The sequence below is a fragment of the Adiantum capillus-veneris genome, chromosome 16, assembly GCF_014529385.1.
Source record: "Adiantum capillus-veneris isolate H3 chromosome 16, ASM1452938v2, whole genome shotgun sequence".
Taxonomy (NCBI): Eukaryota; Viridiplantae; Streptophyta; class Polypodiopsida; order Polypodiales; family Pteridaceae; genus Adiantum; species Adiantum capillus-veneris.
This window is the reverse complement of record NC_140946.1, coordinates 20,540,564-20,605,824: the sequence shown is the minus strand read 5'-3', so window position 1 is coordinate 20,605,824 and position 65,261 is coordinate 20,540,564. Positions and strand designations below refer to the sequence as shown.

The following is a 65,261-nucleotide window of genomic DNA, read 5'->3' as shown; positions in this document are numbered from 1 at the left end:
CTCTAAAAGTAGGGCATTCACTGGTACTATACGGTCCATAGCATATTGAGCAACATTGTTGCTCCCTTCTTGGATACATATGATTGTTTTGCAGAGCATGATTGTCTCTAAGACTCTCTTGAATAGCCTTGGTGAGATCTGCTAAAGTCATCTCAGATATCTTTGGCTCCTTAGCAATAGGCTTTAGGGTCATTGGCTGATGCCTTGATGCTTGCGAGCTAATAGATAAACAGGCTCAACAGACACTCTTTCTCCTTGAATCATTAAATTATCCTTCAATTGGATCTCATTGGTGCGGTGACTGCTTCCCAAGTGGTGATACCTCTAATGACTAGGCCATTGTAGATATCCTCATGTCGTAACCCCCTAATGAATCTATCAAGCAATTGGTTATTGTTGAAGCGCTCATTTGGATTACAACGAGAATTCAAATGCTTCAAGCAACTAATAAAGTCTCTCACTGACTCTCCTTCCTCTCGTTGGGCTTTCTGGAGCTGAGAGGCTACACCCCAAAGCACTCCCTCTCGTATGTATTCTTTCAAGAACAGTCTCCTAAGAGTAGGGTAAATCGGTTTTTCTTCCACCCTTAGGGTTCTATACCAATCCCCAGCCTTTCCACTTAAGGTTAGGCTTAAAGCATTACTCTTATGCAGGTCATTGTGTTCTCCTAGAGAATCGCATATTTGTTCAAACACTTCAATATGCTTTCTCACTTCCCCGTCTCCACTAAATTTTTGTGTGAGCTTGGTTATTTGTATTGCCTTACTTCTAGGCTCTCTATCAGGCGTGTTACGCCTATTCTCAGTAATAGATCGACCAATAGCTTGAGCAAATGTTGCCAAGTCACCTAAGTGAGCAGGCACTATGGATGGAGGCGCTCCAGAGACTACATGTGGAGTAGGTATTGGCATTGGGCTTGGCGCATAGGAAGCCCTTGGGTTCCACGCTGGGTACGATGTTGTGCCATGTGGTGGTCCATAGTTCATATGGGTGGCCCTAGGCATAGCAGACGTCGGATGTGACATGCTAATGCTAGCCGGTATAGTCCCATGGAAATAAGATCTTGGGTGTTGTGGTTGTGGAGCATAAGTAGTTGAAACAATGGGAGGAGTAGGGACTACATGAGTACGAGGACCCATGGGTGTATACGAATTGTACACACTTTTAGGTACTGTTGTTGCAGGCATTGAGCTACCATGTAGTAGTGCTTTACTAACAAATGAGGTCCATGGCGTGTTTCTTGGCATGCCCATCATTGGGGTAGGCATGGTAGCCGTGATGTCATCAAGGGATAGTGAGCTAGACTTGGAAAGGTAAAGCTATCACTTGTGGGCTCAGATTGCACTGAGACCCCTCGCGAAACAACGTATGGAGGATCCATCGGACTTACCGAGGGAGACTCCATTTGCGATAAGGTTGGTTGTTTAACCTTTCCTGTATCCAAGAATCTCATTAGACCCGTTGAAGGCATGTTGATTCCCTTGTTTTGTCTCTCTAACTCAATGACCCTATGGATGACCTCACAAACTCTTTGTTGTTGATCCTCCACACTAGTAGCACCCATTGTGGATTGCAGGACATCTAACCAACCCACGTGATAGGTGTGACCTGTGTATAGATCGGTTAGAGTTTCTGTTTGTAGTTCGTACTCCCAGTTCTCATTTAAGAACGCTCCATCTAGGATTGAGGTGCTAGGGGTGTCCTTTGAGCTAGATGCAATGTTGCTTTCTAGGGGTTGGCCCTTAGCGGTTGCTAAGTCAGGAGCACTCGATTGCTCTCCTAGCAAAGATATTGACATAAGAGCTTTTGATTTTAACTCTCTTCGTTGCTCCACCTTGCGTAAGCTCTCAATTTCCTTTTCCCTTGCTGCAAGGATATATCGCTCAACCTCTTGCACTTCGGCAAGGCTTCTACCATCGGGTAATATGACCTCGGAGGGGAATAGCTCTGAAGAGTCAGGAGGTACAGTGAATGAAGTATTCACGTGCACATTCTCTAAGGGCATAGGTTCTACCATGAATGGAGAATTTACTTCCCCACCCCCCTCATTTACATCAATAGCTCCATGTTCGAAGCGAGTGGCTCTACTAAAGGTTTCTTTCAAGCGGCTAAGCACGCTCGGCCCGGACCGCGGGCCCATGGCATGCATGTCTTGGCTTGAGCTATCGGGATTAGGCATTGGGAAACCGTCCACGACGTCGTAGTCAGAGGAAGAGTCACTAGCCGCTATGTTCGGGTCTTGGTTTGTACTACCTTGGGTCCCTATCGAGGGCCCGAAACCTAAAGTAGGTGGATAATGAGAACTAGCGTAAGTCAAAATTCTCTCTAGTTGCTCCTTCTGTAGCACATGACCAGAGCGCAGATGCATGTGCTTTTGACACCCTACAAGCATCGCCGAATAACCTCGAAGGTTAACCGTTTACTTTTTTAGGCGTCCGTTTTCACTCGTTTTTTTTTTTAAAATATGTTTTTTAATGATCGATTTTTTTGGTGAAAGTGTGTGATAGCTCAAAATGAGCGTATCACTCAGAGGGTCACGGTGTGCTTTACAACACAACGTTTGGTCACCTGAAGCTCCGTTGGTCCTCAAAAAAATCGATTTTTAGCTACGTGTGAAGCTAAAATTCGTAATTTTAAAGGTGATAGATGTCTAAGCCTGAGCGTGAGCTTGGGCTTGAGTCTGGGCTAAAATACCGGTCCTACCTTTATTTATTTTTTTCCTTTTTTTTGGGATAAGGTCGCCGCGGCCTACGCGAGAGCACACACACACTCTACCTACCTACTTCCAACTAATACACCTACTGTTACACACTAACACACTCTATTCGCTCTCACAGATCTACTTCCTACTTACTGTACATTACATTACACAGAACTAACAACCTTAATACTAACACCTTACAGAGAGAAAACACAGTAACCTTTCAAAACTTCATTAACAAAAAAATACACAATAGTAACACAAAATCCTTCTTCTCAACACACACACCCTCATTCCTTACCTTTCCTACAATTGAAATTGCACCACAAAAGAAGCCATTCAAACTTAGTGTATGGCATTCCCCGACAACGGCGCCAAAAATGTGTGCGTATGTCGCACATGTCAATGCAAGGAACTTGCCGATACACTGTGTGCGAGCCACAAATGGCTCCAAGCACACAACAAGCCTAAACTAGTAAGCTCAAAGATGGCGTTGGTGTGTCACTCACTGCTCTACGCTTCCTGTCGTGGAGGATTCCTCGTCGCAAAGAAGAGGGAGACGCCGCACTCAACCGTCTCGCCGCCGTTGTGCCGTCGCAATGCTCGATCACACTCTCTCTCTCTCTCTCTCTCTCTCTCTATCTATCTCTCTCACGCATACACACACACACACAAGGAGATGAAGAAGAAGAAGATGGAGATGGAGCAAGAGCACTCTTCAATTGCACAAATGAGAGAATGAGTGAATTTTAGGTTTGGTTGACTTTTATATGAGCTCGCCCCATTCACACTTGGGCGCGCGTGCTTAGCCAACTAATCCCTTGAATGTTCCAGTTAGAGTGCGCCTCTCATCGGCGATCACTCTTACCCTTTTCCTATTGGACCGACAAGCCCAGTACCTGACTCTACCAAGTAAATAATACAACGTCTGTAGGTGATAGGGTGTCTGAAAGCGGTGAGGGTTAACACTAAACACTCTTATTATTCTCATTAGGAATCTATTCTAATGAAATGCTCACTATGTTCATGCTATTTTCTGCTACTCACAAGTTATTAGGCCATTAAATGTCACAAAACTAGATTTACTCTAGCCTAATTCTCTGTTACCATATACATGTGGTAGTGATGTGTGTGAACACACTAGACCACCGGGGCATTTTTTCCCTCTTTAGAAGGTTTTTTCCCCCGAGCATTGTATATACATCCATCACTCTAGGGCTATCTATCTTTCCATTGCACACTAAGTAACACACTCTCTATTGTGTGCCTTGAGCTTCCTTCGTCTTCTCCAAGCTGTGTGCGTTTCTCTGCAACCCTAATTCCAACAATTGGTATTAGAGCACGTTACGTCCTCCCGGGCTTAGTCACCAGCTGCTCCAGCACACGCCTGCTCACTTTCTCCGTTTATAGTGAGGTTTCGCGAGCATTCGCAGGTCGACAAATGTTTCGGGCAAGCTCGTAGAGCTTGGTATGCTCAGATTTTTTAATCGGGCTCATTTTGGCCTCCGTTTCCACTATAGGCAGTTCTGCACGGGCTATTTCGTCATCTTGTGTAGAATTACTGTCAGTGCTGATTTCTGCATAACATGTGCCTCATAGTCTTCTATGGTTTGTGCTATATAGCACGTGTTACAAGTGCCTTACAGTCTTCACATCAGGTGCAGCATTTACCATGGCTGACAACAACACAGATGTCTTCAAGATGTTTGCTGCTGAGGACAGGTTGGATGGGGACAATTACCCTATGTGGGCTTACATGATTGTGCGCGTATGTCGCACGTGTCAATGCAAGGAACTTGCCGATACACCGTGTGCGAGCCACAAATGGCTCCAAGCACACAACAAGCTTAAACTAGTAAGCTCAAAGATGGCGATGGTGTGTCACTCATCGCTCTACGCTTGCTGTCGTGGAGGATTCCTCGCCGCGAAGAAGAAGGAGACGCCGCTACACCGCGCTCAACAGCTTCACCACCGCCGTACCGTTGTCGCAATGCTCGATCGCACACTCTCTCTCTCTCTCCCCCTCTCTCTCTCTCACGCATACACACACACACAAGGAGATGAAGAAGAAGAAGACAAAGATAGACCAAGAACACTCTTCAATTGCACAAATGAGAGAATGAGTGAATTTTAGGTTTAGTTGACTTTTATATGAGCTCACCCCATTCACACTTGGGTGCCCATGCTTAGCCAACTAATCCCTTGAATTTTCTAGTTAGAGTGCGCCTCTCGTCGACGAACACTCTTACCCTTTCCCTATTGGACCGACAAGCCCGGTACCTAACTCTACCAAGTAAACAATACAACGTCTGTCGTAGGTGATACGGTGTCCGTGAGCCGTGAGGGTTAACATGCCCCCCTTCCTGATGTAGATTCTATCCTCGGAAGCTATTGAGTTGAAGCTCGTTCGTGGAGGTGGAAGAGCATTTGAGATGAATGTCCTTAGCCTTCTTCAGTCACTACAAAATCAAACAACATTGGCATAATAAATGCATTCTCATATAGAACTAAAAAGCATATGCAGTTGTAGGTAAACAATGTGATTGGTAACAGAATTTTAAACCATTTGTCAGCAATAAAGATTAAATTACAATATAATCAAATGCATAAACAGATGTAAAGGTAAAAAATTAAACAAGTCTGGGGTCGCTAATTTAACGATCGAAAGGCACTAGAGATCGACTATTAATACCAAGGGTAAGCTTCTTAATTTTCTTTGGTCAATTAAGTTGTTTAATCGCGAGAGCCAAGTATTTCATGTTCGAGGGCTGACTAGAGGCTATACCTAGAAGACCTTAGTTAAGCTACGATAAAAGGAATTTCTCACGAAATCATCGCCTGACTGATTACTTTCTCTTTGATTCCCCAAAGTCTTTTCATAGTGATTCAATTTTGATGTGTGTGCTTATTTTGTATGCCTTGGGTTTTTTGCTTTTCAAGGAATAACGCCCACACTGGGAACCTCTAGGGCTCTAGTACATAGGCGATACATGTGAGTGAAGTACCAAATCAAGCTGAGATTTCTCTTCCAGCTTAAGATTTTACATTGTGGCACTTTGTTTGTTTTTTTTATTTTTATTTTCGTTTTCAGCATTTTAATTTTGTAACTTTGGGGGGTCATATAACAGGGTTACACCTCCTTAGGCTCATCACACTAGTAAACTCCCTTTATAATACTTAAGCTTAAGGTCAATAGGGACTAAGCCCACTAGAAAGCCCTAGTACATTTCACACAATGCTGCATAAATCAGATTAAGAACCTAAGTAACCATTGATTCTTAGGAAGGCATTCCCCATGGTAAGATCTGTATCACCTAACTTAGCTTAGTCGGACTGCTTGATTTTTAAATCTAGACAAGTGATTATGACAAAAAATTACATTGAATTTAATGTTTGGTACTAAGCAAATGCGTTGAATATTATGCTACCAATCACAATCAAAGCAGACAAACATGGATGCAAAAAATATAAGGGGCGATACAAATGGACAAGAAACACTTTTTTGTGTTGATGGTCGCGCTTGATTTGAAGTGTGAACGAGAGAAAGATCCCATGAAGGTCCAAATCCTAACCATAGAAACACGTTCCTGTACACACAAGGAAACACAAAGAATACCTCTAGGAGGCACATCAGTGGAAAAAAAGGACTTTGCTAATCACTCAACTGTAAAACAGAAACACTCCTATCGTACTACCTACCCTCCATCACTCGAGTGATGAGGATCAAAGGTGTTTTATGACATAGGTTTCTGTTTCAGTGTACCGGATGTGAATGTGACAGTGTGGGTCAATGTTTTGACTTTTATTGTCCATACTCGTTTGCTAATTGCTCTTGCTCTTTATTACTTTTGTTTTGTGAGTATAAGGCTTTATATATACATTCCCTAAGATTAGTGATTGAGAGGTCAGGGAGGAAGGTTGAGAGGGGAGTGAGTGAATGATGACTGTCAGCAAACACTCCCCCCTTCCTTGGGTAGATCATACCGTTTGAAATGTGCTCGTCACCCTTTGAAACCAATTGTTCCAGTTGGTAATAGGTGAGGATTTTTGCCATTAGTTTTCTATTACTTTAGGTGCCTCGTCGAGTTGCAAGGGTGGTAAGGTACTCTCCCAGGATCGAACTTGAAGTGCGTCATCAGGTGATTCTTGAACACTGGGAGATGTGCATTCCTTTGTAGCTTTATGAACGTCCACTATTGTAGGTGGAGGCTGTGGAGAAGCTTTTACCTCTATGGATGCATTACATGAGGAGCTAGAAGCTTCATGGGACTCCCCCCTTCCTGAGCTAGGTGGAACAAATCGTTCTTTTTTCGGTACCCAAACTAGCTCTGGAGCGGGTGTGTAGCATTCTGTGATTTTTTTCTTTGCACGATCCTCAAATCATTTTGGACCTAGAGGATTGGGCTCATGTGGGTTAGGTGACAGGTAAACACACAATCTACGTTTTGGCACCCAGATTTGATCATTTCCTTGATTGTATCCTTGGGCTTCCAATAGTTTTTTAGGAATCCATCGCAACATTTTCTTACTTTTCTTGGAGCGAGTGGTATGTTTCTTACAAGGCTTCTGTTTTTTAGCACTAGTTATGGTCGCTAAAGAACCTTTAGGGACCCACTTGTATGTTTTCTTCGTTATATTAGGATGAGTCTTGTCAGAAGCTATATGCATTGCTTGTAGCATATTTAAGGGTACGGGGATTTCATCCCCCTCAGGTGTTACCCACGTTGTCCCCCTGTTTCCCCAAGTGTCTATGGTTGCTGCTAGGTGGACCCAATCCACATTGTCCGACTCAGTCATCCCAGGTAGTACATCCATATAAGGAGAATCTTCCCCAACATCAGTGTCCGCTTTACACGTGTAACAATACTGCAATGGGGCCGAGTGAGCTGTGGTGTCAGATCTATGATCAATTATAAACCTGTTTCCTAGGGGATGTGCTCGACCAGTCACAAGATCCACTCGAATGACAGAATAAGAATCTTGGAACTGCCAGTAGACATGGTTTTTAGACCAGTCATGCACCATTTTTCCTTCCCTCATGAAAGGACATCCTAAGATCATCTCCGATGCCAAAGTGTGCTTGGAGAAATCCATAACAATGAAGATAATCCTTATTTTATGTCCAAAGACCTTGATCTTGAGATCTTCTAGCATCCCAATACGCTCAACAATAGACCCATTGGCCATCTTCACTACTATGGTTGTGGTCGCAAGGTGAGGTCTTCCCATAGTTTCCCAACAATTTTTAGTCACAATGGTAACTCCAGCGCCACTATCAAGGATTCCGTTCACGGTTAATCCCTTAGGAGTGATTGGTATGGTCGCATTGGATTCATCACCCTCAAAGTGTTGTCCCAACTTGTTAACAGGTATTTCTATAACAAGGTTCTCATCTAGGTTGGGTTGTGGATCTAAGTGCTCCTCCTCTATTGGCATCTCGCCAGCTCCATCCATCTATGCAAATTGTGGCAGCCCACACTTCAGTTCTCCATTAAGGAAGGCTTGAAGAGCTGAGACTAGCTCAGGGTCTTTATATAGTTTGGACATGATGGTGGTTCTAACTTCTGAAGACATGAAATCCATCAATTTGGCAATGTTTAACGGCACCTTTTGGGCTTCAGTCCCTTGACGTGGGGAAGATGGGATCTCCATTTCTTTGATAGGATCAAGTAGTCCCTCTGTAAACATTCTTTCCATCAAGAAGTGAGTGCGACCACTTTCCCATGACTTTAAGTCACTTTCTTCTTGGATGACACTAGGTATGGCTAAGAGTCTATGGTCTTGGTGAGGTTGTTGTTGCGTAGGGAACATGGTGTCTGTAATCTGGATCTTCCTAGGTGCTGGTTCTAGATCCCTTTGGGTATCTTCTACCAAACTCCTTAATTGCTTGACTCGCTCAATCTCCTCTGTAGGGTTTGGGTAAGTTCCTATCTTCTTTTTGGATCTAGGCCATTGTGGCTCATGAAGATCTTCCTTGTTGGTTTCTATCTTAGTGGTCCTTTTGGTCCCCATGGTTTCACCTGAATCCGAATCCTCTTCAGCGTCGTTCATATATACAAGGTCGTCACCAGTCCCTATGTTGGTCTTTGAACTGGGGTCTGACTTCGCTGTTTTTTGCGATCTCTTCCTTCGTATTTTCTTCTTTTTCTGAGATTGGGCAATTGATGTCGTGTCTCTTTCCTCAAGAATGTAGTTTTGTTTTTGGAGCATCGATCGTGTGAGTACGTTAACTGGTACCACATGTGTACTTTGTGATGGCTCCTCGGTAACTTTAATCAAGTTTAATGGCGTGATCTTCGGTGCATTTGGATTATTTGGACATTGGGCAATCAAATGATCTATGCCACATCGATTACACTCGAGTATTGGCATTGTAGATGTGCTCGCTTGATTGGTTTGCATTAGTGTGGCGTTCTTTTGTAGCCTAATACGATACTCGGCTACACGATGTGGACCTCCACACTCATAGCATTGAAGAGGTGGTCTCTTAGCGGTGTAATTGATATTTTGGCCTCTTGCCGCAAGAGAAGCTACTTGATATATAGATTTGACTTGTCCCCAATAGTCCTCCATGTAGTATTGTGGACTTTCTTTAAGTACATCCAGCCCATATGCAATATTAGGATCTATATCTTCCTCACAGCCTTCCAAACAAGAAATAGATGACTCACAACCCACTTGATTCACATAAGTGATTCTCGAATGTGGTGGTTGCGGTCCTAGCACTCGAGGTGGTAAGGGTGTTGTTTGAACAACATTTTGGGCCCTAGGGACCATGTGTTGTGTTGTTTGTTCAAGAGGTGGGGCCGGCATCAATGTAGGCACTCGAGGTGTGTCTGTCCATGCTAAGGTTGGTCTATTGGCCATCGCGTGCTTAAATACTATGCAATCCTTAGCTTGATGACCATACCCCCCACAGGCATTGCAGTTCCCATTGAATTTTACTCTAAAAGTAGGGCATTCACTGGTACTATGCGGTCCATAGCATACTGAGCACCATTGTTGCTCCCTTCTTGGATACATATCATTGTTTTGCCGAGCACGATTGTCTCTAAGACTCTCTTGAATAGCCTTGGTAAGATCTACTAAAGTCATCTCATATATCTTTGGCTCCTTAGCAATAGGCTTTAGGGTCATTGGCTGATGCCCTGATGCTTGCGAGCTAATAGATTTAGGTTCAACAGACACTCTTTCTCCTTGAATCATTAAATTATCCTCCAATTGGATTGCATTGCTGCGGTGACTGCTTCCCAAGTGGTGATACCTCTAAAGACTAGGCCATTGTAGATGTCCTCATGTCGTAACCCCTAATGAATCTATCAAGCAATTGTTTATTGTTGAAGCTCTCATTTGGATTACAACGAGAATTCAAATGCTTCAAGCGACTTATAAAGTCTCTCACCGACTCTCCTTCCTCTCGTTGGGCTTTCTGGAGCTGAGAGGCTACACCTCAAAACACTCCCTCTCGTATGTATTCTTTCAAGAACAGTCTCCTAAGAGTAGGGTAAATCGGTTTTTCTTCCACCCTTAGGGTTCTATACCAATCCCCTGCCTTTCCACTTAAGGTTAGGCTTAAAGCATTACTCTTATGCAGGTCATTGTGTTCTCCTAGAGAATCACATATTTGTTCAAACACTTCGATATGCTTTCTCACATCCCCGTCTCCACTAAATTTTTGTGTGAGCTTGGCTATTTGTACTGCCTTACTTCTAGGCTCTCTATCAGACGTGTTACGCATATTCTTAGCAATGGATCGACCTATAGCTTGAGCAAATGGTACCAAGTCACCTAAGTGAGCAGGTACCGTGGGTGGAGGTGCTCCGGAGACTACATGTGGAGTAGGTATTGGCATTGGGCTTGGCGCATAGGAAGCCCTTGGGTTCCACGTTGGGTACGATGTTGTGCCATGTGCTGGTCCATAGTTCATATGGGTGGCCTTAGGCATAGCAGACGTCGGATGTGACATGCTAATGCTAGCCGGTATAGTCCCATGGAAATACGAGCTTGGGTGTTGTGGTTGTGGAGCATAAGTAGTTGAAACAATGGGAGGAGTAGGGACTACATGAGTACGAGGACCCATGGGTGTATATGATTGGTACACATTTGTAGGTACTGTTGCAGGCATTGAGCTACCATGTAGCGGTGCTTTACTAACAAATGAGGTCCATGGCATGTTTCTTGGCATGCCCATCATTGGGGTAGGCATGGTAGCCGTGGCGTCATCAAGGGATAGTGAGCTAGACTTGGAAAGGTAAAGCTATCACTTGTGGGCTCAGATTGCACTGAGACCCCTGGCGAAACAACGTATGGAGGATCCATCGGACTTACCGAGGGAGACTCCATTTGTGATAAGATCGGTTGTTTAACCTTTCCTATATCCAAGAATCTCATTAGACTCGTTGAAGGCATGTTGATCCCCTTGTTTTGCCTCTCTAACTCAATGACCCTATGGATGACCTCACAAACTCTTTGTTGTTGATCCTCCACAATAGTAGCACCCATTGTGGATTGCAGGACATCTAACCAACCCACGTGATAGGTGTGACTTGTGTATAGATCGGTTAGAGTTTCTGTTTGTAGTTTGTACTCCCAGTTCTCATTTAAGAACGCTCCATCTAGGATTGAGGTGCTAGGGGTGTCCTTTGAGCTAGATGCAATGTTGCTTTCTAGGGGTTGGCCCTTAGCAGTTGCTAAGTCAGGAGCACTTGATTGCTTTCTTAGCAACGATATTGACATAGGGGCTTTCGCTTTTAACTCTCTTCGTTGCTCCGCCTTGCGTAACCTCTCAATTTCCTTTTCTCTTGCTGCAACGTTATATCACTCAACCTCTTGCACTTCGGCAAGGCTTCTACCATCGGGTAATATGACCTCGGAGGGAAATAACTCTGAATAGTCAAGAGGTGCAGTGAATCAAGTATTCACGTGCACATTCTCTAAGAGTATAGGGTCTACATTGGGCACGAATGGAGAATTTACTTTCCCACCCCCCTCATTTACATCATTAGCTCCATGTTCGGAGCGAGTGGCTCTACTAAAGGTTTCCTTCAGGCGGCTAAGCACGCTCGGCCCTGACCGCGGGCCCATGGCATGCATGTCTTGGCTTGAGCTATCTGGATTAGGCATTGGGAAACCCTCCATGACGTCGTAGTCAGAGGAATTGTCACTAGCCGCTATGTTCGGGTCTTGGTTTGTACTACCTTGGGTCCCCGCCGAGGGCCCGGAACCTAAAGTAGGTGGATATTGAGAACTCGCGTAAGTCAAAATTCTCTCTAGTTGCTCTGTCTCTAGCGCACAATCAGAGCGCATATGCATGTGTCTTTGACACCCTACAAGCATCGGCGAATAATCTCGAAGGTTAACCGCTTACTTTTTTAAGCGTCCGTTTTCACTCGTGTTTTTTATGTTTTTTAATGATCGATTTTTTTTATTAAAGTGTGTGATAGCTCAAAACGAGCGTATCCCTCAGAGGGTCGCCGTGTGCTTTACATCACAACGTTCGGTCACCTGAAGCTCCGTTGGTCCTCAAAAAAGGTCGATTTTTAGCTACGTGCGAAGCTAAAATTCGTAATTTTAAAGGGTGATAGATGTCTAAGCCTGAGCGTGAGCTTGGGCTTGGGTCTGGGAGATATTCCTGATGCAGGTCCTACCTTTATATATATAATTTTTTTTTTAAATTTTTTAATTTTCAAATTTTTTTTAATTTTTGTTAAAAATAAAGGATAAGGTCGCCGCGGCCTGCATGAGAGCACACACACACTCTACCTACCCACTTCTAACTAATACACCTACTATTACGCACTAACACACTCTATTAGCTCACATAGATCTACTTCCTACTTACTGTACATTACATTACACATAACTAACCACCTTAATACTAACGCTTTACACAGAGAAAAAACACAGTACCTTTGAAAACTCCATTAACCAAGAAAATACACAGTAGTAACACAATTCCTTCTTCTCAACACACACACCCTTCTTCCTTACCTTTCCTACAATTCAAATTGCACCATAAAAGAAGCACAGAGTGCCATTCAAGCTTAGTGTATGGCATTCCTCGGCAACGGTGCCAAAAATGTGCACGTATGTCGCACGTGTCAATGCAAGGAACTTGACGATACACCGTGTGCGAGCCACAAATGGCTCCAAGCACACAACAAGATTAAACTAGTAAGCTCAAAGATGGCGATGGTATGTCACTCACAGCTCTACGCTTTCTGTCGTGGAGGATTCCTCGCCGCGGAGAAGAAGGAGACGCCGCTATGCCACGCTCAACCGCTTCACCGCCGCCGTGCCGTTGTCCCAATGCTCGATCGCACACACTCTCTCTCTCTCCCTCTCTCTCTCTCTCTCACGCATACACACACACACACACACACACAAGGAGATGATGAAGAAGAAGATGGAGATGGAGCAAGAGCACTCTTCAATTGCACAAATGAGAGAATGAGAGAATTTTAGGTTTAGTTAGCTACTATATGCGCTCACCCCATTCACACTTGGGCGCCCATGCTTAGCCAACTAATCCCTTGAATGTTCCAGTTAGAGTGCGCCTCTCATCGGCTATCACTCTTACCCTTTCCCTATTGGACCGACAAGCCCGGTACCTGACTCTACCAAGTAAATAATACAATGTCCGTCATAGGTGATATGGTGTCCGTGAGCTGTGAGGGTTAACAATGATGCAACATGTTCTTGTGTCAAAGGGCGTCTAAAATATTGTGCAGGGCATTGATGTACGTCCTGGTTCTGAGGATGCAGGCGATGTTGAGGATGTTGGAGGTCTTGCTGCAAGGATTGCTGCTATTAGAGTTGCTTTGCCTATGGCAGAACAAGCTCGTTGGGATGTAAAGGATGCGCAAGCTCATGCATTGATTGTTCCTCACATCCGCTCAACAAAACCTGCAGAACAGGCTTGGGATATTTTGGCTGGTCTTTATGCAAGCCGCAATGAGGCTAAAATTGCTTTGCTGCGTAAAGAGTTGGAATCAAAGATTATGCATGAGGAAGATGATATGGACACTTTCCTTGCTAGTGTCAATGATATCAATGAGCAACTTATTTCTGCAGGTGGTCATTTCAGACAGTTCCCTTGTGCAGAATGTTCTTGATGCCTTACCAGATTCTTACCAGACTTTTGCTAGTACTTGGAGACTTATGACCCAAGGAAATCCTGAAGTTGTCAAGTTTGATGCATTATGCACATTGCTGTTGCAAGAGTCACTTTCCAGAAAAAACAGGACTAGACAGCGTGCACTTGAACAGGCTTTTATTGCTTCTCAAAGAAAGGGTGGTAACAGCAATGCAGCCACTTCTTATGGTTCTGTTGTGAGTGGCAAAACTTCTGTTCCCAATGCTTCTGCTGTGGCAGCACTTCGTCTGGCAATTCTAGTGATAAGGGCAAAAAGAAGATGCGTTGCCATTATTGTAAAGCCAATGATCACTTGATCAAGTCGTGTCCTAAGTTGAAGGCCAAAGAGGCTAAGAAGAAAGAGGGTGGTTCCACTGCAAATGCTGGTTCCACTACAAATGCAGCCATTGTTGAGTCTTCTGTGAAAGGAGACTGTGTTGCTGATGTTGATGCAGAATGGGCTTTTAGCGCAGAGTGCACTTACAATCCTGTTGTCCATGATGCATGCTTGTCAGTTGCTGCAGATTCATACGTGTGGTATTTCGACAGTGGTGCTACAAAGCACATTACCTCACATCGTGAATTGTTCACCTCTCTCAAGTCTGTCCCTCATGGGAATTCAGTCATTGTGCCAACAATGCCTCTTATCCGGTTCAGGGAGTTGGAAAGATTGTGCTTATTGCTGCAAATGGCAGTTCCTTCACACTTGTTGATGCACTTTATGTACATGGGATCAAGAAGAATCTCTCGTCTGTATCCGCACTTGCTAGACTTGGTCTTGTAGTCAAATTTGTGGATGACAGATGTACAGTTCATGATCTCAATTTTGGTGATGAAATTGTTGCATCTGGCCTTTTGTGCCGTGGGCTGTATAAGCTTACTTTGTATGACAAGTGTGGACAAAATTTTGCAAATGCAGTTGCAGATTCAAGGGCTATTTCAGATGCAAAACTTTGGCATGCACGTTTTGGTCATCTGAATTTTGCCAGTTTGCTGCATTTGCAGAAATCTAATATGGTTGCTTCTTTGCCGCCTCTTGAAGCACCTGTCAAACATGTTTGTGAAGGTTGTATTCTGGGTAAAATGCAACATTCTAAGTTTCCAAAGGATGGTTCAGTTAGGGCCACATGCAGGTGCAGCTTGTGCATAGTGATGTTTGTGGGCCCATGCAAACTCCGTCCTTGGGCAATTACATGTACTTCGTGACTTTCATTGATGATTACTCCAGGCATGCATGGGTATTTACGCTTAAAGCGAAGTCCGAAGTTTTTATGTGCTTCAAACAATTTCTGGCTATGGCTAAAAATGTCTCGAAATGTACTATGGGCACCCTCCGTACCGATCAAGGGGGGGAGTATACGTCTCATGAATTCAATGCATTTCTTGCTAGTTGTGGGATAAAACACCAATGTACAATGCCTTATACACCTCAGCAAAATGGTGTTGCTGAGAGAAAAAATAGGTCATATACGGAAATGGCACGATGTATGGTCAAAAGTCAAGCTTTGTCGCATTCTTTTTGGCTTGAGGCCATCATGTGTGCCACTTATGTACTAAACAGGTGTCCTACGAAAGCTTTGCAGTCTATTACTCCATACGAAGCATGGCATGATAGAAAGCCTTCTATTGAGCACATGCATGTTTCTGGCTGTTTGGCATATGCTTTGGTGCCACAAACACAACGCAAAAAATTGGATGATAAGGCTGTGAAATGTATTTTTGTTGGTTATAGTGCTGAAAGCAAAGGTTACAGGTTGTATCATTCGCAAACAAAACGTATTCTGGTTTCATGGGATGTAGTGTTTGTGGAAGATTCTGTTCATCCCTTACTGTCATGTACTAGAGACAGTAATGTAAGCTCACAAGACATTTATGACACTTTGTTGCCTCTTTACAGTGGTGGAAATACGAATGTAAGTTCCAATTAGGCAAACGTACAGCCTATGGGGGTTTCTGAAAATGTTACAGATCAACCTATTACTGATGCAGATGTACATGATGTACTTGATGAGGAAAGGGCTGAAAATGAGCAGGCTAGAGGTATGCCAAAATGGTTGGTGCACACTTTGCGTGACAGTAAATTGGATGCACCTTTGTCTAGTCGTACCCGTTCAGGCTCTAGCCATGCATCTTATGCATCAGATTGTTATGCTTTGGCTGTGTCTAACTTACACGATGTTGAGGAGCCTCTGTCTTTTGATGAAGCACAGAATTCAGAAAATTGGATGGCTACCATGCAATCAGAATCTGATGCACTTATAGAAAATGACACATGGACTTTATGTGATTTGCCTCCTGGCAAAAAGGCCATTGGTACAAAGTGGGTTTACAAGTTGAAACGCAAACTGGATGGTGAGATCGATCGCCATAATGCTCGACTTGTTGCAAAGGGTTATGCACAGCAAAAAGTCATAGATTATGAAGAGACTTTTGCTCCCACTTGTCATATGACTACTGTGCATTTTCTATGTGCATTGGTAGCTCATTTTGGTTGGGATGTACATCAATCAGACATTGTTACTGCTTTCTTGAATGGTGACATATTTGAGGAAGTTTATGTAACGCAGCCTCGCGGTTTTGTCATAAAAGGACAAGAGGACAAAGTGTGCAGATGTAAGAAGGCTTTGTATGGGTTGAAGCAATCTCCTCGTGCTTGGTATGAGAAAGCTGACACTCATTTGGTCAAACGAGGCTTTTGTAACAGTCCAACAGAAAGCACATTGTATGTAAAGCGTGAGGGTGATGTACTTCTCATTGTGGTTCTTTATGTCGATGATTTGCTAATCACTGGACCAAATGAGAGACATATTGCTGAATTTAAGGCTGATTTGAATGCTACTTTCAAGATGAAAGATTTGGGGTTGTAGCATCATTACTTGGGTATACAGTTTAAGCAGTGTGATGGTGGTATTGCCTTGTGTCAGAAAAGTTACATAGAGACGTTGCTATGTAAGTTTGGACTTGAGGATTGCAAACCTATTGCCACTCCCATGGAAACAGGTTTGAAGTTGAGTCTACATGATGCTGGCGATCCTGCTGATGTCACTCTTTACCAAACTGTTGTTGGCTGCCTCATTTATGTATGCAACACGAGGCCAAATATTTAGTTTGCAGTCTCACAGGTCAGCAGATTCATGCATAGCCCAGGGTCTAAGCATTGGCAGGCTGTCAAAAGGATTTTTCGCTACCTTAGTGGCACTTTACATCTTGGCTTGTTTTATCCCAAGGGGGGATCATTGCCGCCAGACTTACATGCTTTTTTGGACTCAGATTGGGCTGGTTGTTTTGACACGCGAGTGTCCAAAAGTGGTTTTTGTTTCATGCTTAGCAGTTCATGTATATCATGGTTAAGCAAGAAGCAACCTATTGTGTCCACTTCGAGTTGTGAGGCTGAGTACAGGGCAGTCTTCACAACTACGGTTGAGTGTGTATGGCTCAGACGCCTTATGGCTGATTTGGGTGTTGGACAGGACACTGCCAACACTATCTACACTGACAGTCAGAGCGCATTGGCAGTTGCGAGGAACCCAGTTTTTCATGCTCGCACAAAGCACATTGAGGTGCATTACCACTATGTCAGGGAGAGGCTCTCAGCAGGAGAGATCCGCTTGGCTTATGTGCCAACACAGGACAACCTTGCAGATCTTTTCACAAAGGCATTGTCTCGTGAGAAGCTTGAAGCTTTCCGCAAAGCTTTGGGCTTACTCCCCTTTGTGGACTGATCATGTCCTCAGGGCATGGAACTTTCCTTTAGTCATGTGCCAGCTCTCGTTCACTGCATCACTCCAGGGGGGATTTTTTACCATATACATGTGGTAGTGATGTGTGTGAACACACTAGGACCGCCGTGGCATTTTTTCCCTCTTTAGGAGGTTTTTTCCCCCGAGCATTGTATATACGCCCATCACTCTAGGGCTATCTATCTTTCCATTGCACACTAAGTAACACACTCTCTATTGTGTGCCTTGAGCTTCCTTCGTCTTCTCCAAGCTGTGTGCGTTTCTCTGCGACCCTAATTCCAACATCTTTGTGGAGAGAGAGAGAGAGAGAGAGAGAGAGAGAGAGAGAGAGAGAGAGAGAGAGAGAGAGAGAGAGAGAGAGAGAGAGAGAGAGAGAGAGAGAGAGAGAGAGTACACCATTGTAAACATGATTTTGAATGTAATAAAAGTTTTCTCTCACTCATCACGTCTCTCTTCATGGTCAACTATGGATGTCTGTGGATGGAGAGAGAGAGAGAGAGAGAGAGAGAGAGAGAGAGAGAGAGAGAGAGAGAGAGAGAGAGAGAGAGAGAGAGAGAGAGAGAGAGAGGTACTGCTCTCTCTATCTATAGTGCTAAAAAATGAGCCAAAAGATAGATAGATAGAGAGTCAAAACTCTGTACCTAGCACTGGATGATGTATGAACATGTTTTCTCACAATCATTGTATAGATAGATATATATAGAGAGAGAGAGAGTAGAAGAGAAATGGCATAAGAGAGTAAGAGGGTAGCTTAGTTTTGTTAATTTGTCACAATCATTGTATAGAGAGGGGGGGGGGGGGGGGGGGGGGGAGATAAGGAGAGAGAAAAAAGTGAGTAGATCCTCAGCTCTCAAGGGCGGGGGGGGGGGGGGGGGGGGGGGGGGGAGAGAGAGAGAGTCTTTTTTGAATTTTGCTCACTCGATTCCAGAAAAGCGCTCACCAAAAAATGCTTGCCAACAAAAAAAGTCCTTACCCAAGCGAGATCAATACATAAAGTGCGATGGCCGGATTTTGGGCTTCATTGATCGAAATGTTAAAACTTTTGATGGTATGCCTGATGTTTTCCAGAAGATGCACATAGTCAAGCATATTATCTCCTTTCAGATTTCTACATTTGAAGCCAATATTGTCGTTCCAAAGTGACGTACCATTTCCAATAAGCATATTATACCCATGTAGATGCAAATGTTCAAAACGATCAAGCTTCTATTTATCCATGAATGCTCGGTCATACATAAATCTATATTCCATTCTCCTTGAGCAACACAAAAGCTTGATCATACATGAATACATCTCTATTGTGTGTGTGTGTGTGTGTGTGTGTGTGTGTGTGTGTGAGAGAGAGAGAGAGAGAGAGAGAGAGGACGAAGAAGAAGAGACATTTTTGTTGTCATAGGAATAATCCAAGAGACCTCAAAAATTTAATTGTCAGTTGAATCTCTTTTTTTTTTTTTTGGGCAAAACTCACAATTGTGAGTGAATTATATTGATCATCTCAAAAAATTACAAGAACTTGCCATGCTCCTGCCGAGCCATGGCACCATCCAGAGGCCAAACTTACATCAGCTATATGGGGAGCCACCCCTAACGACCTGCCCCAATGCCCTTGATACACCAGGTTCATTATCATGTTCTTCACTAATCTTCTGGTTTCATGATTTTCCCCTTACCTAAGCATTCCGCTGACAACAAGGCACAAGTAACCCTATACCAATCATCCGAGTTTTGCTTGCGTCCAAGCATCCATATTAGCACTCTGCTTTCTTGTATAATTTCTGCGAAGCTTGCCACCTCAGAAACTCCTTCGAACACACGGTGGTTCCTTGTTTGCCATACATATGTAAAAAGTAAAACCTGATAATTTAAGTGCAGATGAGGATGGCAGGGCTACCCAACACTACCTCCAAGGAGTAAATCAGTTTTGAAAAAACCAATTTTCCATGTTCTTTGGACTCACTTGCAAATTTTTCCTGTGAGGCCTCTGATAGCTGGGCATTCCATAAAAAGGTGGGTCAAATCCTCACTAGCCATCCTGCACCCCAGGCATCGATCTATCCCTATCCCTCTCTCCTGAATCTTCACCCCGTCGGAAGAGCACCCCTAATCACTTTCCATAGAAATATCTTCATGTGATACGGAACCTTTGGCGACCAGATGTTCTCCTGATTACTTGCTCCCACCTTTCCTCCGACCATTGCTTTTTCCATATCTTGTTAAGGGGGCTAGACCAATTCCTTTAGCATCATTGTATGGTAGATCACTTTAGAGTAGGGTTTCCATAAGAGGCTGCTTCTGGGCCATTTCCAAGCATTCCAGTCAAACTCCGAGTCACAAATTGGCATCACTGCACTGTCAAGCTCTTTCATCACTTTGTTGACTAGCAAAACCTCTAAGCTATTAAGTTGGAATTGGGTTACCAGAAGTTCAGTGGTTTTCTAGCTCTTGTTGTTACCGTCCCAGAAGTGCCCCAGTCGGTTCAGACCCTTATTATTCAGTTTCCTAGCTTCTTCTATCCAATAGGGATTTTGCGGCAAATCTACAACTTTGGAAAGCCAGGGGGACCAATGCAGAATGGAGTTCTTGAAGTATCTGGTTTCTTCCCCCCACTTTAATTGTTAGTTGAATCTTAAACTCAAGACGAGTTATTCAAGTCGGAAATGGGATAACCAATCTAACACACTTAAGCGTAATAAAAGCTATTCAATTTTCTTCTTCTTCACCCACTTGGGCACATACATACAAGCACATGGAAAGAGCAATTTGTAACATCATAGGAACAATCCCAAGAGACCACAAAGATCTATTTAACGAAACAAAAGCTTCCATCAAGAGAAGGGCCGCCATTGGCAAAGTAAAGGCATGTTTAGTGAATCATGAATAGAAAGAGGGATAGTTTAAGAACTTAGACGAAAGCTGGCATGGCCATGGAAAAATTTACTTGGGTGGGTAGGATGGAGGTGCCATTCTTTACCGTGTGTCCCTCTTCCCATAGAAATCCTATCAGCCATTCTCTCTAAGAGTGGGTATAAACTTAGATGGCCGAAGAGAGAGCGAAATGGTGCCTGTCCAACAAGGCATGCATCCATTTAACCCACAACAGAAGGAGAAGTTTCCAATCCCCTAAGAAATTGGACTAACCCCCCTCAAAAGCTTGAATCTTCCGCCTCCCTTTTCAACATAAAAGATGGATTATAATGGACCAACATTCTTTCGACCAATCAATCTCCCATGAAAATAATGCTCATTTGTTTCCTACACAAGCTCTACACTTGCAACCTGTGTCTTTCATAAGCATATGAGTGTCGAAACATGATAAACCTGCACATCCATCTCAACACACCAAGATGGGCGCCTGACTCCTTTCAGAAATTGTGGCTAGCTACTTCGTATCACACACGATCATAGTTAAAAAGATGTCCTTTTCCCACATCAAATGAGCTCTAGCCAAGTGGTAGTGCATCTGACTTCCATGCTAAGCGGTAGGGTTCATATCCTACCACATTCGTTCTTGCACTCACTTTTGAAGTTGTCCACGACCTTGAGAAGTTGGGCACAGAATGTTAGTCGTCCCTTTGACAACGTCTTACGTTCAATTGCAACTTTTTGCTACGCAAATAGCCTCACGCCTTCTCTTGTATGCCAAGTGTGACAGGGGCCTCATTCGAGCCTTTTTGGCCTGTTAAAGGAAGGCCTTAGTGTTGAGCTAGCTTGGGCGTACTTTCACGGATGGCCTCCACGTGGACGGCCATCACTTTTCGAGGTGAGAAGGCGTGCGAAATTATGCTTAGAGCCGTTTGCAATTGCTGTTGAAGAGAGTAAGCACGCCACATGAGCTGTCGATGGCAGACTGGAGTCGCAAGGCGAAACGCAGAGCACGGAATGGGGCTTGTCAAAGCTTAGCATTTGAGCATGCGCGCCATCCCTCACCTTGTTTTTCACGTGCATCTGAGCATGCGCGCCGTCCCTCACCTTGTTTTTCACGTGTGGTGTTGCTCATTGCAAAGAAGTCAAATCTGCCTGTGCAAGCTTGACGTGTCCTCAGGAGTTCCATCACCTCAGTTTTGTGCAAGCTGTCCAGATGTCGCCTTGAGGCTCCTGCACTTCACTAAATGCAGCCATACTCCTGCAGACCCTTGATTGCCTGAGAGAGAGAGAGAGAGAGAGAGAGAGAGAGAGAGAGCTCTTACAACGCCGCTCGCGCATATGAGATATGCGTGAAAAATGGCAGATGGGTAGATGTGACAGATTTCTGGTCAATTGAAAGAGATGGCTATGGCGGGCAGCATGAAGGAGGGCTTGCTGAGACTGGAGGATCTTTTTTTGTTGGCCATCGTTGTGGGATGTGGCTATGCGGGCTACAACATGAACGCTAGTGAGGACGCTGCTGCCAAGCAGAAGCAAATCCACCATGAACAATCGCTTGCCCATCATCGCCGTGTTGAAAAAACCTTCTTCCAGCTCTCCAGACAATACGATCTCAAGGTTGATGAGCTTATTAAAAAGCGTGATGAGGTATACAAGGCCAGAGACGAAACCCAGACTCTCTCTGCTAGGGTTCTTCAGCATAGCGTGAGGTTGGCCGTGTAATAGAAAAGCTTCAGAAGCTCTTAAAGAACAGAGAAGATCTCCATGTGCAAGCTTCCTCTCTTCGTCGGCAGAAACGCACCCTCAATGCCGAAGTGGAAGAGTTATCAAAGCTTGTCAAGATTAAAGAGGATTTGCAAGCCATATCTAAGCGTGCATCAGAGAGTCCTGCCTTGGCTACTAATAATGAACTCCAGATTCTATCATTAAAGGTGCAAGAGAGGAATAGGGTGCTTGAAGTAGAGATTGAAGAACTCATGTGGCTTGTGAAAGTCAAGGAGGAGTTGTTGTATAAAAATAGTGTACACACACAGGAGAATACACAGAGATGGTGCACAGGCTCTTCTTGTTCAAATACTGTTTGATTAGATTAGAATCGTTCTTTTACATTGTGGTCATACTCTTTAGAGAGAGACGACGTAAGGTTTTTGATTTAATTTATTAGAAATTATTTTGTATAGTTTTGTTTTAGTTTTCAATAGTTGCAGGCAAAGGCAGAAGTACTCGTCTAGGTGACCCGCTGTGCAAAAAAGACGACTCTGTTCGAAGCTGAAATCGCTATAGAAGGCCTACAAGGTGCTGTAAGGGTCTAGGAAATGAGAAACTGGTTTCTGTTAATCGTCGAAGCATTGCACTTCAACTCTTTTAATGCTGCATGTTTTCAGCGTGTTATGATAGCTTATGACTTGCTGATGTTCTAGGCAGGGATTTAATATTTACGTAATTGCGTCAAATTTTGTGTGATCACAAGGTTTTATTGACACATTTACATGATCACACAAAAACTGGTTTAGGGTGACTTATAAACCCACAAAATTCGAAACGGGCTTTTCAGTCTCCCCGACGGGCCCGCCGGGCTTTATTATTTTCCTTGCGGGACCGCCGGGGAAACTGAAAAGCTCGGCGGGCTGTTAGCGTTATTTATACGCGGGCCCAATCGGCCCGCTGGGTGTATTAGCGCTTTCGTCTTCTGAAAGAGAGAGAGAGAGAGAGAGAGAGAGAGAGAGAGAGAGAGAGAGAGAGCGCGCTTGCACCACCTTTGCAGGTACGTCGAGAGGAGAGAGGGAGAGAGGGGGTCGTGTGGGAGCGTGCTCTGTGTCGCAATGCGTGGCAGCAACGGCAGAGTACCTGACCACACGATCCAGGTATGTGTTGTGTGTGTGTGTGTATGCGTTGTGTGGTAGCGTGCCTTTTGTCGTAGTGTGGCAGTAATAAGGTACTTTACCACACAATGGGAGTGTGTGTGTAAGCTGTTCTACGGAACAATGCTTATCACGGGGGCATCACTTCGGTGACGCGGGGAAGATGGTGTCCTTGTGATAAGTATTGGCTCACTGTCTGGGTACTACGTCGGTAACGCGACGAATCTAGTATCCTTATGGTAAGTCAACTTCCCTTCCCCTTTCTCAAAAAACATATGGGCATCGATCGGTAACACGGCTATATGATGTTCGTATGTAGGCCATTGTTTTTCCTTAGATTCAGGCGGCACTCGATCGGTAATGCGGTTAATAGAGTGTCGTTTGTTAGAAGCATATGTTTTTGCATAAATGTGGCGTTCAGGTCGTTAACCCGGCCGTACGAACGTCATATAATGTGTATGTGCATGTGCAGTTAATTTTTTAAGTATTAAGTATATGAAATACTTGGTCGGTAACGCGGCTGTGAAGAGTATTTCATATACAAAATATATGAATTGTTTGATGTTGTTGTTTTTAACTGTCCATTTGAAATTATATACTAGCTAATCATATTCAAAAGAATACTTTATTCATCAATCATCGTTATTTTAAATGTTCCATGTATATGGAATACTTTATTCATCAATCATCACTATTTTAAATGTTCCATTTATAGAATACTTTATTCATCAATCATCGCTATTTTAAATGTTTCATTTATATAGAATACTTTATTTATCAATCATCGCTATTTTAAATGTTCGATTTATATAAATTACATGTAAAAAAATATTTGCACACAAATTGCATGTTTAATATTCGTTTTTAATCTTTTTAAAGGACTCTCAAGCATTATCGCTAGTTTTAATGCTTCATTTACATAAATTCTCTGCAAAAAATCTAAATGCATACAATTTGCATGTTAAATATTCTTTTGTATCTTTTTAAAGAGCATATTGCTTTTTGATTGCTACATTTATATAAATTCTATGCAAAAAAGTGTGTGAACACAATTTGTTAGTCCAATTTATATACTTCCAATGTTTTAAACGTTTTTGAAGATTTTAAGTCGGTGTGTGCTTTGTTTGAATTAGAGAGTGCGCACGGAGAAAAATATAAGTTAAAAATTTCAATATATGTTGAAATGTTAAAGACCATTAACATGTATTGTTTGATCTGAATTAAGATCTTGTAAACCACTTATTTGAATTGTTTTTTACACGTGTAACAGATTGCAATTTTAAGTGAAGATTATATTCAATTTTTATCAATGTTTTCTTGCACATTTGTTAAAGTGTTCAAGTGGTGGTTAAGAGTTTACCTGAGATAGTGTGAGAATGGTAGTGTCATTCGCAACCATGAATTTGTATTTGATATGCTGTTTTTGTATTGTCCAGTGCAAATATAACGCCAGATCAAAAAAAATGTATTATGCGTGCCATTCTTAAAGAATGTATTTTGGCAATCTCATCATGTGCAGTTGATCGCATACATCAGATTAGTGAAAGCGATGTCTACATCAAAGACATCACTAGCACTATATGGGAGAACACAGAGCGCAGGTTGCGACTTGAAGGCCAATACGAGTTGTTGAGTCCAGCTGGGATATGAGAATTTGACCCCCACCACAAGGTCAGGATAGTGTTGGGTAATATGAAAGTATGTTGCAGAGACTTAAAGGAAAATATCCCACCTGCTTGCAACATGTTAAAATTAGAGCTCTGAGATAAATTGTGGGAAGAACAGAAGGTAAAGATGAAGCATGTGAAAGCGTAGGACCAAGCAGCTTTACCCAAGAGATTGAAGATGGCCCAAGATGCGCAAGCAGCTTTGGGAGGTCGATCCGATGCCAGCGGCACTGGCACAATCATGCGCACTGCTTTGAATGCAAAGTGCGCTCATCTTGTCGGCATCCCTCACGAAGCCTTGGTAGAAGGTACGAGGATTGGAGCAGGCTCCATCGATGTGTGCACATTGTACACTATCAAAGGCATCTCATTTTTTCCAGACCACATTACATATGTGGGAAAATGTTACAAGGGAGGGAGTGAGGCGAAATTTGACAGCTTTCAGACAGAGCAAGGAATACAAACGCTTCACCCCTCCATTTGTAAGGTGCATTGGGTTTACTATAGAAGCTCCTTGGATCACGATATTCCCATACTACAACGGGGGTACCGTGGGCGACATGATGTGCCGCTTACCGTTCGCTCGATGATTGTTCATACGACACATGCACAGGCTACGACACGGCTGGAGGTCATTGCCTATAGCAAACAACCCTGTAAGCGAGATAGACACGGTGCAGATCAAAGCAGTGATCGAGCAGATGTCGGCAATTTGTCATGCCTTAATCGACGGCGTTGCGGCTGCCCACTCGGCTGGTATAGTGCACAGTGACATGCACCCGTTCAACGTAATGTTGGACTTTACTTGCGTCAATAAACCCCGCGTCGGTATCATTGATTGGGGTATAATGCTGAGAACACCTGCTAAGCGCGTAGCAAATAATTATTTGTCTCCAAGCGCACAGTCGGACGAAGCAGTTTTGAATGCACAGAGAGCAGGGAACGTCGAGATGGCTAAGCGATCGTGGATTGCTTCCGAACTATACGATCCACGGTGCGTAGATGCATACACAAAAGCGAGCGACATTTATGCATTGGGCTACCTGTTCGACATGCTGGCAGATTTTTGGAGTGCAGCCAGAAAAATTTATTTTCCGGAAGATTTTTTTAACCACACGGACGAATTAGATGTTATGAGGGCTATTCGAATTAAAGTAGATTGTTGGATGAAGTTAAAAGAGCGGGACCAAAGAAGGAATGCTTCTGACGTATTGATATTTTTCAAAGAACATTTAAAGACAGACCCTAACCCTGTGCAAAAACCTCCAAATAAATCCTCTAAGCGTTATCTTTGATACCATCATGGTTGCACTTCGAAACCTTCCACCTTCCTTTCTTGATCTCTGCGTCCTCACATGGCCATATTGTCTTGATCATGTCCTTTGTCACTTCTTTATTGATCTCTTTCCACTGCATATGGTTTGGATTTGCCCACTTTGAGAGTCGGCGAGCAGTACGCGTCGCTTGTTGTGCCGACATGCTGTGTGCCAGAGACTTCATGCACTGAAATGCATTAACAACCGCTTGTTGTTGATCATCAGGCAATGATTGGGTGCCAATATCTTGTTCTTGATCGGCCATTTTCTCTTAGAGCTGCAGTCAACAGAGTGGCAAATATTCAATATCATTGGCAAATATATATTCTCACTCATTGGGACACTGCGCAGAATCCACTAAATCAAACCACAACAAATGCAACTAATTGAACCACAAGGCAAATTTGAAATACTGACAGTTAAATGACAAATTTGAAATGATTAAAGATAATTGACTCAATCAGGTGAACCACTTCAAACCAGATAATAACACTTCAATAACTGCACAATGCGGTGCGGATTGTGAGCTATATTTTGCCAAAATGTTATATGTTCAATTTGTGCAACAACGACCAACAGACTTCTCGTCAAAGGAACAACTGTTGCCACTCATGATTTAAGGGAGAGTTGTGTCACTTTCACTTGAGATGAGCTAGCATTGATAGTGGAAGGCGCCGACCTAGAGTTAAAGAGAGAGAAGGATATTTACACGACATAGTTGGCAGAGAAAGATGCAGAAATAACACGTCTTTCTATAGCCACCCAGACACCGCAACCTTCACAAGTCCAGATGGAGAAAAGCATTCACCGCTTAAGTCAGGACGTTCAAAACCTGACACAGCGAGTGAATCCAACACCTGTACAAGGGACACACATCAGTCACCTTGTCTTGCATCCGGAGTTGGTCCCCTCGTCTACTTCAGATGCATCCTCATCTTCCCAATGTCCAATTTGCTACAAGAATTTTGATGGATGGAGTGGGTACTATACATTGACATGTGGTCACTATTATCATTTAGTTTGTCTTATTCGTTTGATGCAAAAGAGTAGTCGATGCGCAATCTGTTCACAAGATATTCCACAAGGAATATATATTATGTTTGGCATGGCAATCGAATATAAATTCAAGCAAGCACGCCCAGATACCCCTAGCACAATTAAAAATCTGTTTGATGAGCAAGATGTTGCTTCAGGGCAACACAATTGAGATCGACAAACTATATAATATCGCGACAAACTATGTAATTACTCAAAACACATTTGAATACAAGGTCTTTTACAATGGTTTTTGACATTTACTCATTCTACTCTCAAGCTATATTGAATCTACGTTAATGAAATCCCTGGTTCTAGGTATAGCCTAGGTTATCCAGTCTACTATCATAAAATTACTGAAGTTTTACACACACACACACACACACACACACACACACACACACACACAGAGAGAGAGAGAGAGAGAGATCATGGTGCAGAGAGTCGAGACTGTGTAGTGACGTGTACCTTACCTTCCTTCTACTGGCCATGTAACTTACCTTCCTCCTGCAAACCCTCGATTTCCACAGAGAGAGAGAGAGATCATGGTGCAGAGAGTCGAGACTGTGTAGTGACGTGTACCTTACCTTCCTTCTACTGGCCATGTAACTTACCTTCCTCCTGCAAACCCTCGATTTCCAGAGAGAGAGAGAGAGAGATCATGGTGCGTACCTACATGAGAGAAAGAGAGAGAGACTATTACTTTTTCCCATTGGCTGTGTACCTTATCTTCCTTTGCAAACTCTCGATTACCTGACTCAGAGAGAGAGAGAGAGAGAGAGAGAGAGAGAGAGAGAGAGAGAGAGACCATGGTGCGCACCTACATGAGAGAAAGAGAGAGAGACTATTACTGTTCGGGAAAAATAATTTTTCCAAACAAGGAAAATTTCATTGGCAGGCCCTCGTGATCCCTCACCTTGTTCATCTGTGCATGGATTGACTACGTGTGCATATTTTGTCACATGTACCAAGTGAGAGGACATGGGTCATATGATGTGGTGTGGTCCAAGCCTCAAGGGTTAGGTCAAGGAGTTTTTGTCTTGAGAGTGTGAACTTTGAAGGTATATTCTTTCAAACTTTCCCCTCTTGCAGGAGGAGTCAGGACTACCATCTTCCTCTTCTGCCCTAAAACTTCCTACAAACCACCCTCTTCGTTTGCGCCGCACCTGTAGTCGCGTGCTTCGACTGCCCACATTAGGGTTTCTTCATTTCTGTATAGCAGCCCTAGTACGCAGTTCAGCAGACTGCGCTTCCTGTCTGATCTTCGTGATCAAGGCTTCTGCTCCCCGCCATTGCCTTTCCCTCTGAACCTACATTCTCGGAGCGGTTCTCATTAACGTCTGTCTTTCCAAGCAATTTGCATTGTGCTCCTCGTCGTCAAATATGGCGACGTCGCGCCAAATGAGGAAGTTTTGCTCTTCGTTGCTATTACCCAGATGCATTAAGCGATGCGAGCGAGCTTACGCGGCAGCAGCCATGGCTGTGCAGGATTTCGACTACTGGGAGCTTCCTTTGCCCGTGTTGCACGATACTCATGCACAAAGGACAGGACGAGGCCCGCAATGGATCTTCTTGGGAAGCCCTGGTGTGGGGAAAGCTACCTACGCTAGCCGGCTTGCAAAGCTTCTCAATGTGCCTCACATATCCATGGGAAGTTTACTTCGTAAGGAGGCCTCGCTACCCACTTCTTTTGCCAAGGAGGTAAGCTTTCTGCATCAGCCACGAGCTTCAGTACTGTGATGAAGAAGAACATTAGGATAAATAGGAATGCATAACTCTTACATCAAAATGATGTGCACCCATGATATCGTGGTTTGAATTTTTGGTTGTCATTTATGCTTTGCAAAATATTTCCATATCTGCTTCTTTACAGCAAGAGCGTAACATAGGAAGAGGACTATGAACGCCACATACTTGATTATGAAAATTATTCTCATGACTCGTTACAAGAGGATAGCCTGGGTTTAAACAGGCCTTCAGAACCTACGGTGAAAGCGTTAAAGTATGAGCGAGAGAGAGAAGAGAGATCATGCTTAAGCAAAGGTGGCATGAATTCTGTGAAATTATCGCAAGTGATATAATTCACAGGTATACGTTTTGGTAACGAAGTGGCTGTTTTTACCTTGATTGCTTACTACTAGCCTCATGTAGGAATCCGTGGCTGTTGTTGGAGATATGTCATCAGTGGATGATGGCATTCTAGGCTGCACCACATGGTTGTATTGCCACAATGGTCCTTGCATATGCATTCTATCTCATTTATTAGCTTTGCAACTCACATGGCATATTTTCAGTTGAGGTGGCTCATTTATCAGGTTTTATGCCACTTGTCCTTATTTTTATGATGTGGCAATTTTATAGGGCTAGCTCAGCCCTGAACTGGGACACTCCCAATTTGCATCTCTCTAGCTCACCTTTTATATCATTATAAGGGCGCCCCCGGCCCTCTCGTTCTTATTATTTATCCATTGTATGAGCTTTCTTTGGAGTTATTGAGTTAATGCTCCTGGGAGTTAATAGTTATCGAGTTATTGTCTCCCTTTTTTTCTCACTATTCCTTGATTTTGGAGTTTTAAAACCATTAATTGTTATGTATTGTGATTGAAAATTCAGAAATTTAGTTGCAGGGAGCTTCTTAACATGCTTATTTGCGTGAATCGTAAGCATTCCAATCCCATCCACGAGTCACGACACGCGTGCCATGTACAGCATGAGGCTTTTTGTTATACTGTATCAGTAGTGACTTGGTAAAGAGTGTCTTAGGTGTCTTGGGTGCTGGACAGTAAATGAAACTTTTTACAGGCAACTTGTTTTACTTAACTGCTCTGTAGATTTAGAGCTAGGAAGTTCTCCAAATGTTGATGATAATCAAAGTATTTTCCCTTGGAGCCACCTTAATTTTTTGTTTTTGCATTTGGTGACTACTGGTAGGTTCATCATTTAGCCCATAAGGATCCCGAACTTTGTGTTCTGACCCGCCTGAAACAAATTCGATGTGTTTGTACTGTCTCACACGTAAAATTTTGATTCTTTTTATGGTGTCTTCCTGCAGCTTGCCAGCATAATGAGGCAAGGAATGCTTGTTCCTGACGATGCGGTCTTCAGCATTCTCTCAAAGAGATTGGAACAGAAAATTGAGTTTGAAGGGTCGGGGTTTATTTTTGATGGTTTCCCTCGAACCATTAACCAGGCGGTAGGCTTGCTTCACCCTCTATCTACACTACACATGTACATTTAATGGTATTGATTGGGAGAAAAATCTCAGGAAATTTTGGACCAAGTGGCAGAGGTTGATTTGGTTGTGAACATGAAGCTTAGAGAGGGCGTCCTTGCAAGGCACAGGGATAGATGCCACTGTCTTGAATGTGGTTGCAGCCTGGAAACTCAAAAGGAAAACACATGCTGCTGTCCTAAGTGCAAGGCCATTGCTCCATTAGACACAGTTATACAGGGCCAAGTAAATATATTGAGAGAGAGGCAACAGCTTTATACATCTCAGGTTTGAGCTTGCTAGCCATGAAACTCTCAAGTTCAATGGTATGAGTTTGTTAGGTGTAACTGTTGAGCTTGTATGGGACTGGAGTTTGCGTGTGCCTTCTCTGGACAATTTAATGATCTGCATGCTTTATTTCAGTGCAAGCCTGTTGAGCATTTTTATCGTAAACAAGGAAAGCTGCTGGACTTTGAAGTCGCTGGAGGGATTCCACAAACTTGGCCTCGTCTTCTGTCTGCATTGCGGATTGAAGATAGTGAAGCAATTTTGCAGCAACAGCTTCCTATGTAATTGTCATGAGCTGGGTACTTTTTTTTTTTCTATGCTTGCTTCTATATCACCCAGCGGTTGTATATTCCTCCAGTTTTCAAAGCCACTGGATTCGTACTTTGGCTTAATCTGTAGGTTCTTTTGGCCTACGTGCAGGACCCTCAGATCTCTCATTAAGTAACTTGAGGTAGGAGAAGAGGCCATCAAGACTATGGCAGATTTTGAATAAGTTTCTGACAGAAGCCACCATTTTTTTCCTTCTCAATATGGGGGCAAAATTTTGTTGTTATTTATAGTTCTGATTATGAGCTCGTCTACACATGAGTTGTGCCAAGGATTTTACCCCAGCAATAGCTATATAATTGGAGAAAGTGAATACTTCATTTTGCGTTGTTGCACAATATGCATTTGTTCAAGAATTACCAGCGGCTCATTTCTACTATCTGCTACGTGCTGTAGTTTTTTACTTGTAAATTCCTTCATCGGACTTTTTTGAATTTGATTGTTTGCTCATGACATCTGGATCGTACTTCTGTGAGTTGAGCTTTACGAATAAGGTTGATTCTCAGGTGATTTTATTTGCAGCTAGTTGTGTTGAAAAGGTTCTAGGTGCTTACAATGGTATGTGTGCAGGCAATGGTTGTGAGCTATGAAGGTGGTCTCCTTTATGCAGGGTGGAACTGTGAGTTGAGCTTTACTAATAAGTTTGATTCTCAGGTGATTTTATTTGCAGCTAGTTGTGTTGAAAAGGTTCTAGGTGCTTACAATGGTATGTGTGCAGGCAACGGTTGTGAGCTATGAAGGTGGTCTCCTTTATGCAGGGTGGAAGAATTATTAAGACTGAGCAACATACCTCTTGTAGTACTTTTTGGTTTGTAGCTTTACTTGGCATATTGTTGCGCTATCAACAAGCCAGTGATATTGTGATGTGTATTGAGAAAATTGTAGGCACATACTGGCAGGTTTTAACTTTTATTACTCGGTATCTATTGCGATTCCTCCTTCCGTGGCCTTACTGGAGAAATAATAGGCCAAATTTCCTCAGGTTTTGAACTTTTACAGCCTGCTTAAGGGCCTTTAGTCCAGCTCTCTAACCAACATGCACACGAGCAATTTGTGATCTATCACGAGCAATTTGTGATCTATGCGTTGAAGACTAGATACAAAAAACAATGCCCCAGCCTCCATGCAGCCCACCTCTGCCATCCTTGCCATCCTCACCCCTGCTCTGCCATCTCCCTTCTCAGGCCACTGTCCGATTGCATAACCGACTCCCATCTCCAACACTCTTCGAGTTGCAATTCATCACGTTACGATCAATCTGATGCGTCTCTCACCCCGTCCCTCTTAGCATGTTAGAAGATTCGTGTTTTACAAGGATTTTCTCAAATTGAGGCCACATATGTCCTGATGGAGGGTGCTCTCTGACCAGTTAGGGTTTATTGAGGATAGTGCTTGAAGGATTTCCATCACTTGTTGTAGACTCATAAGAGGTGGAGGATGGCCTGCGGACTTCTATTCTTTTCTCTTGGAAGTTTGGGTGGGTCTTGGAAGTGGTGGGATGACAGTCTGTAGGTGAAGATAATAATGGAAGTTGCAATTATTACTCTGTTGAGCTGTGAAAGCTCATTTCAGATACTTCGTTGGAGTACTCTGGTGATTTATTTTGAACATGTTTTTCGGGATAACTCGTTCATTTGAATGCAACCAGTCTCATTGGGATGTTAAAGATGCAGAGGCTCATGCATTGAGTGCTTCTACAATGCATGTGACCCACATGTGAGCTTTTACCTCTGCAAATATGACATCACCAAACAGCAGTCTTTTCGATTTCATGCCCATTCCCTTCATATGCATGGGTTTGAAATGATGATGATGATGACAATTCTTTGTGATATGGCTCATTGGCGCCTAAATGAGTCTTGGCAATTCTTTGTGATATGGTCCATTGGCTCCTAAATGATTCTTGACTTTTGTACGACTCATTTGACTGTGCCTTAATGCTGAGAGTTAACCTCCCCAAGGTAAGTTTTGATAATGTTGTAGATGTAGTTGTTGTGAAGTGTAGAATGTTGCGTTTGTCATGTTCATCGAAAAGTCTTATAGAGGCCAGTTAATTGTATGTCAGGTGGGAGTCCCCAGCCCCTGTGGGCATTCCAAGCAACAAAGTCACCTACCCTGCAGGTGACCATTCGGAAAGCCACCACCTTTGAGTGCTTCAAGGCGTGATATGCAGAGCAGCCATGGTGATAGCCCCTTCATTTTCTCAGACCTTCATCCTCCCACCACCCAACTCTAGCGTGTACTCAGCTGCAGTATGCCATGCCTCTTTGTAATATGCCAATCTTGGTGCAACGAGTAATACATGGTATAAAAGAAAATTTAAAGTAAGTCTAATCCGTTAGCTTTAATGAACTAATCAATTGTTGATGGCAAATCGGCAATTGCCAACTTAGCAAACCCTCTTGCACAAACAAAGCAATCATGATAATCATGTTCATCCAAAGTCATTTTTTGGATTATAGATAGAAGATGCGTTATTGTGGTTAACCATTTCTAGAATATGGCCACTTACCATGAATGGGATAGCTCTCAAAAATTAGTAGGAAGTGCACAGTTCTCGAAGGATTGGCGGCCACTTGATATGTACAGCAAGATGACTATGTTAGCAAAATTGGGAAATATTTAAAAATATTAAAATAAAGATTTTGCACAAGATGTGACGAAAAGCGCCACTTTTCCAAATTTTTATTCGTTTAAAACAACTCTTGGTACAACTTGACCTGTAAATGTTAGAAGATGTGAAGTTACATTTCTTATGATCATGGTTATGCCATGATCATTATATGTGAGTAAAACATCAAGAAACAACAACATTTATAGATGCTATTAAAATAGCACAAAATTAAAGGTATGCTTCATATATAATTCCTATAACTAATCACAATCGAGACGATGAACGAAACAAAGTTGTTCCAATGAATATTGATGTACAGAATGTACAATGAAGACTTCCGACATGCGATGCACAAGGACGACCAAGATATTTCACTTGCAATATGTTTGGACGCGTGTCACATCATTGCAAGCATCCTCAAAGATTTGTAAGTAGATAAGTATAGAATGCACAAGTAGTAGATGACACACCTGATTTGGCAACAATGTTGGAATGTGTATGAACAAGTGGATTTTGAAAGCCACGCACTCGTACTTATGGGCTTGTACCGTGTATTAAAAGTCACGACAATTGTGTTTAATTAAGTTTTGCCTAAATAACTATTTGCCATAACTTTGGGATGTGATTGGTTCATAACTTCAAAGCTCTTTTGAACTTTTCAAGCTTGTGTTTAAAATTAGTAGGAAGAAAGCATGTGTCTTTTCAAACTTTAAGAAGGCTCAACAATCTCAGTGTGTTCCAAGTATGAATCAGGCAGATGACACTTTGCGTGATCAATTAGGGGGCTCATCTTATTTTACATCATTTGATTTATCATCATTATATTGGAAGATCCCAGTGACGCCAAAGAACAGCCGAAGGCAGCGATTAGAAAAAGTAGGGGCTTGATAGAAATGGCTTTTGGACTTATAGATGCTCTAGGGACTTTTTAAAGGATTGATCAACTTCATCTTTTTGGATTTCATTGATAGGAAGGTGCTAGTTGTGTATTTGGATGATATTTTTGGTCCATACAAAGACATGGGATGAGCATTTAGAAGTTGTAGAAGAGGTTCTCCACTGACTTTATAATAAATGGGGTATGACAAAGCTTAGAATTTTGGGCTATATTCACAAGAAGTTTTGGGCAGATTCTCATATTGTGACTTACCTCAACATCATGAGCTTCTATGAGGGAGGCACCGCATACCTAGCTAGGTATGATTGGGGGCAGGGGACCGCCCGGCCCGGTGGGGGGGCCGGTGGTCCCTTGCCCCCAATCGTACCTAGCTAGGTATGTGGTGCCTCCCGAGCAGAAGCTCATGATGTTATGCATTGTATGAAAAAACATTGAAAAAGACTCCATTTTCTTACATTAAAAAATTTCTAAATCTTCTTGTGATTGTTTCTAAGGACGGCACCAATGTTAATCCTAAGAAAATAATGACAATCAACAGTTTTTCAATCCCATCAAATGTTAAAATGTGTAATTTCTTTAAAGGTTTAATCAAAATTTCAGGAACTTTAGCCACCTTGGCAAGCCCTTTGCATGAGATATTGAAAAAGAAGACAAAGTTTCAATCGGAAGGTGTTTACATCAGGAAGCTTTCGACAAGCTAAAGCCTTATATTATGGTAGATCTGGGTTTGCAACATTTGGATTTTGACAAACCATTTTTATTGAGAAGCGACACCTCCACAAGAAGTTTTGGACAAATTCTCACAATAATTCCCACATTGTGACTTACCTCAACATCATGAGCGTCCGGGAGGGAGGCACCGCATACCTAGCTAGGTATGCGGTGCCTCTCGAGCAGAAGCTCATGAGGTTATGCATCGTATGAAAAACACTGAAAAAGACTCTGTTTTCCTACATGAGAAAAATTCTAAATCTTCTTGTGCTCTAATATAGGGGTGGGAGCTATGTTGATGTGGTAGGATTCACAAGCAAGTTGGCATCTTATAGCTTTTATCAGTCTAAGTTTAACAAAGAGCAAAGATAATTACTCAAAGACTTTAAAAAGAATTGCTTGTTGTTGTGTGGGATTTGCAAAAATTACATGCTTATGTCCACGGTTCTTAATTCACAAGAAGATTTAGAAAATTTCACATGTAGGAAAGCAGAGTCTTTTTTAGTGTTTTTCATACAATGCATAACATCATGATCTTCTGCTTGAGAGGCACCACATACCTAGCTAGGTATGATTGGGGGCAAGGGACCACCGCCCCCCCCACTGGGCCGGCAGTCCCCTGCCCCCAATCGTACCTAGCTAGGTATGCGGTGCCTCCCTCACAAAAGCTCATGATGTTGAGGTAAGTCACAATGTAGGAATTATTGTGATAATTTGTCCAAAACTTCTAGTGTAAGTGACAGTGGAAACACATCATCAACCTTTGACATCAATCATAAAAAAACATCCTCCTGCAAAGACATCTTAAACATTTTCACTTAATCCGGATCTTACTCAGTTAGCACGAGTACAAGCTGATGACCTAGCCATTCAAGATATCATAAACCGGCTTCAATAGGCAAAAGAAGATCAAACCATGCAATGCTGTATGATTAAGGATGGAAGTCTATATTTTGTGGCCATTAAGGACTTACTGCAACGCCGAATTTCAGTACGACTACAACGAGAAAGCACTAGTCATTTTCATTTTCACCCTCTATATGGACACTTGGGCTTCCATAAGATATTTGGCTATGCTCCGACAAAGTTTTTCCTGGCTAAAGATGTGCACAATGGTCCATGAATTGCTCACCTGCCTATGAATTATATCGATCAACAAAAGAGCCAAACTGAAAACCACAGGGACTAATATTGGAATCTATTAAGGTCCTACTCGGATCAAAGAGATTGATAACTTCAAAATCTCCACGCAAAAATTGCAAGTTAAGTAAATAATCGCGATTATTTACTGCATCCTTTTTAGATGGTCTCTTGGGCTATCGTCACCCCTTTCCCATGTCGGCAGGAGGAAACAAATATATTATGTATCCACTAAGTATCTCACAAAGTGGTGTGTCACTAATTCATTGTTAGAAGCAGTTGCTAAATTTTTGATCGAGGATATTCTTGTCGAACATGGTTATCCGAAGATTCTTTTATCCGATCACAATAAAATTTTTGAGGCAAAAGTGCTCAAAGTGGTTACTAAATGTCTAGGAGTAGAACAAAATTTTCATCCCTGTGTATCATCCACAGACAAACGGATTATGTGAATGTCTTAACAAGACAATTAAACAAATGCTTAAAGCATTTGTAGGCCCAATTCTAACAAACAAGTTCAACCGAGGTTAGCCTGATTTCCCCCCCTCAATTACCATTCTTATAGATCTAGAAAAAAAATGTCAAGATGCTAACCAATGGTATGCTTACTTGCAAGCAAAACAACCCATGTCATGACAGGTGATTCACAATAGTATTGCTAAAGCATAGAATTCTTCTTGTCTATATTTTTGTAGAGTGTACGGAAGGTAAAAAATTGTATGTATATTTCTAGTGTCGACATTCACAAGTGGCACAAGAAGTTTTGGACAAATTCTCACAATATCTCCCACATTGTGACTTATGTCAACATCATGAGCTTCTGTGAGGGAGGCGCCGCATACCTAGCTAAGTACGATTGCGGGCAGGGGACCCCCGCCCCCCCCCCCCGCCCCCAATCATACCTAGCTAGGTATGCGGCGCTTCCCAATCATCCTAGCTAGGTATGCGGTGCCTCTCGAGTAGAAGCTCATGATGTTATGCATTGTATGAAAAACATTGAGAAAGGCTCCGTTTTCCTACATGAGAAAATTTCTAAATCTTCTGTGTGGGTGGGCGGCCGGCCCAAGCAGACCACCATCCTCTCAGGCTTACTCACCTGCACTATCCCTCTTGGCGTGATAAATAGTACATGGCTAGTTCAAACGCTCTTGACCAAGAGTGTAAGTGTAAGCGCTTCTTGGTGGATTGGCTACCACTCTCACCTATTCCAAGGCTTCTTGCAAATTGACCCCAGCAAGAGTTAGTTCAAACACTCTAGACCAAGAGCCCTTACACACGGATGTTCTCTCTCTCTATCACTAAAATCTCAGGCCCCTACAAACGCCTTTTTGGCTCTCACACAAGGCGGCAATCTTCAAAATTAGAAGGGTGACTCTACTTTTCATTTTGAAGGCTTAAAAAAACTCCCCTTTTCTTTTCAAACATATTGGAAGGACATATAGCTATTGTTTCAAATTTCCTTTTTTTTTTGAATGATAGCATTTTCCTAGCCCTTTTTTTAGAAGGACTAGTATGGTAGGCGGGCTTCGCTTGCCCCCCCGCCCCCCCCCTCTCTCTCTCTCTCTCTCCATTGTGTGCTCGGAGGTGCAAGGAACACTGCCAGATCCACGTGATTCTGCTACCTGTTGAAGGGTGGGAGGTGGGTGCGGGAGGATCCCTCCCCCTTTTATAATTGTATAGATAAAACCCTTTGGGACCTTCTAATTTGAGGTTACAAGCGGATATATTGTCAATAAGAAAAAAATTCAAATTCACTCAAACCTAGTAGCCAATGATTCGAGCCCAACTAAAAAGGTTATTGAAAGGTCTGCGATTCAACGTTCTCTAATTTTCTTGCGTGTTTATTTTTTAAGTGTCCATAGAGGGGTGGAGATGGGTGAGGAGTCTAAGCCGAGTATATTTTTCTCAAAGCACTGGACACTGCAACCTAGCAGACACGTTCATATGGATGTGTGTGATAAGAGGTCTGAGATGGTAAGCACTTCTTTGCCACCACAGTACTCATACTCGGTCTACTAAAATAAAAACCCATTCATTTCAGAGATCCCTCCATTATTTCTCGTGCATGTCCTCTCCCCCCCGCTGCGGTAGCTTTTCTACTAAGGGTGTACCCATGATCACTATAGAAAGTCATAGTGGCTAAAACACTGGCATGGCAATTAGATTTGTGTCGTCACAATTTTCTTGTGAAAGTAGGGTAGTACACACAATTAGCCGCTACGCCTGCATGTATTCCATGTTACCATATACATGCGGTAGTGATATGTGCGAACATACTTAGGAATGCGGAGGCATTTTTTCCCTCAGTAGGAGGTTTTTCCCACCTTGCATTGTATATACGCCTATCACTCTAGGACTAACTTATCTTTCCATTGCACACTAAGTAATACAACTCTCTTTTGTGTTCCTTGAGCTTCCTTCATCTTCTCCAAGCTGTGTGTGTTTCCCTGCAATCCTATTTCCAACAATTGGTATCAGAGCACGTTGCATCCTCTTGGCCTTCGTTGCCAGGATCGCCAACACACGCCTACTCACTTTCTTCGATTTCAATGAGCTTTGGTAAGCGTTAGCAAGTATGCTCAGATTTTTCATTTCATTTCGGCATCCGTTTCCACTACAGCAGTGTTACGCATGCTATTTCGTCATTTCATGCAAAATTTTTGTCAGTGCAATTTTTTGCATAACAGGTCCCTTATAGTCTTCTTCGGGTTGTGGTATATAGCACACATTAGTCCCACTTTGTTTCTCCTCTTTTCGGGCAGTTTTCACATCAGGTGCATGCATTCGCCATGGCTGACAACAACACAAATGTGTCCAAGATGTTTGCTACTAAGAATAGATTGGATGGGGACAATTACTCAATGTAGGCTTACATGATGCAACATGTTCTTGTGTCAAAGGGCATTTGGAATCCTGTGCAGGGCATTGATGTACATCCTGGCTCTGTAGATATAGGCAATGTTGAGGATGTTGCAGGTTTTGGTGGCAGGATTGCTGCTGCTAGAGCTGTTTTTCCTATGACTGAGCAGGATCGTTGGGATATAAGAGATGCGCAGGCTCATGCATTGATTGAATTATCTGTGAAGTGAACTATTACTCTTCACATTTGTTCAACCAAATCTACAAAATAGGCTTGGGATATTCTGGCTGGTCTTTATGCAAGTTGCAATGAAGCTAAAATTGCATTGCTGCGTAAAGAACTGGAGTCGAAGATTATCCATGAGGAAGATGAAATGGACACTTTCCTTGCTGGTATCAAGGATATTAATGAACAACTTATTTCTGTAGGTGAAGTAATTTTTGACAATTCCCTTGTGCAGACTGTTCTTGATACTTTACCAAATTCTTACGAGACTTTTGCTAGCACTTGGAGACTTATGGCCCAATGAAATCTTGAAGTTGTTAAGTTTGATGCATTATGGACATTGCTGTTGCAAGAGCCACTTAAAAAAAAAAAGGGCTAAACAGCTTACAATTGAACATGCCTTCATTGCTGCTCAAAGAAAAAGTGGTAACAACAATGTAGCCACTTCTCATGGTTCTTCTGCAAGTGGAAAGGCACTTGTTCCTAATGCTTCTGCTAGTAGCACTTCGTCTAGGAATTCTGGCAAAAGGGACAAAAATAAGATGCGTTGCCATTATTGCAAGGCCAATGGTCACTTTATCAAGCATTGTCCAAAATCGAAGGCAAAAGAGGCTAAGAAGGAAGAGGCTAGTTCCACTACAAGTGCAACAATTGTAGAGTCTTCTGTGAAGGGAGATTGTGATGCTAATGTAGATGCAGAGTGGGCTTTTAGTGCATAGTGCACTTATGATCCTTTTGTCCATGATGCATGTATGTCAGTTACTGCAGATGCTCGTGTGTAGTACGTTGACAGTGGTGCTACAAAGCACATTACCTCTCATCGTGACATTTTTTCCTCTCCCGAGGATGCCCCTCATGGGAATTCAGTAACTTGTGCCAGCAATGCCTCTTATTTGGTCAAGGGAGTTGAAAAGATTGTGTTGACTGCTGCAAATGTTAGTTTCTTTACACTTGTTGATGCACTTTATAAACCTCGAATACAAAAGAATCTGTTGTCTGTATTTGCACTTGCTAGACTTGGTGAAATTTGTGGATGGAAGATGTACAATTCATGATCTCATTTTTGGTGATGAAATCATTGCATCTGGTATTTTATGCCATGGGCTGTATAAGCTCACTTTGTATGAAAAGTGTGGGCAGAATTTTGCAAATGCAGACGTGGATTCAAAGGCTATTTCAGATGCAAAACTTGGCATACACGTTTGGGCATTTGAATTTTGCCAGTTTGCTATGTTTGCAAAAATCTGATATGGTTGCTTCTTTTTTGCCTATTGAAGCACCTGTGAAGGCTTTATTTTGGGTAAGATGCAACGCTCGAAGTTTCCAAAGGATGGTTCATTTAGGGCTACATGCAGGTTGCAACTTGTGCATAGTGATGTTTGTGGGCCCATGCAAACTCTATCCTTGGGCAATTACCTGTACTTTGTGAATTTCATTGATGATTACGCCAGGCATGCATGGGTGTATCTGCTTAAAGCAAAGTCCAAAGTGTTTATGTGCTTCAAACAATTTTTGACTATGGCCGAAAATGTCTCGAACTGTACTATGGGCACCCTCTGTTCTGATAGAGGGGGGGAATATATGTCTCATGAATTTAACGCATATTTGGCTAATCATAAATAAAACAACAATGTACATTTCCGTATAGATCGGGTATACACCTCAACGACATGGTGTTGTTGAAAGGAAAAACAGGGCTCTTACGAAAATGGCACGATGGATGGTCAAAAGTCAAGCTTTGCCACATTTGTTTTGGCTTGAAACTATCATGTGTGCCACTTATGTACTTAAAAGGTGTCGTACAAAAGCTTTGCAATCTATGAATCCTTATGAAGCATGGCATGATAGAAAGCCTTGTATTGATCAGATGCGGGTTTTTGACTGTTTGGCTTATGCTTTGGTGCCACAAACATAGCGCTAAAAACTGGATGATAAGGCTGTCAAATGCATTTTTGTTGGTTATAGTGCTGAGATCAAAGGCTACAGGTTGTATCGTCCGCAAACAAAGTGTATCTTGGATTCACGTGATATTGTGTTTGTGGAAGATTCTGTTCAGCCTTTGCTGTCATCATGTACTAGAGACAATAATGTTAGCTCACATGACATTTATGATAGTTTGTTGTGTTTTTTCAGTGGTGGAAGTTTGAATATAAATTCAAATGAGGCAAATGTACAGCCTATGGGGTTTTTGAAAATGTTATCGATCAGCCAATTTTTGATGTAGATATACATGATGTACTTGATGAGGAAAGGACTGAGAATAAGCAAACTAGAGGTATGCCAAAATGGCTGGTGCATACTTTGTGTGACAATAAATTTGATGCACCATTGTCTAGTCATACTCGTTAAGGTTCTCACCATGCATCTTATGCATCAGATTGTGTTGCTTTGGCTATTTCTAGCTTATGTGATGTAGAGGAACCTCTGTCTTTGATGAAGCACATAATTATGAAATTTGGATGGCTGCCATGCAAGCAGAATATGATGCACTTATAGAAAATGGCACATGGACTTTATGTGATTTTCATCTTGGTAAAAAGGCCATTGGTACAAAGTGGGTTTACAAGTTGAAATGCAAACCGGATGGTGACATTGATCGCTATAAGGCTCGACTTGTTGCAAAAGGCTATGCACAACAAAAAGGCAAAGATTATGAAGAGACTTCTTCTCCCACTTGTCGTATGACTAGTGTGCTATGTGCATTGGTAGCTCATTTTGATTGGGATGTACATCAATCAAATATTGTTTACTGCTTTCTTGAATGGTGACATATTTGAGGAAGTTTATGTAACGTACTCTCGCGGTTTTGTCATTAAAGGGCAAGAAGATAAAGTATGCAAATCTAAGCCTTGTGCTTGGTATGAGAGAGCTGACATTCATTTGGTCAAACGAGGCTTTTGTAAGTCTAACAGAAAGCACACTGTTTGTAAAGCGTGAGGGCGATGTACTTCTCATTGTTGTTATATATGTGGATGATTTGCTGATCACTGATCCAAATGAGGTACATATGCTAAATTCAAGGCTGATCTGAATGCTACTTTCAAGATGAAAGATTTGGGGTTGTTGCATCATTACTTGGGCATACAATTTAAGTAGTGTGATGGTGGTATTGCCTTGTGTCAAACAAGCTACACAGCTATGTAAGTTTGGATTTGAGGATTGCAAAACCTATTGCCACTCCTATGGAAATAGGTTTGAAATTGAGTCTTCATGATGTTGGTGATCTTGTCGATGTCACTCTTTACCAATAGATGCCTTATTTATGTATGCACCATGAGGCCGGATATTCAATTTGCAATTTCACAGGTCAATAGATTTATGCGTAGACCACGGTCTAAGCATTCACAGGTTGTCAAGTGGATCTTTTGCTACTTGAGTGGCACTTTACATCTTGTGTTGTTTTTATCCCAAGGGGGGATCATTGACACCAGATTTAAATGTTTTTTTGGACTCAGATTGGGCTGGTTTTTATGACACATGAGTGTCCATGAGTGGTTTTTGTTTCTGCTCGGCAGTTCATGCATATCATGGTTGAGCAAGAAACAAACTAATGTGGCCACTTCTAGTTGTGAGGATGAGTAGGGTGCAGTCTTCACAGCTACGGTTGACTGTGTATGGCTCAGATGCATTATGGTGTTGAACAGGACACTGCCAACACTATCTACATTGATAGTCATAGCGCATTGGCAATTGCAAGGAACCTAGTTTTTCATGCTCGCACAAGTCACATTGAGGTGCATTACCACTATGTCAAGGAGAGACTCTCAACAGGAGAGATCATCGTGGCTTATGTGCCAACATAGGACAACCTTGCATATATTTTCACAAAGGCATTGTCTCATGAGAAAATTTGAAGCTTTCCCCAAAGCTTTGGGCTTACTCCCCTTTGTGGACTAATCATGTCCTGAGGGCATGGCACTTCCCTATACTCTATGTGCCATCTCTCGTTTGCAGCATCACTCCTCATAGAAGGGATTTGTTACTATATACATGTGGTAGTGATGTGTGTGAATACACTTAGGACCATCGGGGGAATTTTTCCCTCACTAGGAGGTTATTTCTATCGGTCAGCTGCCAAGCCTTACCATATCGATGCTAGCAAAGCAAGAACCACATACATAAAAATTGTCAATCCGTGGAACGTAGCGGACCCAACTAGTGTATAGAGTCTATAAGAGATAGCTAATCTCTCAAAAAACCCAAGTCTAAGTGGTTTCTAACTAACTCGGTCTCAAATGTGTGTCAGACATCAAAGGCTACTTTCTTACTGCAAGCTTATTTGGACAAATTTGTGTAGCTACGAGACCCTGAATGCAACAAAACTTAATGCTTAGCATGAGCATAGTATTTTCAACGCTCTCATGTGCTCAAATGTCATTTTTGACATTTGAAAAAAATAACGCATAAGATAAAAAACCTATTTTAGTTTAGTCGGTTTCGGCCTTTGAAGCACTCTATAGCTTCCTCTAGATGTGCTCTATCCATTCTTAAGGTCAAAAACCAATTTTGGTGCGTGTATTGTGCATAGAGAGCAAAAATCGCTCAAAGAAGAGCACGACTAAAATCACATTTTCATCGCGAGAAAATTACGTTAAATGAAAAAGCTTTCATTTGTGAACACGGCCGTATGCTTGAAATAGCAATGCAACACCGTATGAGAGAGATACAAAGGGTTGAAGAAACAATAGACTCACATTAATCTTCTGTAGCGTACGCTCACTTTCATTATCTAAAAACTTAGGTCAATAGTTACAAAAATTGGCTTTTATACCATAACCAAGTTTTGAGAATGGATTACTATAGCTAATTAGGCTCAATAAGAAGGCTTATGAACTATATAAAGTTACAAACTTGGAAGCCCTCGGCCCCTTTACACTCATTGTTGGCAGTCAATAATATTACAACGGCTTTGGACTTTGTGGGGTTTCTCATTAATACAAAGGGTTTCAATACAATCAACCGGAATAAAAACCTAGAGTGGTGTCCTTTGATGCTCTTTTTTTGGCTTTCTTAGCTGATCAGATGACATTTATTCCCTCTTCCCTGTGTTGTCCGCGACACAACTACTTAGGGTGCTAAGTAGTGGTCAGGTCGGATTTCTCGTTTCAATCCTCTTGGCATGCTACTCGATACCTTGTTGGTACTTGAGGCAAAGTTATTGGTTCTTTGTTGACATGAACTGCATGGTTATTTTGCTCCTTTGCTCGACTACTGCGTAGCTAACAAACCTGGCTCTCAAATTGGTGATGACAGGGCCAAAGATTTTGGATCTGTAAGTGAAGAAGCCCGTATAGAACACTTCTTCAAAGGTTTGTATGTAATATGATGGTAGAAACATCACCCAAGCATACAATCCATGGAGCACTTCCTTTAAAGTTTGGTATGATAGATCATAGCACAATCCCTTGTTACCTTTGAGGAATGACATCCATGTTGCATTTGTTTGCTCCACGCGATGAAAAGTTTGTAAGCAGGTGAGGAGTATTTTGGATATCTTGACCAACATGATGCAGGCCAAGTCAGGTATTCCTTTGAATAATTGAATGGTAGAAGAGAGTATGTCCACCATTTAAGTCTCTGTGGGTGGGCCATTCTGTGGTGGTGGGAACCTTGGGTAATTGAGTCAGGTTGGCCTCCTTCGTTGGATGATTGAGTGTCGTTGCCAGTTTCTAACTCTTGGTACATGGCACTGCTCATGATCTTGCTTGATATTTGATGGCACATTTGTATACAAGATAAGACACCTAGGGTGCCGGTTTAGCCATATCTCTCCCCATTTTGGATGTGTCATTGTTGGGTTGGCTTGGAAGTCCTTTAGCAGTCTGTCTTTGATTTGTAGTACTTCAAACTTTATGAGTGGGAAGGGGAGAGCCTGCTGATGCCATGCTTCATTAATATTGGCTGGTGTGAGAATGTTGACATTGATTGAGTGCAAGATCAGCTCTTCCACTGCATCACTTCTTTCCATATGGTCTCTGTCTCCTCTTCCACTTGCTTCTTTAATGTAGCTTCCTCCTTTGCAGTTAGGATTTTTGCTTGAGCTGAGGGTCCAGCTTCTTCGTGTGAGGAATCTCTAGCTCTAGTAGATTTCCCTCTTGAGTGGTGTCTGCTTCAAAGTCCATGAATTGTAGGGCATCTTTATCTCCCATTACCGAGTCAACTTGTTCTTCCCTTGATGTGCATACATGTGCTTTGACAACTTCCTTTGCTTTGCTTAGTTTGTCTTTGGTTCAATCTCTTTTTGGTACCTTGCCTCACGTTGCATAAAATCGATGGAGATCTCTCTTCTCTGCATTTGTTCTAGCTTTAGCTCCATTTCTAGGTCTCGAACCTTTTGTTCCACATCTTTATAGGCCTCATATGTTCCCTATAGTGTGGCCACTGTTGGGTTGTCCTTGAGCTGATTCAAAAGTGTATTTTGTTCTTGGCAACAAGATTTCAACTGTGCCAACTAAGTATTTGAAATATTTAGCTGGATCTATAGCCTTTGTACTATGGAAGCTGATTCTTGTAAAGCGAGGTTTTCTTCTGTGAACTATTGCCCTTGCTGCTGGTTTTTTGTTTGGAGAGCTTCCAAGTCCATTGCGGACTTTGCAATTAGTTCGGCCAATTCCTTCTCTTTGAATTCCATGGCTTCTTTATATGCTTCAATACAAGTGTTTGCAATGTTGAGCCTATCATTAGAGTAGTGCAATTGCTGATACAAATTGTGGAGCTGTTGATGGACGAGCATGAATCTTGTCTTTCATTTTATCCACCACATCATGCGCAAACTGTGTGTACTCATCAATGTCATCTAGAAATTCCAATTTTTTTGATTGACTTGCTTCAAGCTAATCCATTTGTTTGTCTGAAGCCTTGGTGGGGAGGGCTTCATCTGGCTTATCTTCTTGTTCCTTTTTAGTCTCCTTAGCAGGCTCTATCTGTGCTTCTTCATTTCTAGGATTTGGAGCACTTTCCTCTTGTCGTGGCTGCTCTCTTGGAGGAGTAAAGGGTGGATATTCTTCAATGTTTGCTGGTGACTCCTCTCTAGGTGGTGTTTGCTCTTTGTCTTGTGCTTTGGTGTGCTCTCTTTGGCATTATTCTTGTCGATAGAGATGTTCGTACCCTGCCATATGATCATCATTCAGATTATAAATGGGGTTCTTGGATCAAACTTTGAATATTCTAAGCGGGGTTCCATTTCTCTTCAAAGTCACCTTTGAGCCCTCTCTCAAGCTCAAAAGCAATAGCTTTCCTCTCAACCCTTGTCGATTTTTGGGCTGGTTCCTCTACTGGTGTCGTAGGTCTTTGCCTCTTCTTGGGTTCTTCATCATCTACCTTAGCTTTTCCCTTTTCTCATTTCTTCCTTTCAAGAGGAGTGTCCTCCTCCTCCTCCTCCTCTTTGTCTTTGTCACTTTCAGTGGCCTTGTGGCAGTAGTGGTCTCTTCTCTTGGGACATTGACCAGCCTTGTCTTCAATCTTGTGGCCACTGGTGGAGCTCTGTTATGTAATTCTTCTTCATCATCAATTTTGCATAGTAGCCATAAATTTTTCTCCAAGGTAGGTGGTAGATGCTCTGCCTGGCCGATAGCATGATATGCTATCCGTGTTAGTACTTGTGGAGCTCCCAAAAAGGTTATGTTCTCTAGATTTTTTACATGGGTTAAGGTTGTAAAGACATACCGAGCATGGTTCACTTCAATTACTCCCTCTTTCTTTGCTGCCTGAGTAAATGTGGAAGCCACGACATGATTTGGAATTGTGTATTTGGGAGGCTGCTTTGCAGTGAAGTGGAAATGCTGGTGATAGAGCCTAAGTGCCATCTCTATCTCTTTTTGATTTAGACAAGAAAGGAAGTAGATCTAATGGTGAAAATTCCGGTTGTGGGTAGCTATCTCGATTTCCCTCCTTTTTGTAGCTTTAGGGCATCTGCGACTTGATCCTCTGTGGTGTTTACTTCTATTGGGGAGTCATTCGAATCTAAAATGTTTGCCCTCCCTTCTTTTGTGATGCTATGTAGGAGCTCATAGGCCCTCTTGTAATCCATACAACAGGGCTCCAACTCTATGTAATCCCAAAGTGGCATGACTGCATCTTCTTTGGCAAGGTCCCGAGCTTCCTTTGGCAAAATTTGGAATTCTACTCTAGATCCTTGTGCACTTTTGAGGGTGCCATGGTAGACGGTGACGTGTTGACTCTCTAGCTGCTCCTTGGCAAGCCATGTGGCATTTACTTCTTTTAGTGATTCTTCCTCAATTTGATATGGAGGAAGCTCGGCCAACTTTTCTTTCATGGTCTTCTTTTTTGGAGCTCCTGAAGTGGATGAGATTGAACTTGACATAATATCATCAAATTTGGTGGTCAGACCAGTTCCAACAAGTCCAAACAAGTAGAAAAGCTAATAAAGCAAAGAAGAGCACTAAAAAGTACAATTATGGCAAACTTTATCTTAGGCATGCCTAAGATGCAGATGTGTGTAAATGCAAAACTGGTGCCAGATTGAATTCATTGGATGTGTATGTGTTGTAGGTGGTGTGCAAGAAGTTTGACACTTGTGGTGAGAGTTATGGACAATTTTGTGTCCTCTTTTTCCGCTTTCAGTGCTTTTGGTGAATGTTGGAGTTAAGTTGTGCCAAACTTTATGAAACTTGGCAAGGTACTTTATTTGAGCCCTATGAACATTTTTGTGTCCACAGATGACAAGTTAGGTCCTTCTGGTGACATTTCTATATTAGGATAGATATAACTAATTTTGGGTCAATTTGAGCGCAAGCCAACTTGATTGGCTTTGTAGGGTTGAATCTTGGTGCTTGATGAAGTTTGGGGGTATTTTGACAAGCTAAAAGTCCATTATGGACACTTTTAGTCTCTTTGGTGCGGTAAAGTGCATCTTAGGGTAATCTTTGCACAAAAAAGTGTATCAATGTGATGTAGGCTTTGTGATGGATAAGGGGATCATGCTCATGTTAAAATATGTGCAAAAAGTGCTTCCAACCTAGTAGATCATCTTCGATGCACCTAAGATAAAATTTACATTTTATTGTCACTTAGGCCCTAATCTTGCCCTATCTAGCCTCTACTATGTTAGTTATGATAGTTGAAGCCCTTGATTGTGTTTCTTGCACTTGGTGTTGCCCCCAATGAGTTTGATAGTCCTCTTTTGAGCCGAGCTTGACTTTGAGTGATTAGCAAGTAGCTATGTGCCACTGAAGGTTGGTGAAGGTTTAATGTAATTTATAGAGTGCCCCCCTTGAGTTTGAGGTCAAACGGATCAATGTTTTGCACTGCGGTGCAAAATGTTGCATTGCGGTGAAGATATGGTTATTTTTCCCTATCATGATGATTGGGACTTCAATGCACTGCTAGTTCTCCACAGTTCCACAACATGATGGCCTCAACACATATGTCAAATTTGGTCCAGATCTGACCCCTTTATCTTCTGCGCGCCGAAGATACTAAGTCATCTTTTTTGGCATATTTTGCATCTTTGAGCCCACGAATGTGTTCTTCCACCAGTGATGAGCCTATGGTTCAAGTTTGGTGCAATTTAGATGTCTGGTGTGGCTAATGTTAGTGTTTCTGTTCCCAAAAGTTGCCAAATTTCCCCGTGTTGCGGCCCCCCTACAGCCGTTGTGGTCGGCCAAGTCATAATCAAAATATTAGCCACAGTTAGAAACTTACCCCTCATGGATGGAGTGAATAAGAGTTGACAGATGGTGCATAGGAGCACGTGGACGGTCGTCGAAATCCACAACCCGGAGTCTCTCTCTAAAGGCTAGAATGGAAATGAGAGGGAAAATGGCATGAGGGACTATACATACCTGGACTCTTGCGACAACCCTCGTCGTATACCTACCCATTGGGCTCAGTAGCCTTACAATATACTCTTGAGTCAATTTTTTTTGAAAATCGACGTCCATGGACCTTTGTGTCGCAATTTGTCCCAGATGGTTAGTGAGTCAGAGTGGCCATCGAGTTTTTTTGATCAGAATTGCCCCAAATTTTTTTTGGCCTTTCCATTGAGCTTCAAGATTTGGCGTTTGAAGTTGGAATCCAATTTTGACATTCTTGCTCATTTATTTTATATATTTTGGCTTTTATTAGCTTTTATTAGCAAAAATTGAATGAAATTAATTAAACTACTCAAAAAAATTCCATTCTACACTCAAAAATATGAAAACACTTCTAATGTGCATGAAGACACACCATACAAGTAAAAATTGCACTATTTTTTTTGTCTTTGACTTGTATGTACAATATATACGCACACCTAGGGGTTATCATATTGCGTTCCCCATTCATCTCATTATTAGGGCATATCATATAATTTTTTTCAAAAAAATTCACGCGTTAACACATAATTACTTTAAAACATTGCCTTTTGTCTCTTCCAGATTTATACACTTGGGTCCACAATCAGAACGTCTGCCCCCCTCCTTGCTCAAGTCCTCCAGGATGACAGAGTCTTGTGCAGTGCATGGGCTAGAAAATTGTGTCTATGTATGGCCTGATTGGCCCTATAATGCTATTGAAGTCAATGCATGTAAACACACTATGCTGTGAAAGAGGTGGGTCTTGAGTATTGCACTCAAGGGTTTTCGATGGCGAGCTATCCCGTGTTTGAACTCTCTTGAAGAGTAAATCTTGTAGCAATTGAGCATGTTCTTTGATTGTGCGATATGTAGTTGTTGTTGCAGAAGTACTAGAATCTGTGGTCACACTTGTGGCAGATGATTTACTCTTTGATACTCATTTGTTCTCAACTGAGGTTGACTTTAGTTTTGGTGGAGTCTTTGGTACCCAACGATATGTCATTTTTCTTGGCTGTACTTTGACTTGTTTGCTTTGGATAGTTGGCATTCCAATCTTAGCTGTATAGTCCTTCTTTGGTTGTCATACCCACTTCATCTTTGGTAACTGCGGTTTTCATTAATGTAGGCACGATGGGTTCACCTAAGGCTTGTTGGTGGTGTGTAGCAGCTTTTTAGGCACCTAGATTTGCTGAGGTCGGTTGATGAGCTGACTTTTGGGTATCCAAATTTTCCTGGTTCTTTGCATGATAGGTTGACGAGAAGAGGTCTTGAGTGAAGTAGTAGTTGTAATTGTGTCTGATGATTCATGCTTCTTTGATTGGAAAGCACTGAGAGCTTCTTTCCATTCTTCTTTGCTGTATGAAAACAAAACCTTTAGTTGTCGTCCTTTAAGTGCAAGTTTTAGAATTCTGGCATCCCAATCTTGGATTCTTTGTAGGTTCGCATCCAAGGAACACCTAATATTAGGTCTTTGTTCATATGTTCATTTGATATATATATGAAAGTATGCGGGCAAGAGAATCCATGAATCATAACATTCAAGTTGATTTTTCCTAGAGTTGAAGTGACTTTTTGTTGCATCCTTTGGACAATACTCAAGTGGTTGAGTAGTTGCTTTGTGATAAGTAGAATAGCTGACCACATTGACTCGGTCTCTTGTATCTGCTAAAGCCTTTAATTTGTAGTGGTTTGCATATCAAAACCATCATCAGTCTCGACTTCATCCTCTGCTGGGGGTTGAATTTGGAGAGTACTGAGTGATATATCTTGAGGAATCAATTGTCTTGCAGCTTTTCGTTTCAAAACTTGATTGCGTGCTTCCTCTTGGGCCTCCTCAATCACCTGCTCTCGTTTAAGATTTCTTTTCTTTGCTGCATGCATTCTTTGCAAAAGATCATTAGTCAAGGGAAGGTTGTAATTGCGGAGTCAACATCCACTAATCCAATTCTCCATGACTTCCCCATCTAAGGTGGCTAGTTTGATTGTACAACTCGATGAAACAATTTCAATGACAAAAGGACCATGTCCTTTCTTGAACTTGTGTATATGTTGTTTCAAGGAGTATACTAGAACCAAATCAGCTGGTTTGAAAACTTTAGTCAAGAAATGTGAGTCAAAAAATTGTTTTTGTTTTTGTTTCTATGCATATATATTGGCAATGGCCGCTAATTGTTGTTCACCTAGTCGTTCTAATACTTTGAGTCATTCTGACAACTCGTTCCCGTTCCATTTCAATTTGCGTGCAACTCTGAGAGTGGGTAGTAAGAACTCCATTGAAAATATTGCATCCAGGCCATATACCAAATTAAAAGGAGTTGTGTTCAAGGCTATTTTGAATGAAACTTGATAAGCCCACAAGGCAGAATGAAGATGCATTTCCCAGTCCGTTCTGCTTGAACTAACAATCTTAGTTAGTACAAAGCTCATGATTTTGTTGGCATGTTTTTCTTGACCATTTGCTTGAGGATGATAGGTTGCAAATTTGTTATGGATTACCATAAACTCATCTAGTAGGTGTTCTATCACCTCATTGAGGAAATGCGATACGCAATCACTTACAAGCTCAATAGGAAGTCCGTACCTAGTGAATACGCATTCGTGCAGGAACACAACAATAGTTCTAGTATTGTTCTTCTTAGTGGCTCATGCCTTGGCCCATTTGGTCAAGTAATCCGTGGCCACAACAATATATTGTGCCTAAGTTTTGTATACCGGTGGTTGTATTGAACCCACAAATTCTATACGCCACTTAGAAAAAGCACGTGCTTCCATCATAGGTTGCATTGGCATACTATCCATTCCTGTTGGCATTTTTGCTTGTTGACATGCATCACATCGTCGAATAAATTCTTTTGCATCGACAAACAAAGTTGGCCACCGAATGCTTGCCATCAATATAGCTTTGGCTGTGGTTTCATGAGAGAAGTGACCCCCTGCTAGACCTACGTGTGCTTGCTCACGAGCACGTCTACAATGCCAATACTCATGTGTAATCGATGTGGCATAGATTATTTGATTGCCCAAAGTCCGAATAATCCAAATGCGCCGAAGATCACACCATTAAACTTTGATTGAGGTTAACGAGGAGCCATCACAAAGTACACATGTGGTACCAGTAAACGTACTCACATGATCGATGCTCCAAAAACAAAATTATATTCTTGAGGAAGAGACACGACATCAATTGCCAATCTCAGAAGAAGAAGAAAACATGAAGAAAGAGATCACAAAAAGCAGCGAAGTCAGACTCCAATTCAAAGAAAAACATAGGGACTGGTGATAACCCCGTATATATGAACGACACTGAAGAGGATTTTGATTCAGGTGAAACCATAGAGACCAAAACGACCACTAAGAAAGAAACCAACAAGGAAGATTGTCATGAGCCACAATGGCTAGGATCCAAGAAGAAGATAGGAACTTACCCAAACCCTATAGAGGAGATCGAGCGAGTCAAGCAATTAAAGAGTTTGGTAGAAGAGACCCAAAGGGATCTGGAGCCAACACCTAGGCAGATCTAGATTATAGATACATTGTTTCCTACGCAACAACCTCACCAAGTCCATAAAACTTTAGCCATACCTAGTGTCATCCAAGAAGAAAGTGACTTAAGGTCATGGAAAAGTGGGCGTACTCACTTCTTTTTGGAAAAAATGTTTACAGAGGGACTACCTGACCCTATCGAAGAAATGGAAATCCCATCTTCCCCACATCAAGGGACTCAAGCCCAAAAGGTGCCGTTAAATATTGCCAAATTGATGGATTCATGGCTTCAGAAGTTAGAACCGCCATCATGTCCAAACTATATGGAGACCCTGAGCTATTCTTAGCTCTTCGAGATTTCCTCAATGGAGAATTGAAGGTCGGGCTACCACAATTTGCACAAATGGATGGAGCTAGGGAGATGCCAATAGAGGAGGAACACTTAGATCCACAACCCAACCTAGATGAACCTTGTTTTAGAAATACCTGTTAACAAGTTGGGACAATACTTTGAGGGTGATGAATCCAATGCAACCATACCAATCACTACCAAGGGATTAACTGTGAAGGGAATCCTTGTTGATGGTGGCGCTAGGGTTAGCATTGTGACTAAAAATTGATGGGCAACTCTGGGAAGACCTCACCTTGGGACCACAAACATAGTAGTAAAGATGGCCAATGGGTCTATTGTTAAACCTATTGGGATGCTAGAAGATCTCAAGATCAAGGTCTTTGGACATAAAATAAGAAATACCTTCATTGTTATGGATTTCTCCAAGCACACTATGGAATCTGAGATGATCTTAGGACGTCATTTCATGAGGGAAGCAAAAATGGTGCATGACTGGTCTAAAAACCATGTCTACTTGCAGTTCCAAGATTCTGTCATTCGAGTGGATCTTGTAACTGGTCAAGCACATCTTTTAGGAAACATGTTTATAATTGATCATAGATCTGACACCACAGTTCACTTGCCCCATTGCAGTATTGTTACACATGTAAAGTGGACACTGATGTTGGGGAAGATTCTCCTTATATGGATGTACTACCTGAATGACTAAGTCGGACAATGTGGATTGGGTCCACTTAGCAGCAACCATAGACACTTGGGGAAACATGGGGACGACCTGGGTAATACCTGAGGGGGATGAAATTCCACCACTCGTACCCTTAAATATGCTAGAAGCAATGCATATAGCTTCTGATGACCTACAAGATGAAGGTTTGAATTGCATTGGAACCAGTAGCATCTTACAAGACTATAGCCCACATGATTTGGGGTCAGAATCATCAATTGAAATTGACTCTAAGTACGAAGAATCTGAGTTAAATCTTAGTGCAAATGTGGGGACAAACCATTCAGGGCCCAGTGGTACCCTAGATGACAATCTATCTAAGGGAGCAGAAGACACAAGTAACAATTCATCTAGTGACTCTTCATTAGAGATTGGCCATAATAAAAAATTAGACATGAAGAGTAAGAGATATAAGAGGCGACGATATCGAGCAAATCTGCGTGCTAGATTAAATGAAGTTGAAACCATTGGATTCCTCAATGGGAGTAAACAAAAGGTACTATGATCCTCTAAGCCAGGAAGAGTTACAAGCCATCCATAAAAAGAAAGCAGCCAAAGAACAGGTAGAGCTTAAAAAGATCCAAGCAAGAGGTGAGGCTCGAGAAAGACAACAACGTCTTAGACTCCAAACGAGAGGCTAATCTGGGAATCACAGAAGCATTTTTTGAAGACACTGATGATGATTCATTGGAATCTGAGCCACCTCTACGATATCCAATTGAACTAAATAGCTTCTATGGGAGAGTACTATATAACGCATTATTGGATACAAGAGCTCAACATAATTTGTTATCCTATGGAGTTTGGTGTCAACTAGGAAAACCACCCCTATCCACAAGTACCATTTAAGTCAAGGGTGTCAATAAGAAGAAGACCACTGTTTTTGGAATCCTACACACTCCTGTTATTTATGACAATGAAACCGTGGTTCAAATCTTTTTGGTCATTCCTGTTGGTACTATGGAGGGTAATATAAACCCGGGGTGCAAATGGATGTCTGCAATCAAATGTAATATCAATTGGGAGACCAAGAGTATCATGCTACAGAAACCAACTCATGGTCCTACGGCTCAAGGAATAACACCTGAAATCTCACGTCTTCATAACACAAAAAACAACAAAATATTGCCAATCCAAAAAGTCACAACATCCTTGCCAGTAGCACAACCCTCTAAAGCTTCAACTTCCACGGCTATGATAGACAATGCTATCATCAAAGGCTCCATGTGATCTAACCAAGGGTACATATCAATGGCTCCCCAAGGTATCGTTATCGAACTCCCGTATGGTTCAATTCAATTCACAAAGGAAACCTCAAAGGAAGGCATCCACTCAAGTTAAGAAGGTGAAAACCAAAATCATGTTGGATTCCCAAACAACTAGTAGAAGCCCAAGGCTACTATGATGGAAATGATCGAAGTTTGGGTACCTAAACATAAATCTGTCCACTATGAAACCATGTGAGTCAAACCTTGTGATCCCAAAGCCGATGGAAGACCGTGGGAAGGGAAAGATCATAGAATGCTACACACCTATTCCAGAGCTAGTTTGGGTTTTAAGGAAAAACCAATCTATTCGGCTTAGCTTAGGAAAGGGGGAGTTCCATGAAGCTTCTAGCTCCTCATGTAATGCATCCATAGAGGTAAAAGCTTCTACACAACCTCCACCTACCATAGGTAGCCTCCATGAAGCTACAAAAGATTTGACACCTCCCATTGTTCAATTATTACCTGATGCAGTACTTCAAGTTCGTTCATGGGAGAGTACCTTACCACCCTTTAACCTCGTGAGGCACCCAAGGTAATAGAGAACTATTGGCTAAAATCCTCACCTACTACCAATTGCAATAACTGGTTCCAAAAGGTGATGACATCCCTTTAAAGTATGATCTACCCAAGGAAGGGGGGAGTCTTCATTCACATCAGCCTATTGAATTATTTCCCTCTTGCCCTTCTTTCCCTGACCCTTGAGCTTTCCAATTTTAGGGATTGTATATATATAGATATATAGTAACTAACCACCCTAGTTAAAATAAAAAAGAAAAGTAAAGTAAAGAGCAAGAGCAATTAGCAAACGAGTGTGCATAATACTAGTCAAAACACGGCCTTACCAAAGAGGATTACACCTACCTTGATGATGAAGATGGCGGTTTAGCCTTAGAGCTATCGATCAAGCTCTCCAACCTCCACTTACTTTGATCCTCATCACTCGAGTGATGGAGGGTAGGTAGGATTAGTACGATAGGAGTGTTTCTGTTTTAGAGTTACTGCTTGTTGTGATGAGAGTTTTGTTGCATCTCTTATGTGAACAGTCTCTTCCACCTAGAAAAGCCTTATGTGTTAAGCTATGTGAAAAGCCTCTTGTAACCTTTGTAAAGAGAAAGCCACTTGTATTGTGCATTGGAAGCCACCTTTTGTGCTCATGTGTCAAAAGGCTACCTACTTGTAAAAGCCTATATAGAGGCATGTTTTACTGAATAATATGAAGCTTTTATCATTTTCAAGTATAGTTTATATTGTATTGTCCAATAGCTCTACACTAACCTCTCCAAGCATTCTTATGCCATGAATGGCACACTAACCTATTCACCTTAACCCTACAACTGGTATCAAAGCTAACTGTTTCACACCTATGCTTAACTAATCACGCCATTATAGCATTAATTAGTAGCATTACTTGTGTGTGGAAGAAGGTAACGGGGACGGCAAGAAATTTTCAATGACTATTTGCTTGCTCCAATCGGATCTCGCACGGGTAACTAATAGACGAATTAAATTGCAAGATTGGTACATTTTTCTGTGTGGTTTCTGCAGTTCAAGACTTGTGTGTGTGTGTGGTCCTTCTGCATCTTTAATGCACATTATCATTTTTCACGACACCACTACTTTGTGGGCCCTTCAAAGAGAGAACCCCGAAGTAGAACAAGTTACTTTTAGAAATAAAGGGCATCCACACAATACGCATTGGCGGATTTAAAATAAAAATAAAAATGGTCGAGCATTGCTGACGAGCCTACTGCCTCTAGCCTCGCCATCATCATCTGCAGATGTTGCTTCTCTTGCCAGGCTTCATGCTTGTTGCACATCTGTCATAGCCAACCACACAAACAAGCTCCCAAAGTGCTCATCTCCAGCGTCTTGCATCATTAACGCATGCCCACAACTACCTCAAAGTCTACCCGATTTCCCTCATCTGCTTGCAGCGGCCCATACTATCGTCTTGCCTTGGTTCAACCCCATCACCTCCGGCCAAGCCCGTTCCCATCTTGCAAAGCTGCTACAGCCTGCACTCAGCACCAATTAAACCCCGCCATTCAACCCCTAGCCTTTGTTCATCTATAGCCGATCATCCGCCATAGTAGCCTGCAATCCAGTCAACCTGCTACATTCACTGTCGGCCAGGTCACAAACTGCTCGCAATCGGTGCCAATTCGTCCGCTGCCTCGCCCTCACGCTCTCTTGCATGACCTGATGGTTGCCTCGTCCCTTACTCTGCAAATTACCTGTAGCAACCCGGCCTCACCAAGCAAACTAACCTGTGCAGTGCGGCCTCACCATCAACCTGCAAGTGCTGCCTATTCAAGTGCCTTCATCAATACCCCGGCCCCTCGACTGAGTTTACTACTACATCATCGTCTGCCATAGACTAGAGGCCTTGGGCATCAATAATTGACGCCATCACAGTCGTTGCGTCCCTGTCGTTTAGGTCGCCAACCCTCTTCAAGGCCTTCGAGCATACCACTTCGCTCAGGTCCACCATCTCAGCTTCACAGCTGTGCGCGACCAACCACTTAATCGACGACCTAGCTTGGGGTCACTTCTTGAATTGCTACAGAATCGGCATCTGCAAGTGGTTATTGGACCTTTATTTTGCATTAAGCTAATTTTAAGGCCCATTCCCACCAAATTTTCAAAACTGTCTGGAGATTAAAGCTCTCAGCCAAGCCTAAAAATCATCCCACTATTTGGCCAAGCTTTGTTTTCCTTGCTACCGCGTCAACTACAGATCTTCAAAGCATCATCGAGCTTCAACAAGCATTCAAAGGCTCTCCATTAAGCTTCAATTTTCAACTTCAATTTTATTTTTATTTTTGGTGAAGAGTTGCTCCATATTGGAGAGTGACTTCACCAAGAATTTGTAAAAACCTTTGAAGCAAGTGCTCACGAGGACTAGACACTGCCCCCTCACCCGGGTAAGACCTTCCTCTCACCACACATAGTAGAGCACCATCATGGGGGGAGATAAAAACATCGACAAATTCAACGAGCATGGCTTCCACACGTGGCAGGCTAAAACCAAGGGGTACTTAATGCGAAAGTAGTTATGGTCCGTCATTAAGCCACCGAATGACGATGACAGAATAGAAACGCGACAGAGCCTAGCACAGTTTGCAGCTAAAGATGAGCAAGCTCTCGGCATTTTACTCACTTCACTTGACGACAACTTCGTGCATATTTGATGATTGTACCACTGCACATGATGCATGGATAACTTTAGAGCAACATTTTGGTGCTATTGCCAAGCATTCCAAAATTGCATTAAAAATGCAACTTTATGGATTGCTTATGGAGCCCGGAGAAGATGTGTCATCTCTAGTCAATAGGCTCAAAAGTATTTGCACAAAATTGACATATATAAAATTCCCTGTAGATAATGAAGACCAAATTGTTGTGCTTCTCAAAGCAATACCAGATGCAGAATTTGGCCAAATTGTAACAGTGCTGAAAGAGAAAGACCCGATCCCTAAAATTGAAGAGTAATAAACTCTCTTCAAGAGCACGAAAAGAAACTCAAAGGCAGTCAACAACAGTCAAGTGGTGCTTATGTGGTCTCATCCAACCTCTACAACCGCAATCACAAAAGCAACTTAAAGTGCACACACTGTGGCGTAACAAATCAGCTTTCAAAGGATTGATATGAAATCAACCCTTGTCCCATTTGTGGCAAAAACAACCATGCTACAAAATATTGCAGACTCAAAGATAAATCTTCACAAGCTACCAATTACAAAGAGCATTTCAAGGATAAACCAAAAGCAAAAATCAACCTTGCCACCACTGAAGATTTTGACGAAGATAACGACAACAATATTGGCTTGGTTTATGATGATGTGCTGTGAGCATTATCTCTCTTTTGTACCTTACCCTCTATTTGTTCCAGGGGAGGCTTGTGTGTGCCTAAACCCTGACGTTGTGTGTGCCCACACCCTTTGTGTTCAAGGGGAGGCTTGTGAACTATGTGCCTCACCCTAGTGTGTTTTGAGGGGAGGATTGTGTGAGTGATATGCAACCAAAACCCACATAGGGGAGGATTGTTGGGATGCGAGTTTTGTTGCATCTCTTATGTGAACAGTCTCTTCCACCTAGAAAAGCCTTATGTGTTAAGCCATGTGAAAAGCCTCTTGTAACCTTTGTAAAGAGAAACCACTTGTATTGTGCATTGGCAGCCACCTTTTGTGCTCATGTGTCAAAAGGCTACCTACTTGTAAAAGCCTATATAGAGGCAGGTTCTACTGAATAATATGAAGCTTTTATCATGCTCTACACTAACCTCTCCAAGCATTCTTATGCCATGAATGACACACTAACCTATCCACCTTAACCCTACACTGATTAGCAAAATTCTTTTTTCCCATTGATGTGCCTCTAGAAGGTGGATGTTTGGTGGTGACTATTGTGTAGTTTGTGACTAAATAAGGATGCCTTCGAAGGACAACGACAATGGATATTTACGTGTTACAACAGATGTTCTCCATTATATTAGGTGTACTACTTCCTTTTATCTATGCTTTCCACAATTACATGTTTGCATCTTGTCATTGGAGTTTCTAACAATGCATAAAATTTATGAAGTTGTGACATTGCCAATTTAGATGGTATAATTTTTTCAAACTTCTAGTACCTTGTTATTCTCTTTGAGTTTGGTCTATTAGTTGGCTTTAAGTAGGTATCAAGACCTTAGGCTAAACTAAGCCACTTAATTGCTGACTTTAACTCCTAAATAGTCTATTAATTGTAGTAACTTTAGTAATGTTATAGGCTATGAGGATATAGTTCTCTCTAGCTTATTCCACCTAAGTGTGACTTGTGTTGTGGAAGTCCATGTGTTAAGCTGGTATTTGAGACCTCGAGTCTCCCAGCTATTGGTATTTGAGACCTCGAGTCCCCCAAGTACTTGTAGCAACTATGACAACAAAAAAAAAGGAAAAAAAGAAAAAGAAAAGAGAAAGCAAATAGCAAAAACTTCCTTGTATTTTATGTTGATGAGACTTAAGTGGTATAAGTGACAAAGATCACTAGTCTTTAGACCCCAACGAGCATTCCTAGGATTACTACTCTTTAGTCGACATTTTTTAATTAACGTTGGTCAATCTAGTACTTACTTTAGCCCTAGCTCTTGTGTACTTCTCGTAAAGTCAACCTAATAGACCTTAACTCAATTGAATTTCATTCAAGTACTACGCTTGTTCTAGTTGGCAATGTTACAATTCATGAACTTTTTTGCATTTCCTAGAATATCATGTATGCATCTCACTTATTGCACGCCTGTACATGCTGTCTTTGAGCTTTCACAATGTTGTTTTTATTCTGACACAGGTACTCCTATTATGGATCCCGATTGTGCACTGTTATATTCCGAGGGTGGAACCTACATCAGGAAGGGGGCATGTTAACCACCGGCGTCCACTTCTAACAGTCATGGTCCGGGCTTGGCGGTCCAATAGGAAAAGGGTAAGAGTGATCGCCGATGAGAGGCGCACTCTAACTGGAACATTCAAGGGTTAGTTGGCTAAGCATGGGCACCCAAGTGTGAATGGGTGAGCTCATATAAAAGTCATCTAAACCTAAAAATCACTCATTCTCTCATTTGTGCAATTGAAGAGTGCTCTTGCTCCATCTCCAACTTCTTTTTCATCTCCTTGTGTGTGTGTGTATGCGTGTGTATGCGTGTGTGTGTGTGTGTGTGTGTGTGTGTGTGTGAGAGAGAGAGAGAGAGAGAGAGAGAGAGAGCATTGCGACGGCACGGTGGTGGAGATGAGGCGGTTGAGCATAGCACGGCGGTAGCTCCCTCTTTTTCGCGGTGAGGAATCCTCCACGAAGGCGAGCGTAGGGTGGTGAGTGACACACCCTTGCTCTCTTGAACTTGCTAGATTAGTCTAGTTGTGTGCTTGCAGCCATTTGTGGCTCGTGCATAGTGTATGGAAAGTCCCTTGCTTTGACACGTGCGACTGACGTGCACAGAGATGAAACATTGATTTCTCTAGGTTTTTCACTATCTGATTCCATCTCCGTGGGTCACACTTCTTTCAAAGTCCATTTTAACTCTTTACATTTTGCTTTATGTTCCATTTTTGTCATTAGAGGTTCTTTCCCTTTGGTCTTATCAAGTTTGCACGACTTTGGTTTCATTTGGTTTTGTTGCTTTGAAGGTTTTGCATCTGGATATCTTTCAGTTATCTTGTCTTTTATGTAGTCCGCTGCATCTACCTTCATCAAGAATTGAGTTTTGTTTTCCAATGTAGGTTTTGCAGTTTTGTTTCTTAAGTTATTGTCTCATTTCCTGTGATATATTTGTTGACGTCTTCAATGCTGTATTGAAAACTTGAAGTTTTTTCTTCTCCTCCCCTGAGTAGAAGTTTGGCTCTTACATGCTCTTTTTTTGAGTTTGATTCCTTTGTTGTAATTGTTTCTTCTTCCAACTTGTCCGTGACATCATAGTAGTGATAAAAGAAAACCCGTTGATCCTTGATCATTTCAATGAATACCATTTGGGTTGGGACTATATCATATCCCTCTTCGTCACAAAAGTGTGTACATACGGTCTAAGTACATAATTTGCATCAATCACTTCTCTATCTAAAACACAGTCTTGCCTTCGTAAACTACCCAATTTTGAAGCCCTGCACATCCAAATTGGACTGTCCTTATGTATCCATGATGAAATTTAAGTCTCTTATGAGGTTTCGAAGTCCACTTCCTATATAGATGTCCTCGGGACATCTTGTAAGAATGGTCTTTCAAGTTCACTTGAGTAATTGCCCCTATTTGTTTCAGGTAGAGATAATCATTGCCTCAATCTTGGATTAATTGAATCTATATCATGAATGGTCTTCCCAAGATGATTTCATAGTTGAGTTTTTTTCCAAAATCTACAATGGAAAAAGTGTGTTGGTAGTCTATGTCATAGGAGTTGACTATAACATTCTCTAGTAATCCCATTGGCCTCTCTATGTGTGCATCTTTCAATTGCAGTTTCATCCTTGTTTGCTTGATTGCTGACTTTTCCCAAGCTTCCTAGATAGCTTTGGTCACTATGGAAATGCCTGCTCCATTGTCTAAAATAGCCATGGTCGTTACATCATTGTATTGTACTGGAAGTGTTGTTCATGGGCACCGAATTGAAAAGTTTAGTCTGTGCCTCTTTGTTTAGCAATTTTTCCAGGTTCATATAAGATACTTCCTTTAATCCAATCTTTTCCATGGTGGTTTGAAAATCTGCTAATAGGTGTGGTCGTAACTTCAGTAGCTCACCCAAACTGATTGTGCATTGAATTGGTGTTGACATAATGGATTGCAAATTAGCACATCCAAAGTTTGTTTCAGCCTGTTTTGTAGACCATCAATTTCTCTTCATTCTCACGTAGATAAGAAGGTAGTGTCTGCAGAGTTTCAATTTTAGTAGAGCCTGACTGCTCTAATCCCCAATTTCCATACAAAGACTATTCATCTAGTTCCATGGGTGGTCTATCTAGCCAAACTTCTTCAATTGGTGCTTATTTTAGAGTCAAGATCTCGTCTTTTGCTTCCCTAACTTATTCCCACAGGTGGTTTGGCCAATCTTCTTTGACTATTGGCACTCCATCCCATCCTTCCTTACTATCAAGAACTATCAGTTTAGGTGACTGCGTGTCATCATTCTCAAAGGTTTCCAACTCACCCTTTTCTTGAACTTTTTCTCTGATGGCTTTGGTTTCAAGTTTTCCTATGACTTCTAACCGAGTTTTTGGTTTTCCAGTATGGTTTGCGTGATTTGCACCAAGTTTTTGTAAGCTTCTAATTTGGTTGCTTCCATATCATAATGTGTTGCATAGTTTTTTCATTTTTTTTCCAATGTTTGATCGGCTTTTAATCCAGCTTGGAAAGCTTCCAAGGTCATGTTGATTGGTTTGTAAATTTTATTGACCAGTACTGATCTAGTTGATTTTGGTTCACGTCTCTTAAAGTCTGTTGAAAGAGTATGCATCTTTTCCTCTACCTCCTTCCATATCTTCCCTTCAATACTATTTTGTAGTTTTTGTCTCTTGAGTTCGTATCATTTGTGTCTTTCTTTTCTGGAGTTTTTGGAGGAATTATTGGATTTGTCAGATCCACTTGCACTTTTCTGCTTATTCCTCTTGGCTTGTGCTCTAGTCATCACTCGAACAGGAATTGTTGATTCCCCTTCTAACAAACTACTTGGCACAACTTGAACTCTCTAGAATATGCCTCTGTAGGTCTCACATTCTTATCTGGTTTAGGACATTCATTTTTTAATGGTCATCCGCTCCACAGTTATGGCAATTTCCGGTTTTTGGTTTGGGCATTGGCTTGATCATAGGTGGTCTCATGACCTGGTTTGCAATGAAGTAAACGGGTGCTGTATTAGTAGGTGCTTCATACATTGCCTCTACAAGGACTAGAGTCGGTTGATTATACCACTCTTCCTCTATCCCCATTGTTACTGAACTTGTTTCAGGGTATGTAGTAAGGGGTACTAGAGCTTGTTCATCCACCTACCTATCATGCAACATATACTTGATTGGTATAGCATTATTCCCTGGGAGTGGTGGCTATTGACCTAATACTGGTTGTGGTCTCTCCATATTCATAGGTGATCTTTGCATTGGTGCCACATTTGGTGGGGATTCCATACATGGGTTGTCCTTGTGGCCTCATTGGGACATACTGGACATTTCCATCATATTTGGGCTTGTAGTAGCACTTTTTTGTCTCATGATTTTTCCATTTTCCTTCAATGATGAACCATTTCAATTGTCTTTGTTGTCCCACGGTTGTTTCTGATTTGGTTCCCATCCTAAGCCTCTCATAGGCATCCTTTGCATGTTGATCATCGTGTCGTTCATGTGTTTAAGCATGTCCTCCAATATCATTGGAAGAAGCAACAACTTGTCCTACTTGTGCTCGTACAGTGGATGTAGCTCGCTTGCTCTATGTATCTTTAGCACTACTCTCCTCATTGAAGATCTTGCAATTATCACTCAAGTCGATCGGAGACAAGCACTATTGTCTCAATCTCTATTTCAACATAGGGGGTTTCTTCTGTAGCAGCCAAGACTGGCCGGTTATTATGAAATAGAGCATGCTTGTCATACTCCGATAATTGTCAAGGGTATGTGATTCCACATGCTAGACCATATACTGCTTGTGTCAAAAAATAGCGACTCCACAAGCCATACATGCCTCGGCCTTGATTGCACATTGTTAATTCTGCTTGCTTCTCTAGTAGCATAATCTTGTATGCATTCCATATGATGAGTGTGTCTAGTAGATATCTTGATAGGGTCTTCAAGGTTGTAATGGAATTGGTCTATTTAACTTGAGAGTAGCATAAATTAATGCGAGTACTTTTGAGAAATGACTTTGTGAGCATAGCGGGTGAACATAATTGAAGATAGCAACATAATCATAGCAACTAGTTAACTTGGCATGACTCAATACTTTTCAAGAGAGAGAATTTAGAGAAAATAACAACAGATGAGGACCAGATTTATGTGGAGGAATTCCAAATTGCGAGCGAAATTTTTTGAGCGAGCTTTAAACCGAGTAGGAAAAAACAAGGTACTTCATAAAAAAAGGCAAACCCGTCAAGGTTTACCTATTGCTTTGAAACACCACCACAAGTGTAAAAGAAGAATTTTTCTCATGTCTCCTTGATTATGGCCTTGAGGGAACATCCCCCTTGGGTGTAATAGTTGGAACCATTTATGGGCATGTCACACAGATAATGGTACAACAAATGAAAGATATTGTATTTCTATTGACCTTGGCTATTGCTATTGCATGCTATGGACCTTGGTTATTGCGACATCGACATTAAGAATTCGTGGACATAGTGGCCCCATGATTTAATGGATACCATTCTTCAATTACTACCTTCGTTCGTTGTGACCAAATGAGGGTGGTTATTTCAAATACAAAGTGAAAAATAGCGCACTCAAAGGAATGTTATGAACACGACTACAAATTCTCCATCTGCACCGAGGGGTACTGGGGTTCCCAAATAAATAGCGGAGTATTAACTCTATCCCCACTAAC

General features: G+C 42.0%; 1 protein-coding gene and 2 pseudogenes across 7 annotated transcripts; 2 read left to right on the top strand and 1 right to left on the bottom strand.

Annotated features, from left to right (window-relative positions):
* Positions 1 to 6,679: 6,679 nt before the first annotated feature.
* LOC147438683 (uncharacterized) lies at positions 6,680 to 9,907 on the bottom strand (annotated as a pseudogene).
* Positions 9,908 to 21,712: 11,805 nt separating this feature from the next.
* On the top strand, positions 21,713 to 22,937 carry LOC147438682 (uncharacterized; annotated as a pseudogene).
* Positions 22,938 to 28,394: 5,457 nt separating this feature from the next.
* On the top strand, positions 28,395 to 32,069 carry LOC147438681 (putative adenylate kinase 6, chloroplastic). 7 transcript variants are annotated; one of them, XR_015184510.1, is made up of 6 exons: positions 28,395 to 29,020; positions 30,372 to 30,512; positions 30,585 to 30,818; positions 30,954 to 31,099; positions 31,716 to 31,799; positions 31,864 to 32,069. XR_015184510.1 is itself a non-coding variant. In XM_086484693.1 (6 exons), exons 1-5 carry the CDS (start codon positions 28,703 to 28,705, stop codon positions 31,726 to 31,728), a joined length of 852 nt encoding a protein of 283 aa, XP_086340819.1. In that variant the 5' UTR covers positions 28,395 to 28,702; the 3' UTR covers positions 31,729 to 31,764; positions 31,864 to 32,069. The 7 variants fall into 7 exon arrangements, 4 of the variants coding, with proteins under 4 accessions (XP_086340819.1, XP_086340818.1, XP_086340821.1 ...); XR_015184511.1 differs by having other exon boundaries at positions 30,954 to 31,117; positions 31,716 to 31,764; XR_015184512.1 differs by having other exon boundaries at positions 30,954 to 31,117.
* The last annotated feature ends 33,192 nt before the right edge of the window (positions 32,070 to 65,261 follow it).

What these genes read in the sequence shown, in the direction of transcription:
- LOC147438681 (XM_086484692.1), top strand. Translation starts at nt 28,703, where the DNA reads ATGGCGACGTCGCGCCAAATGAGGAAGTTTTGCTCTTCGTTGCTATTA. An exon ending in AACAGCTTTATACATCTCAG is followed by an intron (nt 30,819 to 30,953) that starts GTTTGAGCTTGC and finishes GCTTTATTTCAG; the next exon opens with TGCAAGCCTGTTGAGCATTT. An exon ending in TTGCAGCAACAGCTTCCTAT is followed by an intron (nt 31,100 to 31,238) that starts GTAATTGTCATG and finishes GCCTACGTGCAG; the next exon opens with GACCCTCAGATCTCTCATTA.